This window comes from Hemiscyllium ocellatum, chromosome 32 (genome assembly GCF_020745735.1).
Source record: "Hemiscyllium ocellatum isolate sHemOce1 chromosome 32, sHemOce1.pat.X.cur, whole genome shotgun sequence".
Classification (NCBI taxonomy): Eukaryota; Metazoa; Chordata; class Chondrichthyes; order Orectolobiformes; family Hemiscylliidae; genus Hemiscyllium; species Hemiscyllium ocellatum.
This window is the reverse complement of record NC_083432.1, coordinates 37,866,304-37,938,392: the sequence shown is the minus strand read 5'-3', so window position 1 is coordinate 37,938,392 and position 72,089 is coordinate 37,866,304. Positions and strand designations below refer to the sequence as shown.

Below are 72,089 nucleotides of genomic sequence, written 5' to 3'. Positions count from 1 at the left end.
TGGTGCAATTTGAATTCAATAAAAATCTGGAATTAAAAGTCTAAAGGTGACCATTATTGATTATCAGAAAAAACTATTTAGGAAAGAAAATTGTCAGTCTTACCTGGTCTGGCTTACATTGACTCCAGACCCACAGCAATGTGATTGACTTAAACTGTCCTCTTGGCAATTAGGGATGGGCAATAAATACTGGCATAGCCAGTGATTCCATCATCCTGTGAATGAATGCTGTTGCCAGGACACAGTGTGTGCTTGGAGAGACACCCAGCAAAGGTTTGGACCAGGCTGCATCTCAGGCCTGCTTGTTCATTCCTACCTACTGAGATGCTCAGAGCATCCCTGCCTTGCCCTGCTGTTTTGTGCTTTGGTCCTTCAGCCAGACCTTAAAGTACTTCTGTCTTGTTTTACTTTTTAGTGCAGACTCAAATCTAAGCAATTTGTCATGGCTGTCAGCAGTCATCAGCCAAGAAGATGGACATGTTGCAGCATGTCACCTTATTACATCAGTATTACACCCATGCCTTGTGCCAGCCGTGGACATGCCAAAAACTCTCCTTGTGCTTCAAGCCCACAGCCATTGCTCAATGACTAATGGGAGTCATCTTCAGTTAAATCCAAAGAGATTCTCTTCAGTCAAGGGTTCCTTGCACATTAGGTCAAGGGGAGTCTCCGATATTAGTCTAGTGCCTTGGTCATGGCCTTGGGCGAACTCCATGGTGTCCTCTTCTGCCTGGGGCTGACTGGTGCCTGGTCTCTGGTAGATATCTGAGTTTCTTTCTTAGGCAGCTGCAGAGACGCTGCAGTGCAGTGCTCACCAGCAGGTTCCCCTTACTCTAGTTTAGCTCACCCTCCCGTTGAGGTGTCAGCATCTGAGCTGGTGGAAGGGACTGTGCCAAAGATAGCCTTTCCAGTGCTTCCTCAGAGATATCTGAGCTCTCTTTCTCAGAGGGTGGAGAAGAAGATGTGTTGCTGTGCCCTCCTCTTGATCACAGAGACCATGGACATCCCACTGGCAAGAAACAAAAGAGAGAATACACTGTGAATAAGGGATGGAATTGTGACATGATAGCAATGAATTCCGAGTGGGAATAATGGGAGAGTAGTACAATAATGAACAATATTCCTTACTTGGTAGCTATGACCTATAGGTTTCAGCATCTCCACATGACTGATCCTTTGTCAGTGAGAATCAAGAAAGGACTGTAGCCTTGAGGCAAATGGCCATCCCATCAACCATCCAGTTCTTTTGGCCCTGGGCTGATTCATTCTGGAATGGGACAACAAAAGAGATCGATTGATTGCAATGCAAGTCAGGTGACACAGCTGTAGGTGCTGGTGCAAGGAGGGGAATGTGGAGAAGAGGGCAAGTAGCATTGGAACAATGGCAGTAGCAGGGGTTTGGGAAATTAAAAAGTGGAGGAAAATATTTTATGGCAATATTGAGAATGGTGAAGCCTGAGTCTTGGTGGGATGTGGGTGCAGTAGCAGAGATAGAGTGAGTGTGAGATGTCACAGAGAAGATGGTGGCACTTACCCTGGCAGAGTAGAGAAGGTCACTGGAAAAGCGCAGCAGGTCAGGCAGCATCCAAGGAGCAGGAGAATCGATGTTTCGGGCATGAGCCTTTCTTCAGGATTCCTGAAGAAGGGCTCACGCCCGAAACATCGATTCTCCTGCTCCTTGGATGCTGCCTGACCTAATGCACTTTTCCAGCAACACATTTTCAGCTCTGATCTCCAGCATCTGCAGTCCTCACTTTCTCCCCAGAGTAGAGTAGGTCACAGACTTTCTTTTGACATTACTGCATGTTTCTCTGGACTGTGAATACTGCATTGACCTGGGTGACACCCTGATGCCAGGTTGACAGGCTCTGGTGTCATGGCCTTCTCTGCCACTCCCGTGGGAAGAGGATGCCCCTCCTTTGCACCACCCTGCCCTCAAAGTAGACTGCCTATTTTCTCCTTGTATGCCCATGTCTTGGGTGCATGTCTGCATCCATGCAGGGCAGCTCTGGAATCCAAGCACTTGACTGGGTACACAACAGCCTTTTAACTATGACGCTGGTGATGGGTATAGCCTGGGTTAGCTTGGCAGTGATGAATCACGCCTCCTATGTAGAGTGGGAGAATCCCGCTGGAACAGAGTGAGATGCACCAGAGGGAAGCGGTGTCTAGTTAATGCAGTGAGTTTGTGATGATCGTGTGAGAAAAATTGCTAGGCCTTGTAGAGAGAAACCCTCCCTGAAACTCCACAAAATGACAAGTACCCAATTTCTGGTGAAATTCAGCCCTGTCAGTGTGGGATCGAGGCACAGTGTGGTTCTTCCAGAGAGTGCAGTGTGCTCTAACTCCACCCACACTGCTGTATTTATACCCAGTGAGAAGCAGTTCAATGACATCATCACCAGGGTTGCTCCAGGGTCTCGAAGCCTGTACACAACACCCCTTCCCTATCCTTTTTCTCCTTTGTCATAGTCATTGATTAACCATTATGTACTTTCTCAAAGAAGTTATCTAAATTACTTCAGCTTGTCAGCTTCTTTCAAAGTCTTTAAAACTTTAATCTCTCTACCCGCTCACCTTTTACATTGCGGGAATAATATTGTACTTCATGAAATCAATCCTCATAACTGAAGAAATGGAACCCTGAAAGCACCACAAAAATATTCAAAGGCCAGCATGTCCTTTCTAACATGCATCATGTAGACCTGCACACAAATTTCCAGATGTGATCTAATCAGGACTCCCTACCTATCTTGTACTTCCTACCTTTCAAATTCCAGCCTCCTGGTTTAAAGGCTAATACTATAGAATCTTAGTCACAGAGATGTCATGGAAACAGACCCTTCGGTCCAACCTGTCCATGCCGAACGTATATCCTATCCTAATCTAGCCCCATTTGCCAGCACTTAACCCATATCCCTATAAACTCTTCCTATTCATATACCTATCCAGATACATTTTAAATGCTGCAACTATACCAGCCTCCATTACTTCCTCTGGCAACTCATTCCATACACTGCACAACCCTCTGCATGAAAAAGGTTGTCCCTTACGTTCCCTTTAAATCTTTCCCCTCTCATCCTAAATCTATGTCTTCTAGTTCTGGACTCCCCCATCAGAGGGAAAACACTTTTTCTATTTATCGTATCCATGCCCCTCATGATTTTATAAACCGCTATAAGGTCACCCCCTCAGCTTCCGACGCTCCAGAAAAAACAGCCCACTCTATTCAGCCTCTCCCTATTGCTCAAATCGTCCAACCCTGGTAACATCCTTGCAAATCTTTTCTGAATCCTTCCAAGTTCCACAAAATTCTTTCAATAGGATGGAAACCAGAACTGCACGCAATATTCCAAAATTGGCCTAACCAATGTCCTGTACAGCTGCAACATGACCTCCCAACTCCTATACTCAATATTCTGACCATTGAAGGAAAACATACCAAATGCCTCCTTCACTATCCTATCTACCTGCGACTTTACTTTCAAGGAACTATGAACCTGCACTCCAAGGTCTCTTTGTTCAGCAACACTCCCCTGGACCTTACCATTAAGTGTGTAAATCCTGCTAAGATTTGCTTTTCCAAAATGCAGCACCTCACATTTACCTAAATTAAACTCCATCTGCCACTCCTTAACCCGTTAGTCCATCTGATCAAGGCCTTGTTGTATTCTGAGGTAACCTTCTTCGCTGTCCACTACACATCCAATTTTGGTGTCATCTGCAAACTTACTAACTATACCTCTTATGTTCACACCCAAATCATTTGCATAAATGATGAAAAGTAGAGGACCCAGCACCGATCCTTGTGGCACTCCACTGGTCACAGGCCTCCAATCTGAAAAACAACCCTCCACCATCTTCTACCTTTCAGCCAGTTCTGTATCTAAATGGCGAGTTCTCCTGTATCCCATGAGATCTAACCTTGCTAACCAGTCTCCCATGGGGAATCTTGCCGAACATCTTGCTGAAGTCCATATAGATCACGTCCATTACTCTGCCCTCATCAATCCTCTTTGTTACGTCTTCAAAAAACTCAATCAACTTGCCCATCACCGATGTAAGGTACACTGGTTTATAGTTTACTGGCTTTTCCTTACCATTTTTCTTAAATAGTAGTACCATGTTAGCCAACCTTTAGCCTTTCAGCACTTCCGTGTGACTATCGATGATATAAATCTCTCAACAAGGGGCCCAGCAATCACTTCCCTTGCTTCCCACAGTATTCTATAGTAAACCTGATCAGGTCCCGGGGATTTATCCACTTTTATGTGTTTCAAGACATCCAGCACCTCCTGCTCTGTAATATGGACAATTTTCAAGATGTCACCATCTATCTCCCTACATTCTATATCTTCTGTGTCCTTCTTCATAGTAAACACTGATGTAAAATACTCATTTAGTATCTCCCCAAGCTCCTGCTGCTCCACATACATAGGCTGCTTTGCTGATCTTTGAGGGGCTCTTTTCTCTCCTTCGTTACCCTTTTGTCCTTAATGTATTTACAATAACCCTTTGGATTCTCCTTCACCCTATTCGCCAAATTTATGTCATGTCCCCTTTTTGCCCTCCTGACTTCCCTGTTAAGTATTACAATGACCTTTATTGATTATATTTTTATACCTGACTTATTGGTGCTCTGTGCATGTGAACTCTTAACTCTTTTGGAGCCTTTTTGCCCTACCTTTCAAGCATTTAAAAATTATTTGTATTTCCAGAATAGCTGACCCGACATTTGGTGGTTTTTATATCAATAAGCTACAGCTTTGTCCCCTCTCACAATCTATCATTGTCTCTTTATTATCTTAAGCTCCTATCCATACGGCTTACAAAGCCAACAATATGTGGGTATCCTGTTTCACGTTGATGCTTTCAAATAAAGTCAGTCTGAAGGAAGGGAGGGGTTAGAAAGGAGGGGTGGTGGTATAAGGAGGTTCTGTGGGGAGCTTTTCCCCCATGTTGTTTTCAGAGACTTAGAGGATTCTGAAAAGAACTATAAAAAAAAGCTGCTTTTTTTAAATTTTCTAAACAGTACTGTGTAGGTCAAATATCTACTGTAGGATTTTGCTTCCGTGTAACATGTTACTTTAGATAAAATGAACAATTAGTTTTAAATTACACACAATGACCATGGTAGTTGCTACCTTCTGAAATGAATAGAACATTGGGAGGGCATCTTGTGTAATATCCAACACAAAATACCAAGGTTTAAAATAATACCTTTAGTCCTGTGGCAATCTATCGGATTCCTGCCATGCATAAGATTGCCAGCTTCACATTATTGAAACTGCACACTTACTTATGGGAACCATGTACCTGAATTATAAGACATAAGGGGACTTCAGCCTTAACACTTGCTAACCCTGACTATGTAGCGAGCCTGAAAACCAGCAGAATAGCAGAGTGATTGGTCGCACAAGGATTATTGCAGTAATATATAAAACACACACTGGCCCTTACTAAGATGTGACTTCCTGAATCAAATATATTTTGCAATAAAAGATGACGTATCAATCCCGCAAGGTAGGCATCACTGGTAAAGCCAGGATTTATTGCCCATCCCCTGTAGTTAATGGTTAATACTTAAACATGTGAGCATAGCTCCAGAAGAAAATGTTCCCAGTTATTCATGGGTTGCATAATTATCTAGAACATTCAGTACATGATGGAATAGCTCACAGAAATGAATAATCCCTCCATAAGATCATTGCACAATATGAGGAATTAATTGGAAAGAACTTTGAATACCGGTAATTGATTCATTTATGCAAAGCTAATGCAGTAATCAGAGTGCAATCGAGCCTAATGCTCTATGCATGTAAACCATCTGCTACAGGAAATGGAAGTAAACCTCTATCAGTTTGAAGTGTGGCAAGATACCTGTCAAGGAGTTGGTCTATATAGGCCAAACAGTTTAAGGTTCAAACTCCAATCCAGATGAAGTTAGCTGACCTCAACTACAGTAATAGTCCCACAGTTGGTATAAAATGAAGCATTCCCCTGATCATGATTCAGCGGAAACAGCGTTTTTATGACTGTTATTGACTGAACATGAATTGAAGCACATGGATCTTTATCCCAGTATTTTACCCCAGGAAGGCAGTGGTAGGTGGGGGGATGGAAGGGAAGAGAGACAGAGAGAAATCAAGTTATGTCTAAGATAGATGTGTGATTCGTGTTCTTTTTCCACTATCTTAGATAAGTCACATTACTGCTAATCTACAGCTTTAAGTTTGTACACTTTGGCTGATCTACAGGAGTTGTCTCCTGCTGGGCTAACTACTTTAAGTATGATAAAAGTGATTTTGAATTGCTCAAGGCACTATGTAAATGCAAATTATTGGTGTTTACTGGAATATATTTGTCAGCTGAGTTGTACTCTGTATTTGCCTTCTGTGAAGTGCTATCCTTTCCATCAGTCTCAATGCCACATATGTAGAATGAGAAGAATTATTAAATTAGCAACTTAGCACTGTTGACAAAACACCTAAATATAAAGAGTGATTTTGCCTTAGCTGATGGCATCCTATTAGTCCTATTTTCACAAAACAAAACCTGCTGAAGGATTAATATTATTCTTATAATGTAAGTTGACTGCATTGTTGCACACAAGATGAACTCAATATTTAATGACCCTTAATTGGGATGGTAAATTTCAGTTACTGGAGTGTTTGGGATTGTTCTCCTTTAAGAAGAGCAGACTAAGAGGGAATTAAATTGAGGTGTTCAAAACTATAGATGGAATGTTCCCATTTTTTTGTCAAAGTATAGGGACAAGCATATTAGGAATGTGACCAAAACACTGCCCCCCATTGGAGAGAGAGAACTCATTTGTTGGTTTGCCAATAAACTCTTTGACAGCTGAGAGTCACATGAGTGAATTTCACTCCACAGGCACCTTGGTGTTGGAGAAGAATCCTAAAGTCTGCCAGTTGAGGCCTACTCTGATCCCATATTGAGAAGGAAAATGTTATCTATCTTATTGTTACAGGGTCTAGGCTATGGAGAGAAGGAGGCTGGGGTGGGGGGCTGGGGACATGGGGTGCAGTGGTCAGAGGTCAGAGGCAAGGGCCCTTGTCTGCCTTCCTTGCTTCTGATTTCCCTGACATTGGTGCACCCACCAAATCAATAGAAAGTTCACCATGTTTTCTTAGTGAGGATTCAAGCCAACTTTCTTGTCCACCAGGGAGGCAGATGGAGAGGATATGGCATGTTAAGACCATTAAGGGGGCATTAATTTACCACATTGCCCAAAAGGATACTGTAGACCTGCTTGGCCAGCACTGGGGCAAGTTACCTTCAGCGGCTAATGTGCCCAATTATTTCCGCTCTTGCTACTTCTTTTGCCATATCCAGAGAGAGGAAGGTTCTGTCCTAGGTCATGTTTGATAGTGTAATTTAAAAAATCCAATTTATAGGGCATCCAGAGAACTTAGATTTAAAAGAACTAGCAGAAACAGAGGGGTATGAGGAGGACTAAGATATGCAAGAGTTATACAGTATTCAGTTATTCAATATCTTGAATATGGAAAATGTTTCCCTGTAATATTGTCCTTCAATATTACAGATTATGCAATAACATTTATTGACTTGTTACAAAACACATTACATGAACATTAGCCCCAACTAGAAGAGAGCTCACATCAAACACAAAGGTGGAGGAGATTTTAAAATTCACTGACTAAGTGTCTACAGGAACATCCTTAAGAAGAAATATCTTGGCATTCCTAGCTAATACTAACAGCTAAGAGAGGACGCACTGGAAAATATTTGCCATCTGTGCTTTGGTTTTGATTTATTGTTGTCACATGTACCTAAGTACAATGAAAACCTTTGTTTTGTGTGCAGTACAGGCAGATCATAACATACAAGGACATACAGATCATAGGGTGATTGAACAGAGCAAGGCATACACAGTTGCAGCTGCACAGGAGGTGTACAAAATCAAGATCAACATTAGATTTGAAATTTGAGAGGTCCATTCAGTGGGGATGAAGCTGCTCTTGAACCTGTTTGTACATGTGTTTAAGCTTTTATAACCTCTGCTTGACAGGAGAGGTTGGAAGAGGTTATAATTGGGGTGTGAGAGGTCTTTGAGAATGTTGATTGCTTTTGCCTGGCAATGGGAAATGTAGCTGGATTGTTACTGATAACATATTGAAGAATCTGAGCCACTTCTATATAGGCTTTGCTGAATTCAAATTCCAGAAATTAGAATGTGCGAGTTGTCTCCAGATGGCCACTAAATCCAACACTGTTACCCACTGTTTTGGAATTTAAATTAAAACTGCTCAATTCCATAACTAGTTTGTTCTACTTGTGTTTCTTACACAGAAAGTAGAATCCATGAGATTTATATCAAATGGATTTGAACAACGTTTGGGTTTGGAATTAGTGAACTGCTGAGTTTAATTATTTTTACAATTTTGAAATATTTGTTTAAGTTCTGTCCTACCAAACTGCTATTTACTTTGTGATTTCTTTTTGCTTTTGGTTCTGGGTGTACTGATATCTCTACTTGTCAGATTTATTAATGGTGACAGTTTTCACCTGAAACAGAATCACTCTCACAAGATTTTTAATGTAGTATTATGGCCCAAATGTTAATGCTGAAAATTTGGCCTATCTCAGTTTATCTTCAAAAATCGCAGCCTCACACTTTTAGAGTGATTTGACAGCCACATAACTAGCTTAATAGTCATGATGCTGAATGTAAACTAAAGGTTATGAGGTCTTTAGAATCAAGGGAAATATGATAGTTTCTCTAATGAACACTCATTCTGGACATTAGTCTTACAATCCAATGATAAGTTGGAAATTAATTGAGTTTGACAATTTGTTCATAGAATATGAGCATTGGTGACATGGCCAGGATTTGCTGCCAGTCATTAATTACCAAGTACTGGCATTCCCACTTATTTGTTGCCTTTATCTTTCTACGTTATAGAGGTCACAGGTTTGAAAGCTCCTGTTGAATATTGTATTCACTGGTCATGATGTGTACAAACACCACCAAGTTTCTAGTCATCTGTCATTTTACTTCCCTGGCCCACTCCCGCAGCCTTCTCCAAATCCAGCCCCCAAGATTGCTCCAATTAAACTCAATGTGAGATCAAAGAACAGCACCTCATCTTTCAATTATGCACTTTATAGCCTCTGGATATAGACAATTGCAGATCATAATCACTAGCCTCAGTTTTGGACATCAGTTGTTGGTAACAGTTCTGCTATTTTTGGTTATTTCTCCTCAAGATCCATTCTTAATTATCTCATTGTCTTTTATCCATTCAATGGATGTTGACATTACTAGCTGGGCCAATAGTTCCTCCCCCATCTCTAGTTGCCCTTAAGAAGTTAGTGGTGAGCTGTTTTCTTGAACCACTGCAGTCCATTTGCAGTAGATAGACCCACTATGCTGTTAGAAAGGGAGCTCCCCACATTTTGATCCAGAGCCACTGAAGGAATATTGGTGCAAACCTGATGGACCAAATGGCCGCTTTCTGCACAAAAGGGATTCTATAATTCTAAGATATTTTCAGGTCAAGATAGTGTGTGGCTTGGAGGTGGACATGCAGGTACTGGTGTTCCCATATATCCATTGACTTTGTCCTTCTAGATGGTAGGAGTTGTGAATTTGGAAGGTGCTATATAAGGAGATTTCTGCAGGGCACCTAATAGATGAAGCTTGGGAGGGTGTGTCTCTTATATGCATGAATCATCTTCCCCTTGGTTTGGCAATTAATATCTTCTGCCTTTCCCTTTCTTCTCTTCCTCTGCCTCCTTTTCCCCACCTCGGCACCTGCTTAAAAGGCTCATGTTATCTCTAATCTTTTTGAGATCATTGGTATGAAGTATTAGCTTTTGTTTCACTCTCTCTGGATTCCTTGCTACATGGTGCATTTTCTATTTTATTTCTGATTTTCAGCAGCTGCGGCATTTCTACCTCTGCAGAGGTTTTTGCGATTAACCACTGTCTTTTCTCACTGACTAAAAGTAGAGATTCCTTCTGCACTGTCACTATTTTAATGATACAATGGCTCTAAGCTGTTGTCCTCTGTTAAACATTGCATCACTCACTCGCTGTAAACAAAGAGTGAACTATAGATTGGCTTACTTTATATATCGGTATGTTCCCTGTGGAGACTCCTGTTACATACAATCCCTTTGGCATTGTGACCTTCACAGCTATGGAGAGAACAGTGATTGACCCTTGAAATGATTTGCAAAGCAGTCTGCAGCTCAGGTGCTGCTTCTGCAGTGGCACGTTGGTGTAGAAAGAACTTACCTGAAGCAGAGTCACATTAAACTTCAAACTCTCTCCACAGATGTAGCAGTTTTGCTGAGTTTTTCCAGTATTTGTTGCTTTGAGTAGCATTTGACTTTTACCTTAAGCTTTCATTTGACAGACTCAAGCAGACGCTGTCTTCAACATTGACAGGAACAAACTTAAATTCTCGGACATCACAAAAATAGATTATTTGACGATTTTATCTCTTTGCTGTTCATGGGTGCTTGCAATGTATGTGTTATTTCCCACATTACACATTTTACTTTAAACTAAAAGTTAAATTAAATAGTTGCAAAGCTCTTTGGGAAATGCCCAGGTCAGAAATAGCTTTACAAAAATGCACCTTTTTTCCCTCTGGGCATGTGACCCATGAATTGTTCCTTTCCAATCAACTCATGCATTCCTTTCAGAATAGCCAAAAGGATTGCCATTCTCTCATTGCTGGCTTGCATTGCAGTCTCAAATGCCAAGGAAAGTGTTACTAAGCAAATTGCTCAAGCAAAAAGTATAAATTTAATGAGAGGAAAATCATGATGCAAACTTTCAGTGGAGAAGGTAATAGAAATAAATGATACCTCAACACAAGTGGTTAAGCTTGTTTAATAATGAACCTAAATCAGGCTAGGCCTCATGAGTTGTCAGAAAACCAGCTTATTTGGATAAGATGTGACACTGGACACAGAGTCACACAAAGTCATGAAATCCAGCATGGAACTTGATACAAACAGCTTAAAAATACTGATATGAAACTTAAAACTCAAATTAATTCTCCGCTCAAAATGGAACCTCACAATTTGGTTGTACCTTTAAACAGATTCCTACCTTTCCAACCTATAATTCATTATTTAGAGTCTGTACAGCATGGAAACAGACCCCTTGGTCAAACTCGTCCATGCCAACTACATATCCTAAATCAATCTAGTCCCTTTTGCCAGCAATTGGTCATTTCCCTCTAAACCCTTCCTATTCATATACCCATCCAGATGTCTTTTAGAGTTAGAGTCATAGAGGTGTACAGCACGGAAACAGACACTTCGGTCCAACTCGTCCATGCCAACCAGATATCCTAACCTAATCTAGTCCCATTTGCCAGCACTTGGCCCATATCCTTCTAAACTATTCCTATTCAAAAATCCATCCAGATGCCTTTTAAATGCTGCAATTGTACCAGCCTGCACCACTTTCTCTGGCAACACATTCCATACATGCACCATCCTCTGTGTGAAAAACATTTCCCCTTAGGTCCCTTTTAAATCTTTCCCCCTCTCCTTAAACCTATGCCCTCTAGTTCTGGACTTCTCCATCCCAGGGAAAAGACCTTGGCTATTCACCCTATCCATTCCCTTTTTATAAAGTTCATAAGGTCACCCCTCAGCCTTGGCCATTCCAGGGAAAATAGCCCTGGCCTATTCAGTTTCTGGCTGTAGGTCAAACCCTCCAACCCTGGCAACATCCCTGTAGATCTTTTCTGAATCCTTTCAAGTTTCGCAAAATCCTACCTATAGCAGGAAGACCAGAAGTGCACAGAGTATTCCAAAAGTAGCCTAACCAATGTCCTCTACAGCTGCAACATGACCTCCCAACTCCTATACTTCGCTAAACAGTTAACATTCAGGCCATAAATTAACTTTTAAATAATGCATAAGAAATACAGATCTATTTGTAATATTAACACAGTAACAATTAGCAATTTTAAATGAATATTATTTTTAAATGAAACAGTAAAGTAATGTCAACAAATGTTTTAAATTCAGAAATACCATTCATAGACTTTTTTAAATGAACTAACATTATTACAAACGATTTATTTATTCAGTTTGTAGGTCATTTTCTATGACAATAAAGTAAAATATTGGACCTAGTGCATTAATGGAAACAACTGGACTCCATTCAGTCTGAAGGAGAGAATTATGCCCTCTGTGCTTTTCAACATCTGACTGCATCTTTATTAAATTACACCTTAATACCAGCCAAACCAAGAGAGTAAGATTACCTCAGCCTTACCGAGAAATCCATTTTCTGCAATTTGAAATTCACTGCAGGAACAGGTTGCTACTGTCCTGCTGCTTTCAGAAGAACAAAAGTATTAGTGAGAAAAAAGGATGGATTTTCAACTCGTTTCACTGAACTGGTCTTCCATTATAGACCTTCTATTCACTATATATTTTTAGTGGAAGTGGGCTAGTGAAAGTACTTTGATTGGATATGAAAGCAATGATTTTAAGAACTGCATTAAGTATATGTTTTATTGAGGGAAAGGTACATGTTCATATATACAAAATAAAGTTCTGACCATTAAGGTTTGAATAAAGAGGCAAAGCACATTCAAAATTAAGCCGTCTTTAATACTGCAAACGCCGCTGAATATTCACATGTACAAATTATAGTTACCTCCAAATGTTTTACACTGGCAGATACCAAATAGCAGTTGAACTGAATTGTTCATAGATACAAAATAAAACAGTGGTTGTTCCATTATAAAACGTTGAACAAAATTATTGGTTTTATCTTTTGCCTTACGGCAATCATGTTATAAAATGATTCAACAATTATTTCTGAATATTTTTAGGATTATCTTAGCATAATTGACCCTGCAAATGGCTCCTTTAATTTAGCCTATTAATTTGCAAAAACTGCCTCTTTGAATGAGTACATTTTGCAGAAAAGAGCAGGACAAACAATATCATCTACAAAAATCAACAATGCAATCATACTTTGGGACTTCTCTTTATCTTTTCTATGGTGTCAGTGCAAAGTAAATCCCTTTTCTTTTCGAATTACAGCTTTAGGACCTGTTCCTAAAGAACCTCTTTACAATGAAAAACTCTGCTCCAGCTCAGTAAAGCTTTGTGATGCTTAAGAAACATTTCACTCTCCCCGTAGTTAAGAGAATGGAATGCACTGCCTGGACGTGTGGTGGAGGCATGCTCAATTGACACATTCCAGAGGGCAATGGATGATTATTTGGACAAAAACAATTTTGAAGTGTATTGAGGGAAAGCAAGAGATTGCCATCACATACTGATGCTCAGTTAACAAGTTGGTGCAGATTTGATGGACTGACTGTTCGCCTCCTGCACTGTGACACTTCCAAATAATTCTGTGAATTGACAAATGAAGTATTCCTCTTGGATGACCCAATTGCTTCACTTCTGAATTTGATGTTGCTGGAAGTATGTTCTGTTACTGAAACTTCAGAGTGAGTCTCACTTTTAGTCCTTTAAAGAGTTAAAACAATTTGGGTGTAGTTTGAATTTTTGGAAGCATTTCAATCAGGATGTAATGATTTTGTTCCATATTATTCTCTTCTAAACTTACAATTAACTTTCATTTGCCATTGCAAAATCATATTTTTTTCATTGTATTGTCTGAATACTTTTGGTCAAAAGCAATGTTGTGCTGTTGCAAAGTCACAAAGCAAAAATTACACCTTAATCATGAAGAATGCAACTTTTTCTGCTTGCTAGTATCAATCAACACTGCTGAAGGGCTGTCACAGGACAAGTGAAATATTGGAAAGAGCAACTTAACTGGTGTCAGTGGCAATCCACTCCTTAAGTGATTTCATAGAGTTAGTGCGGATTAGATTCCCTCTGACTGCTGGAGGCATCAACAATTGAACATTTAATGACTGTTCGATACTGCTGTGAGACCAATAAGATAAAAGATAAGAAATAAATGGGCCAGAAATAAAATTGGAAGGGACTTTACAACAGAATGCAAAGCCTTCTTGCCTCTGTGATATTCTACCTTTGAACAAAAAAAAGGCTTGCCTTTGAAACTAAAGAATGTAGGTCATTTGTGGGATATCTTCTCTTCCCTGGTCGATATGCCAATGGATGTAAAAATAAAAGACAATACTCAGGACGTTGTACAGCAAACTAACAGCCAAAGAGGTAATTTGTAGTGTAGTTACTGGTGTAATGTAAGGACATGCAAAAATAAACTCTCTGAATGGACTGGGACGTGTGGATGGTGCTTTCAGGGAAAGGAGGGAGCAGGTTGTAAAAATTTGCGATGATGTTGTGGCCACTTAATGCCTCTTTGCTCTGGCCTTGGTAATTTACTTATTGGCAAGAGCTTCCATACCATGTGACAAGGCGACTCGGTAACCCCTGGAAGCCTAACTATGAGCTTGAGACTCAGTGAAGAACCTCTCCTGTTCACTGATCTCAGTGAGAAAGACCGGCTCCTGAAACCCCAGCCTCAACTGCAGTTCCTGGTCAGTGACTGACTACACTCCTAACAGTGGCCATGGCCTGGTGGCTGTGCATCTGTAAGAGTCCGCCTCATCATAAGTACTTGGGTGATGCTTTGTCCTGTGACCTCGAGTTGGCAAACTGGAGAAAAATCATCCAGGTGACTGTTCCCAGCCAGTGTGAACTTCTGGCTCCTAGTTGATCCAACTGTCAAGATCCTGAAGTCTGTAGGTGAAACCCTGCCCATGACTTCATCCATCTAAACACTCTGACCTCAATTCTACACTTGCTTCATCCAGGAGTTAGGGTGGCAATGCAGCATAAGCCATGGAATCAAATCTGGGATCTGTCGTATTTTGAACTACTATTGATGTTGGAACTTTGGATTTAAAAAGAATACCTGCAACTCTTTGGTTTAAATTTACATGTGCAAATAGTTCTCAACTTGCTTCCTGGACATAAGGAGTCAATGTGGATAGGCCACGTGTCACAAAAAATGTTCAATTTTCATTTCCTCAAGGAAATTAAAATCAGTTAGTATCTACAGTGAATGGCTGGCTTAAAATTACCAAACTCATGTCCAGATGGCAAAATGAAAATCATATTTTCAATATTTATGATATATACCCTATACATAAACGACAGTGCACAAACCTCACTTACACTTTTTTCATTTGCTAGAATCATCCATTTAATGCCTTCTATGAGAGGCAGAGATACAGAGACACAAGATGTTTGGATGGGAGTTCTTACAATGTAATAGCATGAGGATGAAATGTATATTTCACCAATTTGTAAGTCAAGACTTCATTACTTGGTTTCCATATTTCATTGAACATAGAACATGAAACAGTACAGCATAGGAACAGGCCCTTCAGCCTACCATGTCTGTGCCAATTAAGATGCTATTCCAAAATAATCCTATCTGCCGGCTCATGGTCCATATCCCTGCTTGTTCATATGTCTGTATTGGTGTCTCTTAAATGTTGTTATTGTATCTGCTTCCATTACCTCTCCTAGCATTGTGTTCCAGGCCCCTATCTCTTGCTTTTGACCTCCCAAGATGCATCACCTTAAAGCTGTCTGTATTAAACTCCATCTGCCATTGCTCCACCCACATTCCAGTTGATCTTTATCCTGCTGTATCTTTTGACAACTTACCTTATTATCCACAACTGTACCAATTTTCATATCATCTGCCAATTCAATAATTAGACCACTGACATTTTCATCCAAATCATTTATATATGTTATAAACAACGGAGGTCTCAGCACTGATCCTTGTGGAACACCACTGGTCACAGATCTCCAGTTAGAAACACACCTCTCCACAACTACCCTATGTCTTCTATTGTCAAGCTAATTTTGTACCCAACCTACCAAACCATCTTAGATGCCACTTGACTTAATCTTCTGGAGCTGTCTACAATGAGGAACCTTGCCTAATACTGTGATGGTTAGCCTTCCTCCAATTTAGCACTTTCACCCAATGACCAGAATTATCCTTAACCACAATGACCTTAAAACTTATGAAGTTATGATCACTGTTCCCAAAATGCTCCCCCTCCCCCTTCAATCACCTGGCCAGGCTCGTTTCCCAATACAAGGTCTAAGTATGGCCCTTTCACTAGTTAGGCTGTCTAAAGATTGTTTCAAGAAACCCTCCTGGCTTCACCTAACAACTTCTGCCACATCTAAGGTCCCTGGCATTAAGGGAGTTCCAATTAATATTGGGGCAGTCAATATCACACACTGCAACAACCCTGCTGTTTCTCCATCTTTCCATGATCTTTTTTCATATCTGTTCCTGTCTCCTGTTGGCTTTTGGGATGCCTATAATATATCCCCATCATAGTGATTGCACCTTTCTGATTTCTGGGTTCGACCCTGACGGCTTCCTGGATGAACTTTCAAAGATGCTCTCTCTTAGTGCAGCTGAGACATTCTCTTTAATCAGTAAGCAATTCCCCACTTCTTTTACATCCCTCTGTATTGCACCTGAAACATCTAAACCCTGGAATATTGAACTGTCAGTCCTGCCCTTCTCTTAATCAAATTTCAGTAATGGCTCAAACATCATAGTTCCCTGTACTAATACAAGCTGTAAATTCATATAGTTTACTTGTTATTCTCCTTACATTAAAATAAATACATTTCAGACCACCAGTCCTGCTGTGCTCATTACCTTGCCCTGTTCTTCCTATTAGACTTACTTGACTTAACTTATACCTTTTCCTCAATCACTCCACATGCTCTGGTTCCCACCTCCCATCACACTCGTTTAACCCTTTAGAGTGACAAACTTCTGTGCCAGGATATTGGTGCTCTTTCAGTTTAGGTGCAACCCATCATTCTTCTACAGGTCCCTCTTGCTCTGGAAGATATCTCAATGATCAAGTGTGTCAGTGGTCTTTCCCCACTGCACATTGATGGCAGTTGGCCCCCACTTCAGTGCATCCCTCAGCACGTAGTCCTGGAGCTTGGAATGTGCCAGTCTGCAACACTTAGTCGTAGTCAACTCTTTGGAGTTTCGGGCAGACCAAAGAGCATCTTTCACTGAGTTGATGGTCCTCCAAGCGCACTTAATGTTTGTCTCAGTACATGTCCGGTGAACAGACCGTCACAACGCTGCTCTAGACGAACCTTAATAAAACCCATTGCACCTTTCTCCAGACTTACTTGGCAAACGTACATTCTAGTAGGAGATCTGTGACAGCTTCTGCACCCCCAGAGCCACTTCGAGGGCAGTGTGCAGTGGTGCACAGAATCCGGGTGTACTTGAAGGATCTCACAGGAATGCCCTTTCACCACCAGCCAAGCCATGTCTTGGTGCTTGTTGAAAAGTTCTAGTGATGAGGCATTCCACCAAATGGCTTTGGCAGTCTGCTTAGGAAACCATGCGACAGGATCCACCCTCTCCTTTTCCCTCAGCATCTTGAGGATGCAACGTGCTGACCACTTTCTGATGGATTGTGTTCAAAGGTGTTTCTCTTTGCAAACTTCTCCACAAAGGGCAGGTTATACGGAATGGTCTAATTACTTGGAACATTCAGTGGCAACAAGGCTAGCCCCATCCTTCACAACAGGGGCACACATAGAACCTCAGCACATAATGAGACTTGGTGTTTGCGTACCGAGGGTCTACGCACAGCTGGATGCAGTCACGTACAAAAGTGGCCATCAGAATGAGGACGGTGTTGAGCACTTCTCCACCCACCTCTTATCCAGGGTTTTGTACACGGTGTTCCAGTGGACACAATCCATCTTAGATCTCCAGCTGAAGTGAAAGATGGCTCGGGCACTGGGGAATGGTGCAGGCCTTAGGAATGGGCCAGACCTGCGCCACATACAATAATAAAAAGAGTGCTTCACACCCGATGACCAGGTTTTCATCTGCAATGGAAAGGGAGTGATGCTCCCAAAAACCTCAAGTTGTTTCTGCCTCACTTTGGCTAAGCACTCCTCCCAAGAGTTTGCGCATGCCAGGCTCCTCTGAACCATATTCCCAGCACCTTCAGGTGATCTGTCCTGATGGTGAAGGGATGAAGGATTGGTTGGCTCAGTTCCCAAAGAGCATGGCCTCACTTTTGCCTCGATTTCCCTTGACTCCCAAGGCCATTTCAAACAGGTCGTAGATGCTCATGAGTCTGCTCACCGACAGTGGATCCTAGGAGAAATCGGCAACACCGTCCATTTACAGGAAGGCCTTGACCTGCCTGTCACCCCTCTCAGGCTCACATCCTTCCTGTTGGACTCAGCAAAATGCTCTATACAACACATGAACAAGGCAAGAGAGAGTGGGCAGCCCTGCCTGACTCTGCAACTGATTTGGAAGCTTTCTGTTTCCCACCCATTGACTGAGACTGCACTAATAATGTTGGTGTGCAGCAATCGGATGCAACAGGGGATTCCTTCTCAAAGAACTCATTTTGGAGAGCACGTCCCACATGGACATATGCAATATCCTGTCAAAGGCCTTCTCTTGGTCCAGGCTGATGAGGCAGGCATCCACCTCCCTGTCCTGCACGGAGGCAATCGAATCCCTGAAGCACATGAGACTCTCAGTGATCTTCCTGCCAGGTTTGGTCAGGGTGAATCACTAATCCCAGAGCAGATCTGACCCAGTTAGCGATGACCTGAGACAGAATTCTGTAATCTTCATTCAGCAGTGAAAGTGGTCACCAATTTTTAATTTCCTTCCTTCTCCCTTCTACTTGTAGATGAGGGTGATGACACCTTTCCTCATGGTACCTGCCAGAAACATGATGTCATACAATCCCAGGAGGTCCTGGCCCACAAGTCCCACAGAGTTGAATACAATTCAAGCAGTAAGCAGTCACTTCTGGGAGTTTTAATCTTTTCTAAGGACTCGAGGGCCTTGGTCTGCTCATCCATGAATAACACCTGGTCAAGCCTCTCCCAGGTCCTGTTGTCAAAGACCACCGTGATAGAGGACAGTCACAACTGGGAGGCTGCACTGTCTGTGGGCTTCATGACGTACAATTTAGCATAAAAGGATTTGTTGATCCTCAGGATGTCACACTGAGATGACATTACCAAGCCATCTTCATCCTTCAAGAAGAATAAATGTGAGCACGTCTCATCCTGCTCCACGTGTGGATCCTGGACTGGAAGATTATCTTAGAGGCCTCTGAGGCAAAGACGTTTGCTGCCTCTTCACCTCCTGGAGATCTTCCATGACACTGACCCCCATAGTCTGCAACAGGAGTAGATTCTGCATGCTTTCCTGAACTAAATTAATCCAATGTTTTTGCAAGGTTTGTAGCTCAGGTTGAGGTTTAGGGTGTAGGTTTGCTCGCTGAACTGTAGGTTGGATATCCAGACGTTTCATTACCTGGCTAGGGAACATCATCAGTGGCGACCTCCAAGTGAAGCGAAGCTGTTGTCTCCTGCTTTCTATTTATATCTTTCTCCTGGATGGGGTTCCTGGGGCTTGTGGTGATGTCATTTCCTGTTCGTTTTCTGACGGGTTGATAGATGGCATCTAGATCTATATGTTTGTTTATGGCATTGTGGTTGGAGTGCCAGGCCTCTAGGAATTCTCTGGCATGTCTTTGCTTAGCCTGTCCCAAGATAGATGTGTTGTCCCGGTCGAATTGGTGTTTTGTTTCCTCATCTATGTGTAGGGCTACGAGGGAGAGAGGGTCATGTCTTTTTGTAGCTAGCTGGTGTTCGTGTATCCTGGTGGCTAACTTTCTTCCCGTTTGTCCTATGCAGTGTTTGTGGCAGTCCTTGCGTGTAGTTCCATCTAGACCAACACCCCACGATTCTACGGACTACCAAAAATCCATAAACCAGGAGCCATCCTGAGACCTATAGTGTCACTACCCGGAACACCAACTTACAGACTGGCCAAAGAACTACATGCAACACTGGAATACCTAGTAGAGGTGTCACAGCACTCCATCCACCCCACCCAGGAATTCCTAAAAATCATCAAAAACACCAAAATACAGGAAGACAAGACAATGATCTCATTCGACGTAACAGCACTGTTCACCTCCATCAACATCGACCTGGCAAAGGAAACACTTACCACACTTTTAGAAGAGACCATCACACACACCCCAACCACCATCAATCACATTACCAACAAAAACATCATGAAGCTAGTGGACCTGTGCCTCACCACCCACTTCACCTTCAAGAACATAATCTACAAACAAACCAACGGCACACCCATGGGATCTCCGCTATCAGGATTCATAGCAGAAGCAGTAATGCAAAGACTAGAACAAACAGCCCTACCAACCATCAAACCAAAAATCTGGGTCCGCTACATAGATGACACCTTTGCCATCACAAAATGAAACAAGATAGAAGAGACATTTAACATCATCAACAACACCCTCACAGGCATAAAGTTCACCAAGGAGGAAGAAACCAACAACAAACTCACATTCCTGGATGTCACAGTCGAAAGAACGGACAACGAAAAACTACAAACCTGCGACAGAAAACCGACAAACACTGACCAAAGACTTAACTACACCAGCAACCATCCCAACACCCACAAATGAAGCTGTATCAGAACACTGTTCCAATGAGCCACCACACACTGCAGCACAGACAAACTTCAGAAAACAGAGGAGAACCACCTATACCCCGTCTTCAAGAAGAACCGCTACTCAAAAAATACAGTGCGCAGATTCCTCCAGAACAAACCACCACAAGCAGACCAAACACAACCAGAAACCCTAATCACCTTACCATACATCAAAGAAGTTTCAGAAATGACAGCCAGACTACTAAGACCCCTCAGAATCCTAGTAGCACACAAACCCACCAACACTCTCAAACAAAAACTAACAAACTTAAAAGACCCAGTACAATCCATGGACAAAACCAACGTCATCTACAAAATTCCATGCAAGGACTACCACAAACACTACATAGGACAAACAGGAAGAAAGTTAGCCACCAGGATACATGAACACCAGCTAGCCACAAAAAGACACAACCCTCTCTCCCTCGTAGCCCTACACACTGATGAGAAAAAACACCAATTCGCCTGGGACAACACATCTATCCTGGGACAGGCTAAGCAAAGACATACCAGAGAACTCCTAGAGGTCTGGCACTCCAACCACAGCGCCATAAACAAACACATAGATCTACTTGCCATCTATCCACCCCTCAGAAAACGAACAGGAAACGATATCACCACAAACCCCAGGAACCTCCAGGATAAACATATAAATAGAAAGCAGGAGACAACAGCTTCGCTTCACTTGGAGTTTGATGATGTTACCTAGCCAGGTAATGAAACATCTGGATATCATATCTACAGCTGAGCAAGCAAACCTACACCCTAAACCCCTTAGTCCCATTTGTCTGCATTTGGCCCATATCCCTCTAAATCTTTCCTAGCCATGTACTTGTCCAAATATCTTTTAAATATTATAATTGTACTCTCCTCCATTGCTTCCTCTGGCAGCTTATTCCATATCCGCACCACCCACTGTGTGAAAATGTGAAAAATGTGCCCCTCAGATCCCTCTTAATCTTTCTTCTCTCACCTTAAGCCTATCCCTCTAGTTTTGGACTCCCCTACACTGGGGAAAAGACTTTGGCTAATCATCTTGTCTGTGCCTCTCATTATTTTATAAGGCCCTATAAGCTCGCTCCTCAGCCTCCTAAACTCCAATGAAAAACATTCCCGCTTATCCAGTCTCTCATTATAACTAAAACCCTCCAGTCTTGGTAACATCCTTATAAACCTTTTCTGCATCCTTTACAGTATAGTACCAACTCTCCTTTAGCAGGGTGAACAGAATTGCCATGGGTGGCATAGTGGCTCAGTGGTTAGCACTGTTGCCTCACAGCACCAGGCACCCAGGTTCAATTTCTACTTGGGCAACTGTCTGTGTGGAGTTTGTACATTCTCCCTGTGTCTGAGTGGATCTTCTCTGGGTGCTCTAATTTCCTCCCCCAGTCCAAAGGTGTGCATGTCAGGTGGATTGGCTAAGCTAAATTGCCCTTAGTCAGGGGTAAATATGGGGTAGAGGTCTGGGTGGGTTACTTTTTGGAGTGCCAATGTGGACTTCTTGGGTCAAAGGGCCTGTTTCCATACTGTAGGAAATCTAATCTACTCCAAAACAGGCTTCACCAATGCCTTGTATAGCTGCAACATAATATCTCAACTCCTATACTCAATGCTCCATCATATAGTTTAATTCTGACATGTCTGATGGGAACAATATTTATTTGAAGGGAAATCTAATAGGACTACTTCCAATCCAATGTATATTAATTGCATTTTTTCCTCTTGCCTAATGGAGTCTTACCATTTTTGTACCACTCTGCTAACAGAATTGTCCTATTGATAACAGTGACTGGGCAAGTGGTGAGGTATATGATGCACCTTAGTGTAACTTCATTTGGACTGACCTGAAGACTTTACTGGAATGGCTCAATCCTTGGAAAAGCAACATGTGCAGTATAGCCAGTGGTTGCAGAGGAGCTCCCTTGCTTCAAGATTGTCCTAATTTAATATGCTCTTCATCAGTAACACAACCATAGGCTCAATTACACAAAAAATAATAAGCTTCAACTTTATAAAATAATGATCTTTTAATCGCATTAGCTTGGGTGTAAGAGGACTTCAAGGAGCTCAAACTGTTAAGCATCTCTCACTTGCTTGGAGTTAGTTTTACCATGAAATCTGAACCATATGTTGCATTTCGTCAAATTGCCATTTGACTTTCATAGTGCAATGCTTATTCCATTTGGATTTCAGCAGATGTTGGGTTATTTCTGCTATCAAAAGGGCAAAGTAAATAGGGTGTAATTAAGACAACTGGAAGAGGGCCAAGAGATGAAAAGTGAAAACAATAACCTACCAGAATGCAGTGGGTGGAACCAGCTGTCTGTCTGCAGATTTATGTGGCCGGCAAATTGGGCTAACTCAAAAGGCTAGCTGATGGGAAGACCACTTGCATTCATTTTTGCAAGGATGTCTTGCTGCTGTGCAGCTGGTGTGAAGCAAACAACATGATACTCATCAGAATTTCTTTGCTTCAGGATCACTTTCTCCTCCCTTCCACTTCTGATATTAACAGTAGATTGATCCACTGACAACTGCTGTATTGCTTGCTCAATATGTTTTAGGCGACCTTCACTTTTGGTACAGAGGATTGCTGAATAGAAGGACATCGTTTCTGCATTTATGACTTGATTTGTTTTCGTTTTAGTTATTTCATGGGATAGGAGTTTCACTGGAAAGGTCACCAATTGTTGTCCATCCCAAGTTGCCCTTGGGAAGGTGAGCCACCGCCTGCAGTCCTCCCAGTGTAGCTCCACCTAAGAGCTTTTAGTTTGGAAGTTCTAAGATCCAGTGACTAAGAGGGAATGGAAATAATATAGCTCCAAGTCAGGATGGTGTATGGTTTGAGGGGGAACTTACATTTATTTGCTGCTTCAGGTCGCAGATTTGTAACATATGTCAAGGGAGCCTTGGTGAGTTGCTGCAGCTCATCATGTATATGGGACACACTAATACATTGTATGTCACTTAAGTTGGTGGACAGGTTTGGTGATCTTGATTGTCAGTCCCCTAAGATTCACAGGGTGAAATTGAGGACTGCAGATGCTGGACATCAGAGTCTAGATTAGAATGGTGCTGGAAAAGCACAGCAGATCAGGCAGCATCTGAGGAGCAGGAAGATCGATGGTTCAGGACCGATGAAGGGCTTTTGCCTGAAACGTCTATTTTCCTGCTCCTCAGATGCTGCCTGACCTGCTGTGCTTTTCCAGCATCACACTAATCTAGACTCTAAGATTCACAGTCTAGTTCACATTCCTCTTTGAATGTTAAGGATTTATCTTCCCTTCCTCTCTGCAAATTCAAGAAGGAATTGAAAGATAAAATAAAATTGTGAAACAAAGTTTTTTTTTAATTGAGTAAGTCAAATTTTAGGACTTCTGTTCTAATGGATGCAATGCAGGTCAATTACAGACATTTACAAACCTTCGGACATTGGGAAAGCACTCCAACATTTAATGGGATCTGAAAATTTAGCTGTTGATCCAAAATAACATGAGAGAGAAAAAAAACACACCAATTTGCTATTCCAATTTCGTCATTAATTTTAGGGAAAAAAATCTCTTCTCTGAAAGTGACTTTTGGTATTCCATTACTACACATTATCGACATCAGGGTTTAATATCTCAGGAAAGACCAGTATTGATATCTAATTTCTCCTTTAGTAAGCTCATTATTATCCCAGAGCCTATTTATAGCCTCTGTCTAATGCGTCATCAATAATTCAGCATATTCTAACAACACTTAGACTAAAAGGTTATAGCTGTGTGCCAATTAACAACATTTCACCAAATTGTGTCATTTTTGATGAATTAAAGTATGCCCACTTAAATGACCTTAGTACGCACTATTGTTTAGTCTCAAAAATATAAGAAAATGTACAAGGTAATATCAAGTCATGAAACATAGAAAAGTCTGAAGGACGCTTAGGTAGAGTGTTCAAAGTCCACAAAAAATGCTCCCAGCTTTACATTTTACAGGTAAAAAAGGATTTGAACTGTTCAAATTGTTATAATGTTGCAATCACATTAAGTCCTCATACAACCACCTATTTTGTCTGAGGTCTGTGTTCACCATAAGGTAGCTTTGCTGTCACTACCTTCCCTTTAAATGGGGATGTATAAGGCCTGTTTGATCTAGTGTGATAGAGAAAAAAAAAATTTGGTAGTTGAGAAGGCAACTCTTTCAGAATCGTTTTCTTTTACAACATTTCCTCGAGCTTTTCTCCCGTAATGAACCATTATACATTCATCTAAGTAATTACAGTTACCACTATCCTATTTCATCCCAAAACTCTGACTTCAGAAATCCAGGCCATCTAGAGATTCTACTGTTCTTCCAGAATACATTGTCTTTTAAGTTGGAAGATTGGAAGGTCTTTCACTTACGGACTATTGACCTTGATTCTGTTCTGGGCCCTATTCCATTGAAGGACATTTTATTTTTTGGCTTTGTTTCACTGAGGATGGCGTTCTTACTCAACCAGGCAACTGGTCCACTACTGCATTCAGAGAACATTTAATCTCCTGAATTTCCTTTGTAGAAGATTATCTTGCTTTATGGAACAGCTGGGTACTTCATTACCTGGGGGATTTATAATCTCATGAACAAATCAAGCATTTTCTTCCTTATAGTATCCTTGATCTCTACGCTAGGCAATTTTGTTTTGACAGTATCCTGGATCTCGGAACAAGGAAACTTGCTCTTGACTATGTCATGAGTCTGGGAACATTGGTTATGCCATCTTTCTTGTAGCTGATGCAGCCCATCTTCAATCTGTGCAATCAAATCGTTATTCTCAGTCCATTGGCCAATCTGTGCTGAACTATGTAGACTCTACACATTAACTTGTCAATAAAATTGGATGCTTGCATTCATCCCTTGGTTGCTTTACTGGTAAAGCCAACATGTTCACATCCTCCATCATGACTCCATAACCACCTGATGAAGGAGCAGTGCTCCGAAAGCTAGTGCTTCCAAATAAACCTGTTGGACTAAAACCTGGTGTTATGTGATTTTTAGCTATGTTCCTTGAGGATTGCTTGATCTCTAACTGCTACTGAATATTCTTCCTCAGAAAATGAATAATTGAAACATTCTTCTTGGACTTGTAACATTTCAACATCTGACATCAAATTCATTTCTGCCAATATGAATTGATCATCAGACTGTGTTGTTGTGTGTGCAACTAAAGATTCATCAATGAACTCAAATGGATCATACAGCTCACTATCTTTCTCATTATGTGCTTCTTCATACAAACTTTGCTGATTTTTGTCATCTCTTCACTTAATAGACGAGGAAAGCAGTTCTGCCAGCTCTGCGTAGTTGCAGATTTCTGTTGTGATGACAGTATGAAGCAAATTCTGTTATGATCCAATATAACTAACCCGAATACATTTCCCCTTTTTAGGTTTCGCCATGAGTCTAGGAAACGCAGTGAAATATTCTGTGCATTGTTCAACAACCGTTTGTTCAAGAACTAGTGTTTCCTTGTGCTGTGGTTCCATAACTGGCTGTTCCTTGACCGGTTGTTGTCTGATTGGCATCCATTTCAACAGGCTTTGCATAACTGGCTGCCTTATGACCTGTATAAGGTCTATTGTAACTAGTTGAATTTGTTCCACTATTTGTATAAGGCAAGGTTAAGGCATGTAATCATGCTCAAAAGTGAGAACTCCTGATTGTGAAGTGTTGCATGTGTTCCCTACTCTCTTAAACCCTTACGTTAATGAGGTGTCTAAATCATTCCTTGCTAAAATTAATTGATTGGATTACCAACCTTGGAATGTATTCCTCTTCTCTTCTATGCTAGATTCCTCGCCAATATTTTTATGGAAGTAGCTATTCTAATTTTTTTTCTGCTTTGTAACTTTATCCTACTTCTGCACATTGTCTTGAAGTGACCTATTTGCAGGCATAGCATTCATTTTTAACAGCTGGGCATTGCTTGTACGCTTGCTTATTCTACACTGCTGTCACAAACTTTTCTTATTTACAATCTGGTCTTATCTTTGGGCTTCTCATGTGTGACTTTGGGATTTTTGTACCTTACAAACTGTGTAGATTCAGCAGATGTCCTGTTATAAAATCAACCTTCTCCCTTCGGATTGATCAATGTTGTTCCTGGACTTCTGTTTCCCTCAGCATCTATACGACTTTATTCAAAGTCATACCTTCTTTGGATTATAGTCAATCTGACAAAATGCATTAGCAATTCCACCAACAATTCTATGACTCATAAATGCTGATTTTGGGTCCCTTTAGTTACATTTTTCCACCAATCACCAGTCTTCTGCTAATTCTTGCTCTTTGAATGATTTGATTTATTCATTGTCAAAGGTTTATAGAATTTTATTAAAAGTATTTGTATTTCTTCTTTCATGCTTTAGTGAGCTATAACATCATCAGGTATAGTACTAATTAAATTTGAAAATGTTTATATTTTCAGTAGCATATTAAGGGTGTAATTTGGAAGCAATTCTGTATATCAAGAACTGTTTTCTCCAAACATTCTCTTGTGTTCTATTTGATCATTTCTGAAATTAAAACATCTTAGTAATATTACTTTTATTGCCAGTCATCCTAATATGGTTATTTATTCTTTAAAGCTTTTAAATTCTGCACTGTTTCAATGCAGTTTTGATTTTTTTTGTCGTAAAGACGTTTAAGTCTGCAGTACAGTTATGCTGCTTCTCTGCCCTGCTGCACTGGAGGGTGTTCCTACATTTTTATTGTCAATAATGGAGGATTCCCGCGTTGTGCAGCCAAAATTGCGAGTTCCTGCTTTTTCCAGCCAAATAAATGAGTTCAGTCCAACTTAATGGCCTTATCAGATTAATCCTGCTGCCTGTGTTTTCAAAGCTAAGTTGTGTTCTTTCTAATGACTTCTCTTAGATTATTCACACTGTCCACAATTTCAATAAACATTCCAGTTTACTTTCGTAGCTTCATTGAATGAATCTTGAGTTCTGCAATCTTAATGAATTCTTCCTGCACTAATTATTTCAGTTATGGATGTTCTGCTCTCATAGCAGTCTCGGTAGACTCCTTGCGTTCTTCTTCTGTTAGATTCTATCAGCTTCAACTTCTCAATTACCCTATTATCACTTAATTTTGCCTTTACAGAATGCTTGGTGCTACCAGCCCTGTTTAAATTACTTCTCTGGCCTTTGAGACCCGTGACTGCAAACTTACCTCATGATATCTGCCCACTAGACTGGCAATGTTGGCCTGAGCTATAAGTATTTATTTTTCAGCCCAGAATGTGCTGTATTTCTTAAACATTTCCCTTTGCCCACTAGGCATTTCAACTTTACTCACAGAGCCTCCGAAGATGGTTTGTTCTACAACTGAACTGTGACTGCTGACACTCCACCAGTTCTTTGCTTTCTGATCCAACCTGTAACTTCCAAGTGTCACTACTGTACCACCGCCTGGTAGCTGCTAGTTTAAACTTGCTTCAGCACTTACCTTAGCAGGTCTGAAGTGCTTTTTCATTTAACTATAGATTCTCCCATGATGAATCTCGCCACAAATTGCTGCACATTGCTGAAATATTCAGCACTTTCTGCTGCTCTCTGTTTGCCCAAGTTTATCTTAAAGCTGTAACTGGAAATATCTCCTCAGTTCATTGGAATTCGTTCTGTACAGCTAAAACAAATTTCAATTCCCACTGCTGCTTAGCAAAGCACCTGAAGTAAATGTACATTCAATACCTCATTGAAGAAAGCTACCTGCAACAGTACAGCACTTGCTAGTTAGTGCACTGGAGAGTCCCTCTGCATTAGGCATGGGAGTGGACTTGAATACAAAAATTTCTCACTCTGAATTGCCAACATCCCTACTCAGTGAAGCTATTTCTAAAATAAGCAGCTGAGAATAAAGTGGAGGTCAAAGTTACTTTCAACATAAATTACTTTGTAAAATGGCAGTTGAACACAAACATAATATGTGGGGAGCCTGTATCCTTGAATACTGATAATGTTTTGCTATATTTTGAACTGATTTTCCTCGTGAGATTTAAGAAAAACCTGCCGTTGGGATGTGAGCATCATCGATTTATTACTCACCCCTAATTGCCCATAGGGCAGTCAAATGTCAAATACATTGCTGTGGGTCTGAAGTCACATGTAGGAAAGATCGGACAGAGACAGGGTATAATCCCAATAATACTATTAATGGACAAGCCAGATTCCAAAATGATATCTGCCTGATAGGTCGTATTTTTTTCATTAAACACAGAACTCTTTCTCTGAAATGTGAGCACCCAAAATGCACTTTTGATTTTAACAATAAAATAGAGGTTTATTGCAGAAAATGAAAAATAACGTTTTCAAACCGCACAGCAAAATTAAATCCTATTTCATCTCTAAAGATGTCACCTTACATTTAACCAAAATCCAGAGAAATTTTGCTTCCCTTCCCCATCTGTCGACTTGACTTACAGCATTTTCTCAGCTTCAGTCATGTGAGATCTGAAGTCTTTTCCCTGGACTACTCACACAGCTGCGGACTTACACTTTGTCAGTCTTTGGTTGGAGGTTTCACACACTGCATTCTTGCATGCAGATAACTTATTTCCTTAGCTGTTCCGAACAATCTTCTTTGCTAGGAGAGACTATACTAGCTTCTGACCCCAGTCAAGTTTCCTTCAAACTAAATAGAAAAACATTTGAACTAAGTTGAAAGAAAATTTGCTCATCTTAAACTCTGTTAAAGCAGGTGGCTTGATGTCTATTCTCGCCTGTCATAAACCCCACAGCATCAGCAAACTTCCATTAACACTCAAGGAGTCACTTGATGCTAGGTATGTACTGATTTCACATCATGGATCTGGTAAATCATTAAATCTCTTCACAAAAATAAACCAATACCTACATACCACGAGATTAAAATCTTAATTCTGAAAATAATATATTAATGTATGTAAATCAGACACCTTAGAAGTCAGAATGTAGAATGTATTGTCATATGTACTTTTACAAAAAAAAGGGTTATCATCACAACAGCAGTTTACATTCTCTGAAGGATTTTAGTGAAGCTGATGAAGTTTTGCAAAGGTTGGTGGTGGTTACACACTTGCCATTAAGTCAGATTTTTATTCCAAACTTTGATTGAATGTCACGGGGAGATTTAAAACCTACATACTTGGACATAGTCCAGTGATATTACCACCCCACCATCATTTCAAAATATTTGTTGAAGAATAAAAATGAAGGAATCACAATTTCTTGGCATTTCCTGGATTCGATATCGCACTTTAGATTCCAAGAGCAAATTAAGCTAAACAGGAACAGAATTAATTTAATTTCATTGCAGCTGACTGATATTTTATTCTACTCTGTTTTTTTTTGCTTTGGAAACCTGTGCAACATTATTCAACCTGCTCTGAGGCCAGCGTATCACAATGCTTGAGTAACCAGGTGCCAATCAGAATGCAACTAAAACAATGTTGATGAGTAATTAAACTGCTAATCATGCAACTAGCAATCTCAGATCTTTAAAAGCTAGCTAATTCTCGAGTTTCAAATGCATGCCTCTAGCGTATTTTGTTCAAGTTGACCTGTGAGAAGCCTAACACACCTTACATTAACTCAGTCCCACAAATGGTAACCACTCTCCTGGAAAAAAAATCAAATGTTGTAATAATTGCACATCAGAGGTCTTCTCCTTGCTCTTTTCTTATACAGCTGGTCTCTAACTAGGTAATACATCTGTGCTGATTCATTGAACAGGTCAGTAATTTCTTCAAACTGTGATGATAAAATCATATAACAAGTTTCAGTAGGATGTATGTGTGAGGAATAATAAAATCCATCTGGCCAGGCATAAGAATTGAAATGAGGCGTGTAAAGGGAAATAAAATTGAAATCTGAAATAAAATGCAGAAGATATTGGAGATATGTATCAGGTTTATCAGTATTCTGAAAAAGATGTGCAGGGTGGGGTGCACCAATTCTCCTCATTGGATCCCAACCTGAAATATGACACTTCAATTTTTTCTTCTCAGAATTAAGTGGATTGGCAGGGTATTGTCATCAATTCCTGTTTTTATTTCCAGTACACATTATCTGTCAATTGATGGCAAATCACACAATATAAGATTAGATTACTTACAGTGTGGAAACAGGCCCTTTGGCCCAACAAGTCCACACCGACCTGCCGAAGCGCAACCCACCCATACCCCTACATTTACCCCTTAACTAACACTACGGACAATTCAGCATGGCCAATTCACCCGACCCGCACATCTTTGGACTGTGGGAGGAAACTGGAGCACCCGGAGGAAACCCACGCAGACACGGGGAGAACGTGCAAACTCCACACAGTCAGTCGCCTGAGTCGGGAATTGAACCCGGGTCTCAGGCGCTGTGAGGCAGCAGTGCTAACCACTGTGCCACCAAGCCGCCCATAAGTTGCCGACAAGGGTGGCATTGTGGCTCAGTTGTCAGTACTGCTTCTTGAATATGAAAGTAGGGATGTACTTCTGAGGCTCTAGTCAGACCACATTTGGAGTATTGCGCACAGCTTTGAGCCCCATATCTCCAGAGGAATGTACACACCCTGGAGCTCGTTCACGAGAATGATCCCAGGAATGAAAAGCTTAGCATACAAGGAACATTTGAGGACTCTGAGTTTATACTCAATGGAATTTAGAAGGATGAGGAGGAGGGGGGAATCTAATTGAAACATACAGAACACTGAATGACCTGGACAGAGCAGATGTTGGTAAAATGTTTCCATTGGTAGGAGAGACCAGGACCCGAAGGCACAACGTTAGAGTAAAGGGAAGACCTTAGTGAGTTTTGAGAAAATTTGTAGCTCAGGTTGAGGTTCTGGCTGTAGATTTGCTGAGCTGGAAGGTTAATTTCCAGGTGTTTCATCACCCTACTAGGTAACATCTTCAGTGGGCCTCAGGCGAAACACTGCTGATAATTCCTGCTTTCTATTTATATGTTTTATCCAGGAAACTGAAACATTTAAATAGAAAGCAGGACTTATCAGCAGTGCTTCACCTGAGGCCCACTGAAGATGTTACCCAGTAGGGTGACGAAACATCTGGAAATGAACCTTCCAGCTCAGCGAGCAAACCAACATCCAAAAGGGAAAACCTTTTAGAATAGAGTTAAGGAGATATTTCTTCAGCAAGTGAGTGGTGAATCTATGGAATTCATTGCCACAGAGGGCTGTGGAGGTCAGGTCAATGAGTATATTTAATGCTGAGATAGATAGGTTCTCGAATATCAAGGGGATCAAGGGTTATGGGGAGAAAGTGGAAGAATGGGGTTGAGGAACTGATCAGCCATGATTGAATGGCAGAGCAGACTCAATGGGTTGAAGGACCTAATTTCTATTCCAATGTCTTATGATCTTCACAGAGCCAGGGTTTCAGGTTTAATTCAGGCCACTGTATGTGTGGAATCTTCCAGTCTCTGTGTGGTTTTTTTTCCCGGGTACTCTGATTTCCACTCACAGTCCAAAGACATGAGGGTTAGGTGGATTGGCCATGCTCAATTGTCCATCGTGTCCAAGGATGTGCAGGCTAGGTGGATTAACCAGGCGAAATACAATGATAGGTTAGGGGGTGGATCCAGGTAGGATGTTCTTTGGAGTGTCGGTGCGACTTGATGGGCTGAATGACCTGCTTCCACATTGTCAGCTACTTCTTTTGTCCAGAATAGAAATTTGTACAAACAATTGCAAAGTGGCAGCAATGGTAGAGAAACCCTGTTTCGACATTATGGTTTCAACATAATACCTTTTCACCTATCATAACCTGATGCTGAGATGCACTTTTATGTTGCCTGTATTGTAGAGAAAGGTCAAACTCAATCATTCTATCCTCACAGCAACTTACCAAATGTCAACAGTCCTGATAATGTGTTGACCTAATCATGGATACAACCTAATCACGGATATATAATCATTCACCATGCAAGGATGCTATTTTAACCAAATATTTGCTGTTGGTTTTATTCTACCCTCTACATAGCAGATATACAGTGACATAACTGATAATGCAGACACTAATACACTCATGAGTTATAAGAAATTGCCCACAGTTTGCAGTTGGTTCTGCTGGGATCTCCTTTGGGCCAATATGCTGCCACCTGTTTTTCTTCTAATGTAGTTTTAATTGGTAAAGGATTAACTACCAATTAACCTTTGGTGGAGTTGGCGTGTACTTGATTAACTCAAACTACTGTACTACATAGGAGTAAGATAACATGTCACAGCAGCTTGTGACTGGTTAACTACATTCACACTAGGTAAGAAACATTGTTACTGCCTCAGTGATATTAACCGCATGGTGACTCAGTGGCTAGCACTGCTGCCTCACAGCACTAGGGTCCCAGGTTCAATTCCAGCTTTGGGTGACTGTATAGAGTTTGCACATTCTCCCCGTGTCTGCGTGGGTTTCTAAAGATGTGCAGGTCAAGTGAATTGGCCATACTAAATTGTCCATAGTTGTTAGGTGCATTAGTTAGAGTCATAGAGATGTACAGCATGGAAACAGACCTTTTGGTCCAACCTGTCCATGCCGACCAGATATCCCAACCCAATCTAATCCCACCTGCCAGCACCCGGCCCATATCCCTCCAAACCCTTCCTATTCATATACCCACCCAAATGCCTCTTAAATGTTGCAATTGTACCAGCCTCCACCACATCCTCTGGCAGCTCTTCCATAAACATACCAACCTCTGCATGAAAAAGTTGCCCCTTAGGTCTCTTTTATATCTTTCCCCTCTCACCCTAAACCTATGCCCTCTAGTTCTGGACTGCCCCACCCCAGAGAAAAGACTTTGCCTATTAATCCTATCTATGCCCCTCATAATTTTGTAAACCTCTATAAGGTCACCCCTCAGCCTTCGACACTCCAGGGAAAACAGCCCCAGCCTGTTCAGCCTCTCCCTATAGCTCAAATCATCCAACCCTGGCAACATCCTTGTTAATCTTTTCTAAACCCTTTCAAGTTTCACAACATCTTTCCAATAGGAAGGAGACCAGAATTGCACGCAATATTCCAACAGTGGCCTAACCAATGTCCTGTACAGCTGCAATATGACCTCCCAACTCCTGTACTCAATACTCTGACCAATAAAGGAAAGCATACTAAATGCCTTCTTCACTATCCTATCTACCTGCATCTCCACTTTTAAGGAGCTATGAACCTGCACTCCAAGGTCTCTTTGTTCAGCAACACTCCCTAGGACCTTACCATTAAGTGTATAAGTCCTGCTAAGATTTGCTTTCCCAAAATATAGCACCTCTCATTTCTCTGAATTAAACTCTATCGGACACCTCTCAGCCCATTGGCCCATTTGGTCCAGATCCTGTTGTAATCTGAGGTAACCATCTTTGCTGCCCACTACACCTCCAATTTGGTATCATCTGCAAACTTATTAACTGTGCCTCAGATGCTTGCATCCAAATCATTTATGTAAATGACAAAAAGTAGAGGACCCAGTACTGATCCTTGTGGCACTCCACTGGTTACAGGCCCCCAGTTTGAAAAACAACCCTCCACCACCAGCCTCTGTCTTCTACCTTTGAGCCAGTTCTGTATCCAAATGGCTAGTTCTCCCTTTATTCCATGAGATCTAATCTTGCTAATCAATCTCCTATAAGGAACCTTGTCAAATGCCTTACTGAAGTCCACATAGATCATATATACTGCTCTGCCCTCATCAATCTTCTTTGTTACTTCTTCAAAAAACTCAATCCAGTTTGTGAGACATGATTTCCCACACACAAAGCCATGTTGACTATCTTGAATCACTCCTTGCCTTTCCAAATACATATGCATCCTGTCCCTCAGGATTCCCTCCAACAACTTGCCCACCACTGACGTCAGGCTCACCAGTCTATAGTTCCCTGACTTGTCTTCACCGCCCTTCTTAAACAGTGGCACCATGTTTGCCAATCTCCAGTCTTCCGGCACCTCACCTGTGACTATCGATGATACAAATATCTCAGCAAGAGGCCCAGCAATCACTTCTCTAGCTTCCCACAGAGTTCTCCGGTACACCTGATCAGGTCCTGGGTATTTATCCACCTTTAACCATTTCAAGACATCCAGACTTCCTCTTCGATAATTTGGACATTTTGCAAGATGTCACCATCTATTTCCCTACAGTCTATACCTTCCATATCCTTTTCCACAGTAAATACTGATGCAAAATATTCATTTAGTATCTCCCCTATTTTCTGTGGCTCCACACAAAGGCTGCCTTGCTGATCTTTGAGGGGCCCTATTCTCTCCCTAGTTACCCTTTTGTCCTTAATATATTTGTAAAATCCCTTTGGATTCTCCTTAATTCTATTTGTCAAAGCTATCTCATGTCTCCTTTTCGCCCTCCTGATTTCCTTCTTAAGTGTACTCCTACTTTCTTTATACTCTTCTAAGGATTTACTCGATCTATCCTGTCTATGTCTGACATATGCTTCCTTCTTTTTCTTAACCAAACCCTCAATTTCTTTAGTCGTGGGAGGGTGGGTTACTCTTCAGAGGGTCGGTATGGACTTGTTGGGCCAAAGGGCCTGTTTCCACACTGTAGTGAATCTAATCTAATCAAAATAAACTGGTCTATTTTACAGTCTATAGAACTGACCAAGGATTAGATTAGATTACTTACAGTGTGGAAACAGGCCCTTCGGCCCAACAAGTCCACACCGACCTGCCGAAGCACAACCCACCCATACCCCTACATTTACCCCTTACCTAACACTACGGGCAATTTAGCATGGCCAATTCACCTGACCCGCACATCTTTGGACTGTGGGAGGAAACCGGAGTACCCGGAGGAAACCCACGCAGACACGGGGAGAACGTGCAAACTCCACACAGTCAGTCGCCCGAGTCGGGAATTGAACCCGGGTCTCTGGTGCTGTGAGGCAGTAGTGCTAACTACTGAGCCACCGTGCTGCCCAAAACAACAAAAACTAGCTTAGAACTGATTAGCTCTCCCAGATAAAATAATTTATGTGACAGTGATGGACTATTCCCAAGTTTCTTAGTTAACCCTTTATGGCCAACTGCTTTATACAACAGCACAAAAGTGGATGAAATTTCTGAGATAATTGCCCATTAGAACAGAAATAATTTTCTGCACTTTGCTTACCACATTCTTTTCTTTTCTATTCATCCACATGACAGCTATATCTATTTTACACCCCTTTAGATGTTTTCTACTCAACATGTTCAGAGATACTGTGACACAGTGCTGGAACAGGTGGGACTTGAACCCAAGCTCTCTGACCCAAGAGAAAGGGACAGTACCACTGCACCTCAAAAGCCAATATGTCACTTTATACACCTTCAAATTCTTCCAATTGATGTAATGCAAGCTTTGGCGTCACCTGATTACGCCTTTCCAATAATAAGCCAAGCCTCAGGAACTTAACAGGAAAGTCTTTCGTTCCTTTTCAGGCTTGCTGTGCTTATGGTGTTACATCCTTTTAATCTGCTTTAAGAGTCCAAATTGAATTTAGCAATATGACGTAATTACTAATGGTTTAACCACAATGGTCAATTATTGCATGAAGGAGCTCTAATGAGACAAAGGATATTAGTCCTATTATGTAAGCAAGCTACAGTCATCCAGTGAATGACTAGCTGCCGTCTCAGAGATTTTAAAGTGTGAATACTATCAATTCCCCTTATCGGCACAAATCCTTGTTGCAGCTTTTTCTGCTGCTCAGTTGTAAGTATGCACAGAGGTGTACCATTCTCAAGTCCCTATATTGTGATGAGGGAAACTTAAAATCAATGAAGCAGAATAACTATCATAATTATTTCAACCAGCTTTACAAATCGGAATGAACTGTATAATTATAAAACCCATAAAATAAATTTGAAAATAATTTTGATGTCCCGAGATTGTGGAAGACAATTGAGGTTTGCAGTTTGGATGGTATGGTTTAGAGGAAGCTAGTCACATTTAAAATGATGTGAAGATGCCGATGTTGGACAGGGGTGGACAAAGTTAGAAATCACACAACATGAGGTTATACTCGAGAGTGTGGTGCTGGAAAAGGACAGCAGATCAGGCAGCATCCAAGGAGCAGGAGAATCGACGTTTCGGGCAAGAGCGTTTCATGATGAAAACCGATGAAGAGCTCTTGCCTGAAACGTCAATTCTCCTGCTCCTCGGATGCTTCCTGACCAGCTGTGCATTTCCAACACCCCAGATTCAACTCTGATCTCCAGCATCAACAGTCCTCACGAACACCAAGTAATAGTCCAACAGGTTTATTTGGAAGTATTTGCTTTCAGAGCGCTGCTCCTTCATCAGGTGGCTGACGAAGGAGCAGTACTCCGAAAGCTAGTGCTTCCAAATAAATCTGTTGGACTACAATCTGGTGTTGTGTGATTTTTAACATTTAAGATGTGCATCAACCTGCCCTCTTCCACATTTCAGCCAGGAGCTCGATGATCTAGAACATTCCTTACAGTTGCAGGCCAGGTATATTTGTGTGTTTCGTGCTAAAGGATGGTCTTAAATTTGTGAAGCACATAATCCGGAACCACAGGAGAAAGCATTTAGCTCTCCAGTGAGACTTCCAGAGGGTCTTAAATGAGACATGAGCACAGGATGCTGCTCCAGTAATCAGCTCACAGTATGGATTTGGATGTGCCTGCTCACTTTAACTACTCAGCACAGATCACACACAAGGTCACGCACACAACAAAAAATAAGCTCACACTGAGAAGAACAATCTCATGAAGGTTACACAATAAATGTAACAATCAGAATTTAGAAGCAGCCATTTTATGACAAAAATCACACTAAATGCAAATGATTTATAATGTAAACCTTTTTATATCAAGTATAGTTAACACACAAATGTATCATCTAAAAACTTTGATTTCATTACAAAATTGATAGGTTTCAAGGCTGATTGTACATGCAACTAAATTTACAAGAAATTGGTAAAATGTTAATTTCAGCAAGGGTTTCTTTAGTTGGGTGACTGTGAGTTTTCTCACCATGACTGCAAAAGCACCGCTCTCACATTATCTTGCACTCAGCAGCTGCAGCAACACATTGTTGGGTCCTTCTGGTGTTCTCTCCTCAGGTGCCATGTTTAAACCCCAGCTGTGCACTATGCAATCACTTCCAGCCTGGTTTGAAGTAGCCACCGGATCAGAATGGGTGTTCATGGTCCGGAGGAACACAGAACAATACCACAAGAAATTCAATGCAATCCAGAAGAAGCTGATCATATTGAAGATGTGTGTCAATTTGCCCTCTTCCACTTGGGTCTCAGCTTGGAGTCATAGAGATATACAGCACTTCAGTCCAGCTTGTCCATGACGATTAGATATCTTAAATAAATCTAGTCCCATTTGCCAGCATTTGGCCCATATCCCTCTAAACCCTTTCTATTCATATACCCATCCATATACCTTTAAAATGATATAATTATACCAGCCTCCACCACTTCCTCTTGCATCTCATTCCATAAATGCACCACCATCTGCATTAAAAAGATCCCCCTTAGGTCCCTTTTAAATCTTTCTCCTCTCACTGTAAACTTATGTCCTCTAGCTTTCGACTCCCCCACCCTGGAGAAAAGATTCCTTACACTTTCAAACCCTTTATGGAAAGTCCAAAAATGTTTGTTCAACATTGCGTCAAAAGACAGACTCAAATTCAAGTGGTACATGGTCTAGAGCTAAAACAGATACCAATTAAGTCTCCAATGATCCCATTCTGCCACTTCACACTCACTCCAACTCTGCCATTGCACTCCCCTCCTACCAAGCCTCATGGTCTCGCTCTTTCTCTCTCAACATTGAATATAGCATCTTCCCTCAATGGTTCAGCCTTGTCTAACCCCTCCAAACTACTGGCTCTTCCTGGCCCACCTGAGTCAACTCACCACCTTTCCTGACTGGTGCCAGACCAGCCCCCTGACTGATCTAAGTCTTCCCTAACTGTTCACTGCATGTCAAGTTGCCTGGTTCTCCATTTGCACAAAGGGGCAAGACCAAGCAGGGATGTTGTGAGCATCCAAGTCAGTACAAAGTGAGTGATCATTGAGAAAGCCTGAGATACACCCTATTCTGATACACAAGCCTGTCCCTGCACATAAAGTGGCCTGGCAGAAGCATGCACATGGTGAGGTCAGTGCAGGAGAGAGAGAGAAAGAAACTGACACCACAGCATACCTGCACAATTACTGCCTTTGCTGTTTGAATTCATATATCGCTGAACATTGGACTACGCCTGGGAAAATTAACAAACAGTGAAATTCACAACTGATCTTGGGGGAACTGTTTGTGCGAATTCACAGTACAGAATCAGATAAGTGAATAGTTTTAAGTGTTGCCTACAGAGAGCCTGCAGTACTGAGTAGAGTGGGTTCTTTCTAGATTATATAGTTTTTGAGATATGTCTCTTGATTAAACTTAAAATATAAGCCATAACTATTATTTTAACCTGGAGCAGTGTTTTGTAGAGGAATAAGATGGTGCTATTTTCCAGGTCAGTAAATTGTGAAGGAGCAAAAATAGCCTTTAGTAGAGTAATATGCGGTTCTTGTCAGATGTAACAGTTTAAGGAGAGTTAGGGGTTAATGTGGATTATATCTGCAATAAATGCTGTTGGTTGTGAATACTATCAGATTGAATGGATTGTTTGGAGAGACAATTAGAGGGAATGAGGAATTTGCAACAGCAACGGTATATGATGGATGGCAGTTATAGGAGAGGGAAAAAGTCACAGATACAGCCACATAGATTGGTTAACTCCAGAAAAGGTAAGAGAGGTAGGTAGAGGCAGTTAGTGCAGGAGTCTTCTGTGGCTATCTCCATTTCAAACAAGTATGCTGTTTTGGAAAATATAGGAGTAAAACATGAGGTCTGCAGATGCTGGAGATCACAGTTGAAAATGTGTTGCTGGTTAAAGCACAGCAGGTCAGGCAGCATCCAAGGAATAGGAAATTCGACGTTTCGGGCATAAGCCCTTCATCAGGAATGAGGAGAGAGTGCCAGGCAGGCTAAGATAAAAGGTAGGGAGGAGGGACTTGGGGGAGGGACGATGGAGATGTGATAGGTGGAAGGAGGTCAAGGTGAGGGTGATAGGCCGGAGGGTGGAAGGAGGTCAAGGTGAGGGTGATAGGCCGGAGTCAAAGTGAGGGTGATAGGCCGGAGTCAAGGTGAGGGTGATAGGCCGGAGATGTAAACAGCATCACATTTTCCCTCCACACACATCATCTATTGCATCCGCTGCACCCGATGTGGCCTCCTCTATATTGGGGAGACGGGCCTCTTACTTGCAGAACGCTTCAGAGAACACCTCAGGGACACCTGGACCAACCAACCCAACCACCCCGTGGCTCAACACTTTAACTTTCCCTCCCACTCCACCGAGGACATGCAGGTCCTTGGACTCCTCCACCGGCAAAACATAACAACACGACGGTTGGAGGAAGAACGCCTCATCTTCCGCCTGGGAACCCTCCAACCACAAGGGATGAACTCGGATTTCTCCAGTTTCCTCATTTCCCCTCCCCCCACCTTGTCTCAGTCAGTTCCCTCAACTCAGCACCGCCCTCCTAACCTGCAATCCTCTTCCTGACCTCTCCGCCCCCACCCCACTCCGGCCTATCACCCTCACCTTGACCTCCTTCCACCTATCACATCTCCATCGCCCCTCCCCCAAATCCGTCCTCCCTACCTTTTATCTTAGCCTGCCTGGCACTCTCTCCTCATTCCTGATGAAGGGCTTATGCCCGAAACGTCGAATTTCCTATTCCTTGGATGCTGCCTGACCTGCTGTGCTTTAACCAGCAACACATTTTCAACTGGAAAATATAGGAGCTGACCGATTCACAGGGGAACACAGCATGTTGAGACTGGCTTTAATGCAATGAAGGGTATGTTAGGTTCCAAGAGATAAATTGTGTTAGGGGACTCTCTAGTCCAAGGTACAGACAGACGCTTCCGTGGCCAGCAGCGAAAAATCAGAATGATGTGTTGCTTCCCTGGTGCCAGGATCAAGGATGTCTCAGAGAGGGTGCAGAATGTTCTCAAGGGGGAGAGGGGCCAGCAAGAGGTCATTGTCCACATTGGAACCAAAGCCATAGGAAGGGAAACGGTTGAGATTCTGAAGGAGATTACAGAGAGTTAGGCAGAAATTTAAAAATGTGTCATCGAGAGTAGTAATATCTGGATTATTCCCAGTGCTACAAGCTAGTGAGGGCAGGAATAGGAGGATAGAGCAGACAAATGCATGGCTGAGGAACTGGTGTGTGGGAGAATGATTCACATTTTTGGATCATTGGAATCTCTTTTGGGGTAGAAGTGGCCAGCACAAGAAGGACGGATTGCACCTAAATTGGAAGGGGACGAATATACTGGCAGGGAGATTTTCTAGAGCTGCTCGGGAGGATTTAAACTTGTAAGGTGAGGGGGTGGGGTGGGGACCCAGTGAGGAAAGAGATCAATCTGAGACTGGTGCAGTTGAGAATAGAAGTGAGTCAAACAGGGCTGGCAGGGACAAGGTAGAACTAATAAATTAAACTGCATTTATTTCAATGCAAGGGGCCTAACAGGGAAGGCAGATGAACTCAGGGCATGGTTAGGAACATGGGGCTGGAATATTATAGCAATTACGGAAACATGGCTCATGAATGGGCAGGACTGGCAGCTTAATGTTCCAGGATACAAATGCTACAGGAAGGATAGAAAGGGAGGCAAGAGAGGAGGGGGAGTGGTGTTTTTGATAAGGGATAGCATTATAGTTGTACTTAGGGAGGATATTCCTGTAAATATATCCAGGGAAGTTATTTGGGTGGAACTGAGAAATAAGAAAGGGATGATCACCTTACTGGGATTGTATTATAGACCCCCTAATAGTCAAAGGGAAATTGAGAAACAAATTTGTAAGGAGATCTCAGCTGTCTGTAAGAATAATAGGGTGTTTATGGTAGGGAATTTTAACTGTCCAAACTTAGACTGGGACTGCCATAGTGTTAAGGGTTGAGATGGAGAGCAATTTGTTAAGCATATACAAGAAAATCTTCTGATCCAGTATGTCAATGTACCTACTAGAGAAGGTGCAAAACCTGACCTCCTCTTGGGAAATATGGCAGGGCAGGTGACTGAAGTGTCAGTGGGGGAGCACTCTGGGGCCAGCGACCATAATTCTATTAGTTTTAAAATAATAATGGAAAAGGATAGACCGAATATAAAAGTTGAAGTTCTAAATTAGAGCAAGGCTAATTTTGACGGTATTAGGCAAGAACTTTAAAAGCTGACTGAGGGCAAATGTTCGCAGGTAAAGGGATGGCTGGAAAATGGGAAGCCTTCAGAAATGAGATAAAGAGAATCCAGAGAAAATATATTCCTGGTAGGGTGAAAGGAAAGGCTGGTAGGTATAGGGAGTGCTGGATGACTAAAGAAATTAAGGGTTTGGTTAAGAAAAAGAAGGAAGCATATGTCAGGTATAGACAGGATAGATCGAATGAATCCTTAGAAGAGTATAAAGGCAGTAGGAGTATACTAAAGAGGGAAATCAGGAGGGCAAAAAGGGGACATGAGATAGCTTTGGCAAATAGAGTTAAGGAGAATCTGAAAGGTTTTTGCAAATACATTAAGGACAAAAGGGTAACTAGGGAGAGAATAGGGTCCCTCAAAGATCAGCAAGGCGGCCTTTGTGGAGCCACAGAAAATGGGGGTGATACAAAACGAATATTTTGCAACAGTATTTATGGTGGAAAAGAACATGGAAGATATAGACTGTAGGGAAATAGATGGTGACAGCTTGAAAAATGTCCACATTACAGAGGAGGAAGTGCTGGATGCCTTAAAACGTATAAATCCCCAGGACCTGATCAGGTGTACCTGAGAACTCTGTGGGAAGCTAGGGTAGTGATTGCTGGGCCTCTTGCTGAGATATTTGTATCATTAATAGTCACAGGTGAGGTGCCAGAAGACTGGAGATTGGCTAACATGGTGCTACTGTTTAAGAAGGGTGGTAAAGACAAGCAAGGGAACTATAGACCGGTGAGCCGAACTTGGTGGTAGGCAAGTTGTTGGAGGGAGTCCTGAGGGACAGGATGTACATGTATTTGGAAAGGCAAGGACTGATTAGGGATAGTCAACATGGCTTTGTGTGTGGGAAATGATGTCTTACAAACGTGATTGAGCTTTTTGAAGAAGTAACAAAGAGGATTGAGTGGTAGATGGGACCTATATGGACTTCAGTCAGGCGTTTGACAAGGTTCCCCATGGGAGACTGGTTAGCAAGGTTAGATCTCATGGAATACAGGAAGAACTAGCCAGTTGGATACAGAACTGGCTCAAAGGTAGAAGACAGAGGGTGGTGGTGGAGGGTTGTTTTTCAGACTGGAGGCCTGTGACCGGTGGAGAGACACAAGGACTGGTGCTGAGTCCACTACTTTTCGTCAGTTACATAAATGATTTGGATGCAAGCATAAGAGGTCTAGTTAGTAAGTTTGCAGATGACACCAAAATTGGACGTGTAGTGGGCAGCGAAGAGGGTTACCTCAGATTACAACAGGATCTTGATCAGATGGGCCAGTGGGCTGAGAAGTGGCAGATGGAGTTTAATTCAGATAAATTCGAGGTGCTGCATTTTGGGAAATCAAATCTTAGCAGGACTTATATGCTTAATGGTAAGGTCCTAGGGACTTTTGCTGACCAAAGAGATCTTGGAGTGCAGGTTCATAGCTCCTTGAAAGTGGAGTCGCAGATAGATAGGATAGTGAAGAAGGGGTTTGGTATGCTTTCCTTTATTGGTCAGAGTATTGAGTACAGGAGTTGGGAGGTCATGTTGCGGCTGCACAGGACATTAGTTAGGCCACTGTTGGAATATTGCATGCAATTCTGGTCTGCTTCCTATTGGAAAGATGTTGTGAAACTTGAAAGGATTCAGAAAAGATGTACAAGGATGTTGCCAGGGTTGGATGATTTAAGCTATAGAGAGAGGCTGAACAGGCTGGGGCTGTTTTCTCTGGAGCATTGGAGGCTGAGAGGTGACTTTATAGAGGTTTACAAAATCATGAGGGGTATGGATAGAATAAATAGACAAAGTCTTTTCCCTGGGTTGGGGGAGTCCAGAACTAGAGGGCATAGGTTTAGGGAAAAGATATAAAAGAGACCTAAGGGGCAGGGTTTACAGTAGAGCAAGCAGTTATTATAATTCATGTGATTTCTAGGGAGTCTTGCTAAATAAGATGTATAGTGTGCACAGTGAACTTTAAATGACTCTAAAGAAACTCCAGCGACATCTACAACACTTTGCATAATGCCTCATGACTTAAGTACTCCAAGCAATATTAAATATAAACATCCCACTAACATTTGAAGGGTAAATATGGTTATACTCTTCAGGTACTAAAGAAGGTACCTTTTATTATTGTCGTTGTCATCACAACAGGGAGAGTAAAGACTCATTCAGCCATCACCAATGGACTTTAAAATCTCATGGGACTATTTCACAGAAGAATAATGTTATGGTCAACATGACTAAAATAGATTATCTGGGCATTTTATCATTTCTCTTTATGAGATCTTGTTGTGCATAAATTGCCTGCCGTATTCCCGACATTGCAGCAGTGAAAAAGCTTCCAAAGCACACTATTGGTTGGAAACCCTTCAGGATGAGGTTGCGATAAAGTGCTATATAAATGCAAGCCTTTGATTTTAATAGTTTAATCATTTGACAATGCTGTCATTCCGCAATGGTATTTGAGAATGCTAAAATATTGTCAATAGTCAACCATTCAGTCTCATGGGATATTTTGGTTAGCTCAATATGAAAGCATCATGAGAGAAGCAAAAAGAAATCCTTTTCATTTTGCACAGTACGTTGCAAACCTGCATGTTGGTGACGTTGCTCACTAGGGAAACTGGACTTGGAGCATTTATTTCTATTTGCATTTAGTTCATCACCAAAATGAGCGTAAAAAGCGTTGCTAGGTGGTGAGTGGTTGCCCACAAGATTTTGATAAGTGTATGAATCACATTTCTCACTGTGTCGACATTATTGGTGTTGTCTTCTCAGGGTCCTATATATAAAAATGAATAATTATGTAGTGTAGTTGTCATCATATGGAATGATCTCACTTATTCTGCATGTAATGGATGTAGGTGAGTGCACCTCTGATAATATAAAACCAAAACACACTTTACAGCTCAATCAAAGCACAATAGATAATAATACCCGCATTCAGTTTCTTTCACATTGGAACAGCTCAGAATGCTTTACCTTATGGATTGTTACTTCTTAAGTACAGAGAATGTTAGGTAATTATTTGCAACAAGATACAATGAACAGGTAGTAATGCTCCATTGTATGCACCATGCCCCATGAGCAGTGGTCACAATTGACATACTTGTCACAGATGGCACCCGCTGGCAATTGTGCCACACTGATATCATGCCTACATCCCAGCTGTGCACGAGTTTAGCCACTGCAAGCTAGGCCCAGCCCAGTTGCAGTTCAGAAATGGACACCTCGATGACATCTTTAAATGACTTGAAAGTAACTCCGGCTACATCTACAAAACTTGAAAACATTTTGCATAATGTCTCAAGACTTAAATACTCCAAGCAATATTAAATAAAAAACATCTCAGGGTAAAAATGATTATACTCTTCAGGTTCTAAAGAAGGTATCTTTTGTTATTGTCGTTGCCAACTTAACAAGGAGAGTAAAGACTCAAGCAGCCATCACCAATGGACTTTAAAATCCCAAGGGACTATTTCACAGAAGAACAGTACTGTGATCAACATGTCTAAAATAGATTACCTGGGAATTTTATCATTTCTGTTTATGAGATCTTGCTGTGCATAAATTGGCTGCCATATTCCCTACATTGCAACAGTGAACAAACTTCCAAAGCACACTCTGGGTTGGAAACCCTTCAGGATGAGGTTGCGATAAAGTGCTAAATAAGGGTGTGCAGAGGTTGTGAACTGGTTCAGACTCAGGATCCCATTCTGGTCAGAACATCACTGCCACACCTTTAGAGCTGGCTGAGAAACCATAGGCCCCATGTCCATGATATTCAGTGGCCTGTCAGAGAGCACGTGCCCACCCATCACCAGCATGAAGGGAACCCATGCTCCATTCATCAAAATGCAATTTCAGAAACAAAGGGCAAAATGCTCTCGGGGCCCGAACAAGGTGGGCTACATCAGGAACTGTGGCTTAAATTCTAGCGAGGTTTTTCTTGATATTTGAAGATTGATTAGATTAGATTACTTACAGTGTGGAAACAGGCCCTTCGGCCCAACAAGTCCACACCGACCCGCCGAAGCGCAACCCACCCATACCCCTACATTTACCCCTTACCTAAAACTACAGGCAATCTAGCATGGCCAGTTCACCTGACCTGCACATCTTTAGACTGTGGGAAGAAACCGGAGCACCCGGAGGAAACCCACGCAGACACAGGGAGAATGTGCAAACTCCACACAGTCAGTCGCCTGAGGTGGGAATTGAACCCAGGTCTCTGGCGCTGTGAGGCAGCAGTGCTAACCACTGTGCCACCATGCCGCCCATTGCAGACAATGTCCCTGATTTCCGACACCCCACATGGTCCTCTCATGCCAAGAGTGGAGCGGATTTCTGGTATTGGGCAATCCATTGAGTGTCAGTAGCCTGGAGTGTTTTTTCCTCAGCCAGTTATGGGCCTGTCACAGTGAGATTCTCCCCGAATGTACTCCAAAGCCTTCTAAGCTTGACCTTCCACTAAGATGTCAGTATCTGAGTTGGTGGGGGTGCAGGAAGCAGCCTTGCTGATGCTTCTCCTGAGACTTCAGTACTCCATTCCTCAGAGGTGCAGTTTCTCCCCAGCTGGTACATGTAAGGCAGAAGGAAGAGAAGGCACTATAGTCAATGGTACTGATAGTGGGGTTAATGTGAGAGTCAGGGGGAGGCAATGGTCCAGTGTTATTATTGCTGGACTATTAATGCAGACACCCAGGTTATGTTCTGGGGACCTGCGTTCAAATACTGCCACAGCAGATGGTGGACTTTAAATGCAATAAATATCTGGAAAGAAGAGTTTAATGATGACCATGAATCCATTGTTGATTGTCAGGAAAAACTCATCTGGTTCACTAATGCCCTTTAGGGCAGGAAACTGTCGTTCTGGCCTACATGGGACTGTAGACCCACAGCAATGTGGTTCACTCTTAATTCAGGTATGGACAATAAATACTGGCCTAGCCAGCAATGCCCTCAATGAACTAGCAAAAATTGTTGCAGTGGAACTTAGATGTTTGACATCCCTGAAGGGGCAGTCTTTCTTTTTAATCAGTCACGGGATGAGGATATCACCAGCAAGGCCACTATTCATTACCTGTCCCTAACTGCCCAGAGGGCAGTTAAAACTCAACCACATTGCTGTGGGCTTGGAGTCACATGTAGGCCAGACCTGGTAAGGATAGCAGCTTGTTTTCCCTAAAGGACACTAGTGAACCAATGGAGTTTTCCAACAATTAATTCATGATCATCGTTAGACTCCTAATTCCAGATTTTTATTGAATTCAAATTCCACCATCTGCTGCAGCAGGATTTGAACCAGAGTCACCAGAACATTATCTCCAGGTCTGGATTAACAGGCCAGTGATAAAAGTACTGTGAGGCCATCACCTACCCTAGTCATGTGCCCCTTCCTCCATGGCCAAGATTCTCTCCTTACTGAGGGTGAGGGTTTTGATATCAGACACCTTTCCACCTATCTGGGCCCTTTCTTCTCTACTGTGGGCTGTTTTCTCCTGCAATGATCGAGCGTGAGGGAGTGAGTGGGGCAAATCAGACATGAGGGTCACCAGAGGGATGGGATAATAGATAATGAGGCGAGTTTGTAAGCTGCTTACGATCCAGTGTCGAGGCCTGTGATTTGCCAATAAACTTGAAGCTCATCAGTCAGTTCTTAATGAGCTGGTTAGCGAGTGATATCTCAAATTTTCTCAGCAGTGGGACACAGATGTGGCTCCCCTCCCTTCACTCCAACTTAGTGGCTTCAAAACCAAGGCTTGAATAATTGCCCAAATTGTTATTAACTCAATGTGATATTGTATAACCATTTGAAGTAATTTTTCAAGAAAATAGAGATGATAATTATTGTTAAGTGTCAGATTACCATCAATGTGAACACTTTATAATTAGCAGAAAATGCAGAACAGTATTACTGTTTACTGTTTAGTCAACTTCAGTATCTTGTGGTGGGGGAGTTACTTTTTAAACATTTTATTGCAAACTGCATTTAATTCACATGCTCATGAAGGTCATAAAACGTGCATTCAATGAAACTTTATAAATGTTAATAGAAAAACTTAATTCAGAGGAGCAAAATAAGTACAACAGACATTTACAACAGAGGCTCGAGATCCATCAGGTTATCTTGACTTTCACTCCTTATCCCTCACTATCTTCACTTAGTTAAATACCCAGAAGTTTTTCAGGAAGGTTGAAGGACTATCAAAGCTGCCAAGACCACCTTACATGTTAACCAAGAAGCACTTCCAAGATTCTGGAAGGTCCAACCAGTGCTATTTGCCTTATGCGAGTCGCAGGTAGATAGGACAGTGAACGTGTTTGGTATGTTTTCCTTTATTGAGTATTGAGTACAGGAGTTGGGTGGTCATGATGCAGCTGTACAGGACATTGATTAGGCCACTTTTGGAACATTGCGTCCAATTCTGGTCTGCTTCCTGTTAGAAGGATATTGTGAAACTTGAAAGGGTTCCGAAAAGATTTACAAGCATGTTGCCAGAGTTGGAGGATCTGAGCTATAGGGAGAGGTTGAATAGGCTGGGGCTGTTTTCCCTGGAGCGTCAGAGGCTGAGGGGTGGATCTTATAGAGATTTATAAAATCATGATGGGCATGAATAGGATAAATAGGCAAAGTCTCAGCTGATAGCATTCATGCCTTTCAATTACCAGATTCTTGGTTGAAATATCCCTCCAGGTTTCAAGACGTAACAATTGTGACTAGTAGAAAGAGATCATTGCAGTGAGACAGCATCTCAGACTACTGGAGGAGCTGTTAAATCTGCCTAATGGGGGAACAATCCAGTAGTGCCTGAAAATGGGGTGGCATGGTGGCTCAGTGGTTAGCACTGTTGCCTCATAGTGCCAGGGCTCACCTCAGGCAACTGCCTGCGTGGGTTTCCTCCAGGATCTCTGGTTTCCTCCCCCAGTCCGAAGATGTGCAGATTAGGTGAATTGGCCAGGCTAAATTGCCCGTAGTGTTAGGTGAAGGGGTAAATGTAGGGGAATGGGTCTGGGTGGGTTGCTCTTCGGAGGGTCAGTGTGGACTTGTTGGGCCGAAGGCTATTGCGAATCTAATCTTTTCCCTGGAGTGGGGGAGTCCAGAAATAGAGGGCATAGGTATAGAGGGAAAGATATAAAAGGGACCTAAGAGGTAACTTTTTTACACAGAGGTACGTGTATGAGCTGCCAGAGGATGTGGTGGACGCTAGTACAATTGCAACATTTAAAAGGCATTTGGATGGGTATATGAATAGGAAGGGTTTGGAGGGATATGGGCTGGATGCTGGCAGGTGGTATTAGATTGGGTTGGGATATCTGGTCAGCATGGACGGGTTGGACTGAAGAGTCTGTTTCCATGCTGTACATCTCTATGACTCTATGACTCTCGAGGCAGAAATCAGGAGGCTGGAAAGCGAGGGACTCAGCCAACAGCCATGCTAGTCTGAAAACACCTGATCTTGTCTGATCTCAGAAGGTAAGCAGATTCAGGCCTGGTTAGTACCTAAATGGGAGACTGCCTGGAAATGCCAGGTGCAGTCAGTTTTGCCTGCGGCTATACTAGTCATCAAACCAGTCCAGTATTGGAATTGGCAGCACCAGTCATACTGATTGTGACACGAACTCGCTACCACAGCCACATTTGCTTCTCAGTGCCTGCCTCCGTAACCAACTCATCCCACATGGACTCCGGAACACCTTTAAACTAGCAGAGTTCGGACCCGAACAGGACAAACAGTACAGACTACAGATTCAAAAACACCAGCAACAGTTCTCCTTCAAGATCCTCTGCTCCACGCTTGCAGCAATGCACCAGCACCTAACCTCTCTACAGTCAGCCCTGCCTCAGCTGAGGGTCCCACTCTCTCAGAATTGCAAAGGACCCACTCTGCACTACATCCTCAGGAGAATTCATACTCTCAACAAACAGTATTTCAACTCCATCTCAAACATCAAAAACTGTAAGTACAACAAACTTTTATCTGTCCACCTCCATAACCAGTGCTCCTCAAACATTCCAGAAGATTCCCCCAGCCTCTGGAACTGCTCGGACGCCATTAGCCATGCGGCTGGTGCAGCTGCCACCCCCTCGCTGATTGATGATGTCACTTCTGCCCCTCACACTTCCTCATGCATCACAGATGCCATCACTTCCGCTCCTCACATCATCGCTGATGTCACACACTCAGTGACTTCCGCCACCCCTACTGCCGTGTCTGCCACCATTTCCGCCCCCACCAATGCCACTCACCTGCATTCTGCTGACACGCCCCCCACATAACCCACTGTCACCATTCAGGCCCCCAGAACCCTGAGGGGAACACCACCCCTGCTCATGACACAACCCCCATTCCCCCCACCATCACACCCACTCCAGTTACTGGCTCCGCCCCCACTCCCAGCTCCACACCCACACCAGATCCCAGCTCCCAGCCCTGCCGAGTTTTCATCATCCCTCCAGACCTTTCCCTTACTGAGGACGAGCGATCAGTCCTCAGCAAAGGACTCACCTTCATCCCCCTCCGTCCATGCATCAATGAATTTAATACACACCGTGACGTCAAACACTTCTTCTGCCGCCTCTGCCTCTGAGCTTACTTTCACAATCAGGATTCCCACCATCCAAGGACCCCTTCACCCACCTCCAACACTCTACATCCACCTGGATACCCCGCACTGGCCTATTACCTGCCTCGATCTCTTGATTTCCAACTGCCGCCGGGACATTAACCACCTCAACCTGTCTACACCCCTCCCCCACTCCAACCTCTCACCCTCACAACGTGCAGCCCTCCAATCCCTCTGCTCCAATCCCAACCTCACCATCAGAGAAAGGGAGCGCAGTGGTAGTCTGGCACACTGACCTCTACACTGCTGAAGCCAAACGCCAACTCGAGGACACCTCTTCCTACCGCCCCATCGACCATGACCCCACCCCCCATCACCAAACCATCATCTCCCAGACCATACAGAACCTCATCACCTCAGGAGATCTCCCATCCACAGTTACAACCTCATAGTCCGGGAACCCCACACTGCCCGGTTCTACCTCCTTCCCAAGATCCACAAGCCTGACCACCCTGGCCGACCCATTGTCTCAGCATGCTGCTACCCCACTGAACTCATTTCTACCTACCTCGACACGGTCCTATCCCCCCTAATCCAGGACCTCCCCACATACGTAGAGATACCACCCACACCCTCCACCTCCTCCAAGACTTCCATTTCCCTGGCCCCCTACGCCTCATCTTCACCATGGATATCCAATCCCTCTACACCTCCATCCGCCATGACCAGGGCATCCAAGCCCTCTGTTTTTTCCTCTCCAGACATACCCAACAGTACCCTTCTACCAACACTCATTCGTTTGGCCGAGCTGGTCCTCACTCTTAACAATTTCTCCTTCAAAATCTCCCACTTCCTCCAGACCAAAGGGGTAGGCATGGGCACATGTATGGGCCCCAGCTATGTCTGTCTCTTTGTTGGCTATGTAGAACAGTCGATTTTCCATAATTATACCGACACCACTCCCCACTTCTTCCTCCACTACATTGATGACTGCATTGGCGCCACCTCGTGCTCCCGCGAGGAGGTTGAGCAATTCATCAACTTCACCAACACATTCCATCCTGACCTTAAATTTACCTGGACCATCTCTGACACCTCCCTCCCCTTCCTGGACCTCTCCATTTCCATTAATGATGACCGACTTGACACTGACATTTTTTACAAACCCACCGACTCCCACAGCTACCTGGATTACACCTCTTCCCACCCTACCTCTTGCAAAAATGCCATCCCGTATTCTCAATTCCTCCACTTCCACCGTATCTGCTCCCAGGAGGGCCGGTTCCACCATAGAACACACCAGATGGCCTCCTCCTTTAGAGACCGCAATTTCCCTTCCCAGGGCAAGATGCCCTCTAACGCATTTTGTCCACACCCTGCACCTCCGCCCTCAAACCCCACCCCTCCAACCGTAACAAGGACAGAACACCTCTGGTGCTCACCTTCCACCCTACCAACCTTCGCATAAACCAAATCATCCACCGACATTTCCATCACCTCTAAAAAGACCCCACCACCAGGGATATATTTCCCTCCTCACCCCTTTCTGCCTTCTGCAAAGATCGGTCCCTCCATGACTACCTGGTCAGGTCCAGGCCCCCCTACAGCCCACCCTTCCATCCTGGCACCTTCCCCTGCCACTGCAGGAACTGCAAAACCTGCGCCCACACCTCCTCCCTCACCTCCATCCAAGGCCCTAAAGGAGCCTTCCACAGCCATCAAAGTTTTACCTGCACATCCACTAATATCATTTATTGTATCCGTTGCTCCCGATGCGGTGTCCTCTACATTGGGGAGACTGGGCGCCTCCTAGCAGAGTGCTTTAGGGAACATCTCCTGGACACCCGCACCAATCAACCACACCGCCCTGTGGCCCAACATTTCAACTCCCCCTCCCACTCTACCGAGGACATGGAGGTCCTGGGCCTCCTTCACCGCCGCTCCCTCACCACCAGACGCCTGGAGGAAGAACGCCTCATCTTCCGCCTCGGAACACTTCAACCCCAAGGCATCAATGTGGACTTCAACAGTTTCCTCATTTCCCCTTTCCGCACCTCACCCTAGTTCCAAACTTCCAGCTCAGCACTGTCCCCATGACTTGTCCTACCTGCCTATCTTCTTTTCCACTTATCCACTCCACTCTCCCCCTGTCCCCGACCTATCACATTCATCCCCTCCCCCACTCACCTATTGTACTCTATGCTACTTTCTTCCCCACCCACACCCTCCTCTAGCTTATCTCTCCACGCTTCAGGCTCTCTGCCTTTATTCCTGATGAAGGGCTTTTGCATGAAATGTCGATTTTGCTGCTCCTTGGATGCTGCCTGAACTGCTGTGCTCTTCCAGCACCACTAATCCAGAATCTGGTTTCCAGCAACTGCAGTCATTGTTTTTACCTCTACTGATTGTGATGCCTGATGGGTCACTTCGCCTTTGTGGGGATTTTAAACAAAGAGTAAACTGCTTTTAGCAGCTGAATAAATACCCAGTCCCTCATATTGAGAATATATACGCATCTTCAGTGTTAATTTATTGTGAGTATGTGGTCCATGTTACATTCTCTCCCAGACACACAGAGAATCTCCCTCTCCTCATGGTCTCTGAGATTCAGAAGTAATGTTTGCCTGCTGCAATGCTGTCCCCTGTTCCTTTACTCTCCGATACTGCCTTCCATGTATTCTGTTGGTTGAGGAGTGATGGCAGTGTCAGCGAGCTAATAATCCAGAGCCCCAGCTGAATACGTTCTAACCCCACAATAGCAGGTGGTGAAATTTGAATTCAATAAACTCTGGAATTAAGAGTGAGTTTAATGGTGACCATTGTTGTAAAAACTCATTTGTCTAATTGTCTCTGGGGAGGAAAAATGCAGTCCTCATCTGGCCTGCAGACTCCAGACCAACAGTATGTGATTGAACCTTAATTGTCCTCTGAAATGGTCCTTGAAAGCCCCTCAGTTCAAGGCCATGTAGGGATGTGCAACAAATACAGCAATGCCCACATCCCATAAAAAAAATAAACAAAAACATCATGGCCCCGTGACCAACCATAGACTGCTGTTGCAATCCTTGGTGTTGCCCAGTCTTTCTTTCTGTTTGCAAGGATTCTGGCCTCTCCAGTTTCTCCAGTCTGGGTTTTGGCTCCAACATCAGCTCACACCAAGGACTCGTTCCGAAGGAGGTCCTGGCACCTTCTCAAACTGACGACCTCTGCTGGAAGGGAGCCTAATGCCTGCAGTGGAAGGCCCGGGTTTCTGGCCGCATTCTCAAGTGAGGACACCAAGACGTTGCTCCCCTCCCCTGCCATCTTAACACTGCTGACTGCATCAGTCCAAAGATGTGCGGGTCAGGTGAATTGGCCATGCTAAATTGCCCATAGTGTTAGGTAAGGGGTATATGTAGGGGTATGGGTGGGTTGCGCTTCGGCGGGTCGGTGTGGACTTGTTGGGCCGAAGGGCCTGTTTCCACACTATAAGTAATCTAATCTAATGAAGTGGACTGTCCGGGAAGAGCTACTGACAGTGTTGGTTCTGATTTAACATTTATATAATACCTGAAAGGGATTTCTAACCGGAGGTCTGTGACCAGTGGTATCCCTTGGAATTTCCTCTTTAAACCTTCCCATCTCTGTAATCTCTCCTACTTTGACATTCCTTGATACCCATTTCCTTGGCTAAACATTCTGTTACTTGCCCTAATATCTCCTAATGTGGCTCCGTCTCAACTTATATCTGATACCAATCTTGGGAAGGTCTCTGAGATGTTTTGTTACATTGAAGATGTTCATAAAATATTACAATTGCTCTTATATTTTACAAAATAGGAGATTGCCATTGTGAAAAAGCTATTCACTCAGCCCCCAGTTCTCACATTTCTTTCATTCCTTTACATTTTATAAATATTTGAATATTTATCATTTTCATTTCATTTCATGAATATAGACACTGCCTTTCAATGTTTCTGATAAGTCATTTCCAATGCCAACAACCTCTGGATACAAAAAATACTCCTGATCTCTCTTTGCAAAACATTCCTTTAATGGATCCCTCCTTTAAAATAGTTGCAGTTTTAATTTTGTCTCAGCTACTATATAGTGGATGTTAAAGGGCAGAGAGATGGCACATGGAGTTTAATCCGGGCAATGTGAGGTGTTGCACTTTGGGAGATCAAATGTTAAGGGAAAGCATAAGGGATTGACAGGACACTTAACAGCATTTTTGTACAGAAGGACCTTGGGGCCCTAGTCCCCTGAAAGTGGCCCCACAAGTAAAGAGGGTAGTAAGAAGGTGCATGGTATGCTTTCCTTTATTGGTTTGGGCATTGAGTACAAGAATCAGGAAATGATGTTGCAGCTTTATAAAACTTTGTTTAGGCTTCAGTAAGGGAACTGCGATCATTTTTGGTCGCCACATTATGGGAAGGATGTGGAAACTTTGGAGAGGGGCAGAAGAGGTTTACCAGGATGCTGCCTGGATTAGAGGGTATGAGCTATAAGGAAATGCTGGACAAGCTAACGTTGTTTTCTCTCGAGCGGCAAAGACTGATGGGAGACTTGCTCGAAGCCTACAACATTATGAGAGGCCTAGATAGAGTTAATGATCAGAATCTTTTTCTCAGAGTTGAAATGCCTAATACTAAAGGACGTACATTTAATGTAAGAAGGATAAATTCAAAGGAGATGTGAGGGGCAAGTTTTTTTATTCAGATAGTAATAGGTGCTTGGAATGCACTGACAGGATAGGGGTTTTTAAGGGACTTTTAGATAAGCACGCGAATAAGGAGTGAATGGAATGATATAAACCGTGGGTAGGCAAAAGGGATTAGTTTAATTTGGCTTCATGTTCAGCACAACATCAAGGTTTGAAGGACCTGGGTTGCTGTGCTGTACTTTCTATATTCTATGTTCTCTGTAAAGACATCCCTGTTAACAGTCAGTCACCATAAAGATAACATGATCATTTCTCATCATAGTTTCAATCCATCAGCAGATGGGAAATCATTAAGTCCTAAGTATTGATAAACCCGGTAATGAACTGGATGAGTTCACATGGAAAAGAGTTCAATACTTGTGATTATTTACAATTATGGATGTCAAAAAGGTATTTAAAATCTTGGAATACTATTATTGGCTAAGGTCAAATTGAATAGGCAAAAATGACAGCAATTTTTCATGAACATTTCCTAGAAAGTTTGCTAAGAATAAATGAAAAGTTTTAGACTATTTTTGTGTGGTAAACCAGCTAAATGGATCAGGAAATGTATACTAATCCATTTGGAAATTGCTGCACGCATATTAATTGTGGTTAGTGAGTAACTTTTCAGGTTACGGTAAAGTGCATTAATGGACTAAAAGAATACAACTGATGTGTCAGCCTTGTATATTGTGTCACACTGCTGTCATGGACTTTCTCCACTGTCTATTGATGTATTTGCTAAGGTCAAAATAAACATTCCTATTAGGTCCAGGGCCATTGTTGAAATCGTTATGATGGAATATGTGAACGTGCAAATTGTATGCATTTGAAATAAGGTTTCTCTGTTCCATTGTACATTTTAAAACAATTGTGGTGTTGGGTAGACTGTTGACAACCCTGTTGTTAAATGTCAAATCTAATGTCATTTTCTGTCCACAATCCTGTTGTTTCCTGCCACACTAGTGTGCCAAGTCAATCCTCTTCTCTTGTGTCAGATGTTCCATGTTTTCCTTGTTGTGACCCTGACCTTTTGGACCCCTCTTTAGTCTCTTCACTTTTCCCATAACCTCCTTGCAGCACCATGCTTTTTGCCAATTTGCCGCTATTATACTCTGTTCTGGCACAGACCTAGTCTTTGTGATCATCCTGTTCGCTATGACCACTTGTCTGTTCGTTCTGAGAAGCTGCTCACCTTTCACATTTCCCAGCTGAAAGGTCATCTATCTGAAATTTTGGGCTGAAACCTCATGATTTTGTCAGCTGTGTGTCAATTTTGTCAAGTTTCACAGAGGGTTTGTCTCCTTGCCAGGCCCAGCAGGATTTCTCACTGCATCATACCGAACCTGACTCTTTAAATACCCACCTTGCACCTTTGGTGCCCTTTACACCTGATTCTAACTTCATTCTACCACCCGCTCTATGTGGGTGAACCTACCAGTAACCTGATATCCAGGTTAGATTGGCATCCTTGTGCTGTCTTTAAATGGCGGTTGTACACCCAGACTGGCACTCTCAGTCCAGAACCGGCCTGCACGGTTCCTGATCTTTATCCTGGATGCAGTAGATAAAGGGAAATTGGTGCCCTGCTTTGCAGACAGGGACTTGGAGATCCTGATGAGTGGGGTGGTATAGGGAGGAACAGCTACCTCCCCCTAGGACCACCAGAGGGAGACGTAACACCAAATGCTGCCAGCATGGTCTGAGATTGTGCTGAGCTTGTGGTCTTTCCTGGCCCCACCATGGTAAGTGCCACTATCTTCTCTCTGCTACCTCACACTCGCTGTTTCTCTGCTACCATATCTAGCTGCCACCAAGAGTGCTGGAACCTCCTCTCACTGTTGCAAGCAGCATTCTCCCTCACTTGCTCTCATCCACCCACATCCCCTACATCACTAACATGGTCTCTGTGCTACCTACTTACTGTCTTAGATTGCCTCCCCACACTCCCTTCACTTAAACCATCAGTAACAGCTATGCCTCCCACTTTCATCTTCCTTAATACCTCTCGCATTAAGGAAGAAAGAAGCAACTAATAGTAGGGCAGCAAGAGCCAAAAGTGATGGTGGACTACCCATCATTTGGCTCCTGACCCCCAATGATGAGAAAACCTTGACTCTGACTGCCCTGAGCAACTGATTCATTGTGTACAGTGGTATCAGAGGGTGCTCGCATTGCTGCGACCCTATGAATAAAGGGTGCTGCTCTTGACCTGACTGAAGATTTTTGGTTACCTTGATGACATTCCTGGCTTCATGTCTGCACTAAATGACAAAGCAATACAGAAGGCTGTTATCTCTGGCTGACAGAGCGTGCTGTAAATCGGAGCAAGGAAAGCCAGTGATCAGTGCTGAAGTGCAGTCTGGACCGATGGGCTGATTCCCTGCCTCTGTGTGGGAAGAGTCCTCATTGTTTTCTCAGACTCCTTCCCATTATCCACATTGTTCGGGATTCTAAGAGATTCCACCCATCAGCTCTGTTTCTCAGTCCATAACTGCTTCCTGATTACTGAGTGTGTCCAGCAAATTCCATTTTTATTCTAAATTTTTACCATCTGCGGTACCAGTTATTTGCGTTGTTGTGGTTCAAGATCCCTACTTCCCTCCGTTTTCATTCCACTCCTGCAGATTTTGACTGACCAATAGGATACTTTCAGTTGGAACCTACTGAATCTGAAAATGCTTGTCTCTCCCTCCTCAATCGCTCAATATTATATCTTTGCTCTTCTTACTCCTTTGTATCCGTTCCTTCCATTTCATTAGCAGAAAAACATGGGATTTTTCACCTTATATGATCTACCTCTCTTGCCTCACTGTCAAAAGTTTCTTTGTGCTTGTTTCTTATCCATTAAAACTTATTAATGCAATTTCCAATTATGTGAAGATTCTTGCTACATCTTGCATCTGCTGACCACAATAATTATGGTGTCAGTTTATTCCTGTTTCTAAGATCACTTGTGAGTTCCCCAGTCAACTGCAGATTAAATAAACACAATTCACACCCTCTGGACTGGGATCATCATGATTATTTATTGAAGTAGTGCAGTGGTACTTCTGTGATACGCTTTTGAATCAGAGTTCCTACTGAATCCAATAGACCACATTTGCTTATTTTCACATTAAGTAGAATACATGCACAAACAGTAAAGTGATAATGATCCGATTTTGTGCTGTTGCTTGAGAGTTAAGATATTGGCCAGGACATTGTGAATAAATCCCTGCCCTTCTGTACAATTGAATATTTTATTCAGGAGACAGGAGAAAGGGCATCTCAGTTTAACATCCCATCTGAAAGAACTGTAAAACCTGTTGCTGAATACTTGAAAATTACTTGATTTAAGTCAACTCTGATCTTATTGCTATCTGAGCTGATCCCATCACAAACCTGTAGAAAAGAAGGACTGTGTCTTTTCCTGGAACTGAAATTAAACCATTGCCATTCAATGAGAATAATTTATTGACAGTGCTCAAATGTAATCTCTGTGAGGTGAGATAACTGCTGTGTGATATTCCCTGGGTGATTTCTGAGTCAAGATTTCTTAAACTGTGAGCGACTTATTAAGGTCATGGCTTTAACTTCCCTCACTTCGATGAAGTATTAAAATAAAGAAGAAACAAAATGCATTCTTTACAAAAGAGCGATGTCGTTCAGGCTGTAGGCATGGCAATACATGTAATCTAAGCTAAAATGATTCACTTAAACGAGTCAATAAAATGTCTGCAGACAGAAAATGAAATTGGAAATCTTAGTTTCCAGAGAGAGTAATAACTTCTCAGCCATTCGGTTAAATAGACTCAACAACAAATTAGTTTGAATTCTGTTGTCCTTTAGTGCAGGCCATTAGTATCCATAAAAGTTAAATGGTACCATTTGCAGTGACAGAGGTCTTGGAAACAGTTCATCTTTTCTTAATAATGATAGGATTTCAAGGCCCTCCAGTGAAGAGAAACTCAAGGACAAAGTAACTCTACATAAAGATCCAGAAGAGTAGTTAGTGCCCAATGTATAGGTTTCTCATCGGCCTCCTGGCAGCACGAGACACTGGTGGTGATACAAAGTGAACTTTGGTTATGGTTTCTGTAGTAATATCACCTTTATACATGTCACTTCAAGTTACATCACAAACACTGACCCTGGCTCCACCAACAAAATATATCGCTTCCTCAGCATAAAGTTCTCGTGATTAATGATTAGCTTCAAAAAAGGCATTGGATCAATGATGCGCTTCAGATACAATCCAATTGTGTACAGTTTAGAACATTAAGGGGCCTTAGAAATACTTCTGGCCCCAATTCCAGTCCATGTGGCAAAAAGTTTCTTACTCCTCAGATGGTGTTCTTTGCAAGTCAGCCATCACTGCTATCGTCAAAAATCACACACTTGATTTCTCTGCATACTTTCAACCTCATTCCTCTTCAAATTCTTTGAATATGGTGTCACCTAATGTGATGTACAGTCTAATGTTAATCAATTACTTGAACAATAACAAGGCTCTGGGAAGTTTCTCCATCCATGTGCCGATTAACACTGTTACAACTGTTGCATTGTTTGTCATGATATGAACCACTTTCTGTGAGGATTTCTATTAAACTGTGTATGTATTCAGTTTTAGGTTGATCCGTATTAAAGCAATTGTCTTCTCCTTCTTTGGGAGCCCCTCAGAACTAAGGATGACTTTGCTTCTACCATGGAGTCATAGCTCCTGAGGTGACTAACTGTTTCAATGTTGGATCTACAGACCTTGCAACAGGGAAGGAAGATGGTGGGTGAGTCCTCAGGATTTTCAATGCTCCTTCTGCTGTATAAGCTTGGCCTTCGTGCAAGGTTTGTGAAGGTTTGTAGCTCAGGTTGAGGTTTAGGGTGTAGGTTTGCTTGCTGAGCTGTAGGTATGATATCCAGATGTTTCATTACCTGGCTAGGTAACATCATCAGTGGATAGCTACAAAACACACCAGCTAGCCACAAAAAGACACGGCCATCTCTCCCACATAGCCCCACACACGGATGAAAAAAGCCACCATTTCAATTGGAACAACACATCTATCCTGGGACAGGCTAAGCAAAGACATGCCAGAGAATTCCTAGAGGCCTGGCACTCCAACCACAACGCCATAAACAAACACATAGACCGAGATGCCATATATCAACTCCTCAGAAAACGAACAGGAAATGACATCACCACAAACCCCAGGAACCCCATCCAGGATAAACATATAAATAGAAAGCAGGAGACAACAGCTTTACTTCACTTGGAGGTCGCCACTGATGATGTTACCTAGCCAGGTAATGAAACGTCTGGTTATCAAACCTGCAGCTTGGCCTTCATCTTGGCCGAGAGGAGACACATAAAGCAGTTGTCCATGTTTGCAGATACTTTTCCTTTAGATTGGTCAGACTTGGGTGAGGGATTCTGATCATCAGGAGAAATATTGCATTTGTCCTTTTCAGGAAGGCTTTGAGGATAGGATGCTCATGATTAGATTACGTACAGTGTGGAAACAGGCCCCTTGGCCCAACAAGTCCACACCAACCCACCCAGACCCATTCCCCTACACCTAACACTACAGGCAACTTAGCATGGCCAATTCACCTAACCTGCACATTTTTGGACTATGGGAGGAAACACATGCAGACACAGGGAGAATGTTAAAACTCCACACAGTCAGTCGCCTAACGTGGGAATTGAACCCGGGTCTCTGGTGCTGTGAGGCAGCAGTGCTAACCACTGTGCCACCGTACTGATTACTACTACCAAATGAAGCCTGGAGTATTCAGCTTGTTACAGGAGTCAAACTAACAAAAACAGAAGTTGCTCACAAAGCACAGCAGGTCTGGAAGCATCTGTGAAGAGGAAAACTGTTAGCTTTTCAAGTCCAGTGACCCTCCTTCACTGTGGTCGTGAGGAGTCTTTTGTCAGGCATGTGGACAATGTGGATCATCCAATGTAGGTGGCTGACCATCTGTAGTGCTTTAAAGCTGGGGATGAAGGCCTGAAAGAAGTAACTTGCACTGTAGACTGAGAGCCAAGGGTCCTTTATCATCAAACACTGCATTCCTTAGATGATTAAAGGCTATGTTGACACATTGGAGGTAATATTGAGGGTCAGCAATTCATGCCATCTTTGATAGGAGGCTCTCAAAATATGAAATTGATCCACATTCGCTCGCTGTGTATCTTGATAGTCAGGGACAGTGTCGCATGGTGGGAGCAGGCTGAAAAATAACTAGAGGAGCGCCTCGACTTACGAACTTAATCTGTTCCGGGACCCGGTTCATGAACCGAAAAGTTCGTGAACTGAATCAATTTTTCCCATTGTTCGGATAGCGTAAGAATGCTTGGACATAGCAACGAGCGCTGTTCACAGTGCACGCGCCAAAGACAAACTGAATGAGATCACGCGGGGCCCAATAGCTTTTGCGTTCAACAAGCACATAGCAAAGCAGAGCAATGAAACCACGTGATCACACACGGGCTTTTTGTGTTCATAGCTTCGTTTGTATCTTGAATATCGTATGAACGTTGAAGCAAAATTTTACGTACAATCCTGTTGGTAAACCGATTTGTTCGTGAACGGGGTCGTTTGTATGTCGAGGCGCTACTGAATTGTCTTTTGGACTTTTAGTCTAAGACCCATTCTGTCATTTGGCTGTGTGAATGCATCAACAACAGTTTGGAGCTCTGTCTCTGAGTGTGTAAACTGCAGCTCGTTGATAGAGGTTGGGCTGGTCTTGGTTCTGGACTGGAAGTGATGCAAGTTGAACAATTTCTTGCTCAGTCCTGTTGGTTAGCTCCAACTGAGCAGGAAACTTCATGGCTATGGGGTGGTATGTTGCAGCAGGGAAGATGGTGAAAATCAGCGGAACAGTCTTACTCGATCCAAGTTTGCACAAGTGCTGAGTCTGTGGCAGATCTGTTGGCGAGGATCAGAGGTTGCAGTAAGTTGGTAAATTTCTGCAGGCCACAAATCTGAGGAAGGATCTCCCATAATCCCTCCCAGTTGATGAAGTTGAAAGCCTTTATGAGGTGTTGAGGTTACTGCCTGTCCCTGTAATTTTCATGAACTTGTTTTGCTGTGAAGAGCATGTCCACTGTGTCCCTTGATGAAATTTGCTTTGTGACTTTATGAGAACCTCTTCAGCTACTGGAAGAACGTGTTTGATGAGAACGTTTACAATGGTCTTCCATTCACAGACAGGAGGGAAACCCATCTACAGTTATAACCATCGGCCAGGGTTGCTTCTTGAAGATGATCACAATCACAGCACCTCAGAGAATCCCTGGCATACTCTCATTCCAGAAAAGTGTGATGACGACATGTATTCGTGCAAGAAAATGGTTGAAATTAAAGTTGTATGATCTATTATTGACTCATAGACTTATATTTCACAGAAGGAGGCTATTTGACTCATTGTGTCAGTGCTGGTCAGCACAGATCTGACTACAATAATCCAGCTTTTAGCTCAAAGCCCTGGAGATTATGACAATGCAAATGAATGCCAACACACTCCTTAAATATTACATAAATCCCCACATTACTTTGGTATTTGGATTTCAAAATAGTGGCTGATAGATATGCATCAGTTCTGTAAAAGTAATTTTTTTTAAGCAGATCAGAAAGTGATTTGGAACTGTGAGGTAAATACATTAATTCCAAGAAAGCACATGACTATCATCAGGTGGTTGGGTGAATCCGTGTACTGTTAATGGATAGAACGTTTCGATTGCTGAGTTTACAACAGATTAACAAACCATTAGGTTAGTTCTGGCTTTGGCATAGAATGTCTCAGTTCAGAAGAACCAGGGGTTGATTTCAGAAGGGAGAAAAGGTTTTCTTAGCAGGAGAATCAAATTTTAATTCACTTGCTTAGCCAAAAGTATTTTAGGTTAGTGGTGTTTCCACACCACGATAATTCCTCAAAGTGGTAACACTGAAAATGTTTCAACCTTCAGAACCGTGAAAGTTTCAAGCCAGCATACTCAAAGGCATGATCAAATAGTCTTCACAGTTGAAGGAAAAGAAACTTGGAGGAGTCAGTGAAATAAAAACTTAAAGAGTTGAAATATGAATGAAATTTCTCTGGAATTGTCAATTTGTAAAATTAAATTGTTGGGAACAAGTTGGCACTTTGTTTCAGCCCTTCCTGAAGGGCTTTTGCCTGAAACGTCAATCTTCCCGTTCCTCAGATGCTGCCTGACCTATTGTGCTTTTCCAGCACCACTCTCTCGACTTTTTTCGGTGTTTGTGCGACGATTTCTTGAACAATTATGTTTGGTTTGCTGCTCTTCCTCTTGTGTGATACACTTGTGCTCTGTGCTTCTGTAACAGAACAGCAGCCCCTGGGTGGTTGGAGACAATGGCAGATGTGGCAAATCTCCTCCAGCGATTTGTGGAGGCACCATACCCAGAGCGGGGATTCCTGGTGTTGGCGAGGCGGCGGCTATCGTGGCGGCAGCCTGGTATACCCGGAGGGGACTCTTGGTGTTGCTGAGGTGTCAGCAGAGCCAGAGACTCCTGGTTTGAGAGGTGAGCATCGGTTCAGCATGGGACCTGGCATTGGCGAGATGGTACCAGCAGCAGAGATGGCACCTGAAGAGTGGCGACTCCTACGTTGGTGGGTGCAGGACATTTAGTGGCGAGACGGTGGAGGAGGGGGTGACAGTACAGGTTTCGCTAGCGAGGTGGCTCAGGACTGATGGTGGAGGCAGCAGAACAAAGATGGACCCTCTTTCAGTTACTTCCTTTTACTCTTTACATTCTTAAATTATTGAAAATGGCACTGGATTGAGGTGGCAGTTGAAGCTTTTCACTGTACATTTCTGTCTGATTCATTGTAAAATGCAAGTGACAATTAATCACTCAAATCCAAATTCAGGTTAAAAAATAATTAAATGGCCTATCAAGCCATGTTCCTTTGACTCTGTGACTTGTCCAAGATTATCACCAACTGGGATTGTAAGGCTGTAAGGATTCCTCTGCATCGGTAGCCTTATTATTTCTTGAGCATCAAATGGCCTTTTCAGCATTATATTTCCCTAGTTGATACTATTCCTGTCATAGAAGTGAAATGGCCTAAATTAAAGTTATAACTGACATCTCTCTGTAACTGTGCCAGTGGTGCATTAACTCTCTTCTCAGTCTTTTAGATTAGACTTACAGTGTGGAAACAGGCCCTTCGGCCCAACAAGTCCACACCGACCCGCCGAAGCGAAACCCACCCATACCCTTACATTTACCCCTTACCTAACACTACGGGCAATTTAGCATAGCCAATTCACCTGACCCGCACATCTTTGGACTGTGGGAGGAAACCGGAGCACCCGGAGGAAACCCACGCAGACACGGGGAGAACGTGCAAACTCCACACAGTCAGTCGCCTGAGTCGGGAATTGAACCCGGGTCTCAGGCGCTGTGAGGCAGAAGTGCTAACCACTGTGCCACCGTGCCGCCCAATGTGCCACCGTGCTGCCCAATGTGCCACCGTGCCGCCCAAGGTTATGCTAAATTTCTCAAGTGCCTACCTTACTTGATTGAGTGAAAATGCCCTTACCTTATTCCACCCTAATCTAACCAGTTGTATTCTTCTGCTTGGGCTTCACTTTTCAGCCATGCGTTCTTACTCTCCAAAACCCTCGAGCATTCATCTTTGGTGTAAATCCCACCCCCATACAGCCCCTTAATGACAATATCTAAGGATATGTTGTCTGCTTCTAACTGCCTGTTGATGGCATCTAGCTCTAACCTGACCAACTCTTCAGCCTCTCCATATACTCTTTTATTGTTTTCATCTGGCTTGTCCAACACCCCATTATGGATGCGCTACTATTTCTTTCAAATAATAATTTGGAAGTTGAAAGGCAATATTTCTTGGTCCTGCCACATATTCCATTCCTTTGTCATTAATTTCTGAGCCAAACATCATTTGCAAAATTGCAAATACAAATTCATCACAAGTCAGACTGTGGACCAACGTAACTGAATGAAATTGTTTCATCCTTTTTGCTCTATTTAAACATGGAGCTGGTTAGCTCAGTTGGCTGGTCTGCAATACAGAGTGATATTAACAGTGTGGTTTCAAATCCTGCACTAGCTGAGGTTACCACAAAGGTCTAGCTTTCCCAACCTCTTCCTCGCAATGTCCCTCAGGTTAAACCATCACCAGTTATCTCTCGCTTTCAAATAGAAGAGGGGGCTATGGCTATGTTGCCTGAACTGCTGTGCTCTTCCAGCACCACTGATCCAGAATATGGCTACTTTCTCCTTACTTAAACATATTTATTTAAGAGGAGCAATCTAAAGCAGAAGTTATTAATAAGGAACATGTTTATCACCAAAACTATGCATTTTGTATAAGTGCGACCAGCAATATACCTTTTAAATCTTCTTCATTCACTGCCTATTCATTTGAATGAATGGGACTTTTCAATATTTAAGTGCTGCTGTACACAGGCTCTACCTTATAGGGAAAAACTTTGTGAGCAGTCTGTCCCTTTTGGATTTGCTTGTCTATGCGGCGTAGCAGGAATACCGGCATTCACACCTCCAGTTGAGAGTAATTAGCTTTAAAATCACTTCAAACACCTTAAAGAGATGGTATAATGGATCATTTCATTGATGTACACCAGTTAATATCCCAGAAATGTCAATATCATTTTCAAATGAGAAAAAAACATTTATATTGTGATTATTTATCTTTGTGGACATAAAAGAAAATGAGAACAATTTATTTAATCGGTTAACTGGTGAGGTCTCTCTGTCTCTAGTTTTGTGGAAGTGGCTGATTGTCTGTTGTTGAGTGGGTTGTCTTTGAGGAGATTGGATGATATACATCACCATCTAGTTGCTGGAGGCGATGGTCTTTTCAAAGTAAGTGTTGATTCACATTACATTGTCTGAGATCACTTAAATTTAACATGAGGTCCAGAGGCTTGCTTGCTTGTCGATTCAGAGCTTCCCATCATTGTGAGATCCATTAGCTCAGTGTTGACATAGCTTTCTTATTTGCATGGTCAAGCATTAACCCTTTAAGCTCCAATTTGGGCAAATTCCAGACACTCCAGGAGGAGTTGGAGGGAATGGAGGGCTAGTGAGAAATATACACTATGTCGGAGAAGGAGAACTCACTCACAGAGTTTACTTAGAAGACTAGGGCAGTGGAACACCAAATCCTTATAATAAAGCTGAGTTGAATACTTAGAAATGAGGCAATTCTTAATTCTTCAAGAAATGAAGTTCAAACATGAGTGCTTGAGGGTCAGCTTTAAAATAAAAGTTCTAATGGACATCAGCTGGCTACCCTTTTGTAAATCATATACCATAAGGTTCCGTTCTGTTTTCTATGCATGGGTAATCCATGCCTCTACCAGCATTGTACTATGAAAATATATTTGTACTTCTTGGGGGAGTGACTATATTTGCACATTACAAAGATGTGAGAGCATCTCAACTTATGTATTAGGAGCAGGAGAAGGACATTTGGCCCCTTGAATTTGCCCTGCCATTCAAGAAGGTCATTGTAACCTCAACTTCCCATTCCCTTCCTTCACCTGATAACCTTTCACCCCTCGCGTATGAAAAGATTATCCAACTGCCTTTAGAATACTCAAAGCCTTTGCTTTCACTGCCTTTTGAGGAAGAGTTCAAAAGAACCATGACTCTGTGAGAAAAAGATCTAGGTAATATGAACAGCAGGTGTTTTTTAGGAGAAAGTGAGATCTGCAGATGCTGGAGATCAGAGCTGAAACTGTGTTGCTGGAAAAGCGCAGCAGGTCAGGCAGCTTCCAAGGAGCAGGAGATTCGACATTTCAGGCATAAGCCATTCCTGAAGAAGGGCTTATGCCCGAAACGTCGAATCTCCTGTTCCTCGGATGCTGCCTGACCTGCTGCGCTTTTCCAGCAACACATTTTCAGCAGGTGTCTTTTCCCTAGGATGGGGGATTTCAAGGCTACAGGGCATATTTTTACGGCAAGAGGAGAAAGATTTTAAAAAGTCATGAGGGGCCAATATTTTCACACAGAGAGTGATTCGTGTGTGGAATGAACTTTCAGAGGAAGTGATGGACCTGGGTACAGTTACAACGTTTAAAAGACATTTCGATAAGTACATGAATAGGAACGGCTTGAAGGGGTAGGGGCAGGCAGATGAGACTAGTTTGTTTCGGGATTATGGTCAGCATGGACTGGTTAGACTGAAGATCTGTTTCCATGCTTTATGACTCTCTCAAATGAAAGTGTCCCCTCTGTGTCTTTAATGGGCAATTAGTCTGTGTTCTGGAATGACTAGTCCAGTGATATGACCACTTTGCCACCATCTCCTTGCCTGAGCTATGCCAACAGTTTGCTATTTTTATGCAACTTATTAGCTAGACTTTCATAACCTACTTGTGATTCATTCTCTTCTGTATTATTTGGTCAGATTCACGAGTTCCATTTAAATCCTACACAGTAGCTTGCAATCTTTATGTAGAGTATCAGCTCTCCACCATGTAAAATGGCTGAGAGTGGCTGTTGCAATTTTCAATGAGAAATCCACCACTTCACATTGTTAAAAGGTGTCATTTGTAAAATCTACATAGCCTAGTTTGTAAAACCATCGAGTGATGTTTTTCTCTCCCACAAGCAATGCTGTTACTTCCCTTGAGCAATTTGTTTACTTCAGTGAATTAAATTCTCATTTATTTAAACTTCATTCACGTATTCAGGTAGTTAGTGTGTGTGCTGTTTATTACAATAATTGATGACTCGTGGCAGAATGCACTAGAATTGCTGTTTTTCTTTTTTGCAAGGAGGATTGAGTTCAACTCAGACAGATAGAATAAAAGCCTTTTCTCTTCAATAACTATTAAGGATTCTGGCTGAAATGTGTTGGGCTATCTTAATCCTGTTTCTGGACTTTAATGAGTCCACACACCAAATAGATCAAATTCAGCATTTGCTGATAATTATTTGCTCATCAGTGAGGAATGAATGGAATGGAGTCAGGAACATATTATAGTTATGGAGGTACAGACTGAACCTTTTTAGATATTGAGTCTGAATGTGCTAATATTCAAATACACTTAATTGCACCTGGACATCTAGCCTGAGTCTGTTTTGTTGCTGTGGAAACAACAAGATTTACATTTATATAACTCAGCAAATTGTCCCAGGGTGATTTACAGAAATGCAGACAAAAGTACAATGGATGGCAGGCCAAAGAGAGATAATAGGAATTGGAATAATCAAAATCATCATCAAAGAGGATGTCTTTGAGGAGCGTCGTGTAGGAAGAAACTCAAATTGTGAAATGCAGCCAATGCTCATTCTCATTGAAGGGGCTGACAAGGACAGGAGGACTGCGAACTAGAAAAACTGCACATTGTACAGAAGAAAGGTTCCAGAGCATGGGACTCACACAGTTTAAACTGGCAAAGAGAGGGTGAAAGGAGGGAAATGTACAAGAGGCTGGCGAGAGACAATGGGAACTTCAGGAGGGGAAAGAAGGGTTAGAAGAAGTGGCGGAGGTAAGGAATAATGAGGCTATGGAATAATTCAAGTATGAAGATAAGAATTGCAAATCCAACTTGACCATAAGATGCCGGAGCACAAGTCATTTCGCCCATCCAATCTGTTTGCCATTCAACAAGATCCTGGCTGATATGATAATCCTCAACTCCACTTTCCTACCTTTTTCCCCATAACCATTGATTCTCTTCCTGATTAAAGTTCTGTATATCTCAGACTATACTTAATGACCCACCCTATCTGGTAAAGAACAACACAGTTTTGACTATGCAAAAGTAGGCACTGCAGATGCTGGAGATTAGAGTAGCGCTGGGAAAGCACAGTAAGCCAGGCAGCATCCGAGGAGCAGGAAAATTGATGTGTCAGGCAAAAGCCTGCTCTGAGCGAAGAAATTTCTCCTCATCTTTGACCTAAATGAGGGACCCCTGATTCTGAGATCAGGCCCCCTGGTCCGAGACTCTCGCACAAGGGGAAGCAACCTTTCTGCAGCTGCCTGTCAAATCCCTTTGGAGAATAGAATTTAAGCGTTGCTAGAAAGAGAAACATGTTGCCAACACTTTGAATTCCCAGTTCATTGGGATAAATGCAGGAATGTCAAACTTCAAATGATCACCACAATTTATAACAGAGGAGAAAAGGGTAGGTAAAAACAATGACTGCAGATGCTGGAAACCAGATTCTGGATCAGTGGTGCTGGAAGAGCACAGCAGTTCAGGCAGCATCCAACGAGCAGCGAACTGATTGTTTGGCAAGTTAACACTGATTGGCCAAAATGTTGCCTTGGATAGAGCAATGGTGAACTATGGTCTCGACAAATTTCCAGGTAATTGAAAAAAGACACAAGGTCTGAAGGTATTCATTTTATTTGCTGACAAGAACTGAATGGATGTAACTGTTAAATTTGAGACAATGGGGAAACAAGGAGACAATGTACAGCAAGAAGGAAAGTGATGAATGAATGGGTTTTGGTGTGGGATGGGAAAGGAACAGCAGAATTTTGGATTAGCTGAAGCCCAAGATTTTGACAGATACGAGGATTGCCAGAGTAGTGCTGTAATAATTAGTTTGAGGTGAATATTAAATGGATTGAAGTTTTAGCAACAGATGATCAGAGATGAATGATGTTCTGGAAGTGGAAGTCTTTTGATGTAAGGTTGCAATATGCGGTCAGTAGGTCAGCTCAAGGTCACATGTATACAAAAATAACCCCAAATTTAGAGGAGAAAGTAATGGTAATGAGCTGGAGTCGACAAAATATCATAGGCTTCTCTCTCAATTTGAGACTAAAAGAGATATTAAACTTCAGGGACAGTATTCCACACCAAGCATGAACTACCACAAGACGGGGATTGAACTCATTCTGTTGACATCACTCCCCTCAACGCCATAGCCACCTAAACTAATTGACCCATTTAGCAGGAGTAGACAGTAAAAGAAATTTGGAGAACCTTAGGGAGATGTTTTCTATTAAATTGTGCTAAAGAAATATTGTCGCATTGCCCTTGACAAAATCATGAAGGTGTACACTTTGCTCAAATTCCAGTCCTGGCCTGAAAAATATCAGGCAGCCCTGAACATGCTCCATCATTCATATTTAAGTATGTAATCAGGTCTGAGTGGTAGTGGCAGTAAGGAGAGTTGCTAAGAGGCTTCTACCAATTGGGAAGGCAGAATACAGCTTTGGTCATGATTGTGTTGTGTGGTGGGATGGGGAACAGTGATAGGGGAGGCTTGAATACATTGGATTTAGAACTGGGAGGAGCACTCCTCCTTCAGCTACCAGCTCTACATTTAGGTAACAGCTTCTTTATTTAGCTGACCGGAGGTATGTAGGTCTGCTTCTCCTTAATGCAAATGACTACCTGAGGGCAATTGGTTTTGCAAGGGACTCTTCAGGCATAATCTGCTTGTATTGGGTACAGGCCCTGGATGTGAGTTCTTTTGCCTCTACCTGTATAGTGGACTCTGCCTCTCTCAGGCCATCCAACCATTATGGGAACATCCAGTACCACATGAGCAGGAGCCTTTTCTCCCCACTGTTTTGGAGGTTTTGCAGTTTGTTCAAAGCTTCAAAACCAATGCTGTGTCATTTGATATTGAAACTGCAAGACTGCGAGAAATTTTCATTCCCTCACCTTCTACTACAATTGAATTGAAAAGTCAAGTAAGCCAAGCAAGCATGGCAGAGAACCAGCCTGTGATTGGAGGATCAGGCCCTAATGGAATCTGCTGTGTTCTGCGCCCCCAGGGGTGATGTTTATCCCATTGGCTGCGTACCTGTGGTTCAGTTTTTTCAGGTATTTAGTGGCCTTTGGGAGAGAATTTGCTCATCCCTTTGATATTGAACACTGCACGCAACCCAGATGACAGCAACTTCAGAAACCCTTCCTGCCGTGTGCCAGGCACACCTATTACAAGTAGGAAATAGTCCCTTTTAATATGTAAATTCCAGGCTTTATTATGTACACAGAAGCCTGACTGCTACTTTAGAATGGGAGAAAATGAGGACTGCAGACGCTGGAGATCTGAGTCAAAAAGTGTGGCGCTAGAAAAGCACAACAGGTTAAGCAGCATTCGAGGATTGGGAGAGTCAACGTTTCAGGCATAAGCCCTTTATCAGGAATGGGGGGGTGGTGGGAGGGGGCCAAGGGGGCTGAGAGATAAGTAGGAGAGTGGGTTTAGGGGTGAGGCTGGGGAAAAGGTAGCTGGGAAGGCGATAGGTAAATACAGATGGGGGGTGATGGTGACAGGTTGGAGGGGTGGGTGGAGCAGATAGGTGGGAAGGAAGACAGACAGGGAGGACAGTTGAAGAGGGTGGTGCTGAGTTGGAGAGTTGGATCTGGGATGACGTGGGAGGGCCAGGGTGATGAGGAAACTGGTGAAATCAATGTTGATGCTGTGTGGTTGGAGGATCCCAAGTGGAAGATGTTCTTCCTCTAGGCATGGAGTGGGTTGGATTTGGCAGTGGAGGTGGCCCAGCACTTGCATGTCCTTGGCTGAGTGGGAGGGGGAGTTGAAGTGGTCGACCATGGGACGGTGGGGTTGTTTGGTGCCTGTGTCCCTGAAATGTTCTGCGAGTTCCAGGCCTAATAATGTATACAGAAGCGAGTTTTGAGAAGATTTGTAGCTCAGGTTGAGGTTTTGGATGTAGGTTTGCTCAGCGAGCAGAATGTACACTGAAGCCTGTCTGTTATTTTTGAACACTACTGAGCAGGGAAAGCCCTGTGTGTGAAATAAGGGGTTAACTCCAATAACAGTTGCACAGTTTGTGTGACTAGAGATATGACTTGATTACTTCAGATCACATGGCAGCGAGACCCAGTTTCTGGAGACGTTCTCTCGTAGCAATTGCTCGATATAGCTTGTATGTGCTCCTCCCCTGCCTCAGTCAAAAGTATGAAATTTTCCAACACCTTTCAGTTCTGAAGAAGAGTCATCCTGGATTTGAAATGGTATCTCAGCTTCTCAGTCCACTGGTGCTGCCAGACCTGCTGAGTTTCTCCAACATTTTCTGC

At 42.7% G+C, this 72,089-nt stretch overlaps 1 pseudogene; it reads left to right on the top strand.

Annotated features, from left to right (window-relative positions):
• Nucleotides 1-49,243: 49,243 nt before the first annotated feature.
• LOC132831059 (5S ribosomal RNA) lies at nt 49,244-49,362 on the top strand (annotated as a pseudogene).
• The last annotated feature ends 22,727 nt before the right edge of the window (nt 49,363-72,089 follow it).